Raw genomic sequence first — 59,957 nt, 5'->3', positions numbered from 1 at the left:
AAAAGCATGAACAAAAAGTTAAACCAGAATATGTTTAGAGTGTACCCCAAGGCGGGACCAGTGCCGGAGGCACCGGTTGCGCCATTACCAGCTGGAATAGACATGCTATTCGACTGGCCTTACCTGAAGTAGCCGAACGATATCGATGCAGGAAGAGGTTCGCAGTGCAGTCCCACGAATGGTCACCAGGAAGCAGACGAAGTAGTCGTTCGTTCACGCCGGGAAGTAGACGAATTAGTCGTTGTTCACACCGGGAAGTAGACGAAGTAGGCGATCAGGGAGCGAGCAGTCGCGTCAAGACGCTCCCTAAAAACCTGATTGCCCGTGTCCCATGCAGGACCTTCAGCGAGCAGAGGTTCCGGAGGCCTGCTCTCGCTAGAGCTGTGCGCGCAGCACTAGCGATGGGAACGGCAGAAAGCAGCAGAGGGCGAAGGGAGAGGTCTCATAAGCAGGAGTACCTGGATCAAGTGCTGAAGTGTGTGTCGATGAGAGGAGGAAGGAGTGGTTTATATAGGCGTGGAGGTGCCTCAGGTTCAACGAACCTGGACGTCGTAAAGAGCTTTGATGAGCGGCAGTTACTGGTGTGATTCTCCAGTCATTACTGTCAACATTTATTCTCTGTTTTAATGTTCTTAACAACAAAACGTTCTTCTCATCTCATCACATCACGTCGCACCTGCACGTCACGTCGCGCACGCGCACCGCCCGTCCTGCCGCGCCGCGCCTCGCCTCGCCCACGGCCTCGGCCTCGGCCCGGCTCGGCGAGGCGAGCGAGCGCACGCGCGTGTGGTTCACCGACCTCCTCTTACCAGCTTCACAAGTGGTGTACACGAAGTCCACCTTTTAAGTCGGTTGAGATCCTCCTCAAATCCTGGTACGGAATTAAGCAATTGATTCCCTAGCATTTAATATTGGGCTTTAAATTCTTTTATTATATTGATTAGAACAAATGGGCCAAGCCCATAATTCTAACAATCCCCACCAAGAAATTCAAGCCACACTAGAAATGCCCTCATTCCCTCATTGATATACTAGTATTTGACAGAGACTGTTAAGTTGAACTTACATCTAGGACAAAAGCTACACTTATTCACAACTATACAATGGACTATGCTTTGAATTGCCAGTCTTGTGCAAACAAGTTTGACCAGAGCCCTACACTGGTACTAGGCTGCAAAAGCATCCCCACGGTTTGGAGCTTATAAGTCATATTCCAGGCCCTTCATGAGTTTCTAGAGAATACCCAGTTCTCATAGACCATGACCAGTAGTCAGATTCATATAGGTGTGTTCCTTTCAGATGTTTTGTAGGACAACATCTTTGTTTCAAAAAAAACAACTCATTTGTTTTAAAGAAACCACCTGAAACACATTAAGGTATAGACCAACCTGCCATACAGATTAGAAGAGAAATGCACCTTATACACGGAATGAGCCATTTTCACAAAGGTTCTCTTCTCTCGGTCAGACTTTAGTTTGTTTCACCATCCTAATTCACGGGATCTCCGATCACATAGGACAGGTTTCCACTATAGAATGACTCACGTGGGTCTCAAGCCCAATTCCATAGATGCATTGTCTATCACATTTCGTGAAAGACTCTTTGTAAACTGATCTGCCAGATTTTTAGCCGTCTGAACATAGTCCAGGGCTATAACTCCAGAGTTTCTCAATTTCTGACAGATTTCAACCGCCTTTTCACATGTCTAGATGACTTCATGTTATCCTTTGAACTGTTCACCTTGACAATCACCGTTTGATTGTCACAGTTCATTAGAATTGCCGGTATCAGTTTTTCAACTATCGGCAAGTCCATAAGGAGCTCACGAAGCCACTCAGCCTCAACAGTGGCGGTATCTAATGCTGTGAGTTCTGCTTCCATAGTTGACCTCGTTAAGATGGGCTGCTTGCAAGACTTCCAGGAAACAGCTCCACCACCAAGTGTAAACACATATCCACTTGTGGCCTTTATCTCATCAGCATCAGAAATCCAGTTTGAATCACTATACCCTTCTAGTACCCTTGGGTACCCGGTGTAATGAATTACATAGTTCATTGTCCCCTTTAGATAGCGCATTACTCTTTCAAGAGCCTTCCAATGATCATCTCCCGGGTTTGAAACAAACCGGCTCAGTTTGCTTACAGCAAACGAGATGTCAGGTCTTGTAGCACTAGCTAAATACATCAATGAACCAATGATCTGAGAATATCTCAGCTGATTTCGCATTATCCTTTTGTTCTTCCTAAGAATTAAACTGGCATCATATGGTGTTGAGACAGGTTTATAGTCGCTATAACCAAAGCGACTTAACACCTTCTCCACATAGTGAGACTGTGTAAGAATCACCCACCATTGCTCTCTTTTACCCGCTTTATATTAAGGATAACATCAGCTTCTCCCAGATCCTTCATCTCAAAACTTTGAGATAAAAACTCTTTGACTTCCTTAATCACATTAAGGCTAGTGCCAAAGATCAGTATGTCATCCACATACAAGCACAAAATCACTCCTTCAGCCCCGCCATAGCGATAGTACACACATTTGTCAGCTTCGTTCACAATAAAGCCAGCAGACGTCAAAATTCTGTCGAACTTTTCATGCCATTGCTTAGGCGCTCGCTTGAGACCATATAAAGATTTCAACAACTTACAAACCATTCCTTCTTGACCCTTTGATACAAACTCATCTGGCTGATCCATATAGATCTCCTCTTCTAACTCTCCATTGAGGAAAGCCATCTTAACATCCATCTGATGAACGAGAAGACCATAATAGGCTGTCAGGGAAAGTAACACTCGAATTGTGGTCAATCGGGCAACTGGTGAATAAGTGTCAAAGAAATCTTCTCCTTTTTGGGTATAATCCTTGGCCACAAGTCTAGCCTTGTACTTTTCAATAGTACCATCTGGCCTAAGCTTTTTCTTGAACACCCACTTGCATCCAACCGGTTTACATCCATAAGGACGTTCAACGACCTCCCAGGTTCCATTAGACATAATAGAATCTATCTCACTCCTCACTGCTTCCTTCCAATAGTCAGCATCAGGAGATGAATATGCCTCTTCAATGGTTTTGGGTGTATCATCTATGAGGTATACAGTGAAATCATCACCAAAAGACTTTACAGTCTTTTGTCTCTTGCTCTTTCTCGGAGCATCATTGTTATCCTCCTCAGGATTTTCCACAAGTGTATGTTCATTGTGTTCTATCGGCTCAGCAGAGCTATCATCCTCGATGAACTCTTGAATAGATGAACTTGTTTCATCTCTCATGGGAAAAATATTTTCAAAAAATATAGCATCTCTGGACTCCATTATAGTACCAACATGCATGTAAGGTACTCCAGATTTCACTATTAAAAATCTATACCCAACGCTGTGAATAGCATAACCTAGAAAGATACAATCCACAGTTTTAGGTCCAAGCTTACGTTTCTTGGTTATTGGCACACTCATTTTTGCCAAACAACCTCATGTACGTAAGTATGAAAGTGTTGGCCTTTTCTTCTCCCATTCCTCGAATGGTGTTATCTCTTTATTCTTTGTAGGAACACGGTTTAGGACATGACATGCAGTCAATATAGCCTCACCCCACTATTCCTTGGAAAGTCCCACTGTATCTAATATGACGTTAACCAAATCCGTTAGAGTGTGGTTCTTTCTTTCGCCAACCCCATTCGACTGAGGTGAACAGGGAGGCGTCCTCTCATGAATAATACCATGCTCCTCGTAGAATAAAGTAAATAAATTTGAGAAGTAGTCGCCACTACGATCTGACCTAACTCTTTTGATCTTTCTCTCAAGTTGGTTTTCTACTTCAGCTTTATAGATTTTAAAGTAGTGTAAAGCTTCATCTTTTGACTTCAACAAATAGATGTAACAAAATCTAGTACTGTCATCAATCAAAGTCATGAAATATCTTTTACCACCTTTTGTCAACACTCCATTCATTTCGCACAAATTGGAATGAATTAATTCTAAGGGTGCCAAGCTCCTCGCCTCCGCGGCCTTATGAGGCTTGCGAGTTTGTTTTGATTCAACACATACATGACACTTAGAATTTTTGACAAAAGTAATCTTTGGAATTAAACTCAAATTAGCTAAGCGCATCATACAACCAAAATTAATGTGACAAAGCCTCGAATGCCAAACATTTATTTCATCAACGTTAATAACATTGTATGCAACCAAAGAAAGACGGAACAAGCCTCCGCTTTCATAAGCTTTTCCAACAAAAATACCAAACTTAGACAAGATACATTTATTGGACTCAAAGACTAATTTAAAACCATCTCTACACAGTAGAGAGCCGCTGACTAGATTCTTCTTGATGGTGGGGACATGCTGCACGTTCTTCAGCTGCACAGTCTTCCCCGAAGTAAACTTTAGATTTACCGTTCCAACACCAAGAACACGCGGATGCGATCCGTTCCCCATCAGCAAGGAGGAAGTCCCGCCATCCTGGTAAGAAGAAAACAAAGAAGCATCAGCACAAACATGAATATTAGCACCAGTGTCAACCCACCATTCGGGTGAACAAAAAACTGAAAGAACTGTAGGTAATAAATTACCGTACCCCGATGTTCCTCCAGGCTCGCTAATGACCATGTTGGTGGAGTCGTTGCCTTTGCGGTTCGGACACTTTGCAGCAAAGTGTTCCGTACTAGCGCACACATAGCAAGCTCCCTTCTTCTTCTTCTTCTTCTTCTTCTTCTTGAAGGTGGTTGTCTGCTTAGTCTTTGGTTGGTTCTGCGGTGGCTTTTTCTTGTTCTTGTGGGAGTTGTTCTTCTGAACAAGGTTGGCGCTAGAAGCACCAACAACTCCTTTCCCACGTATGTCCTTTGCTCTCCTTTCTCCTCAACATCAAGAGTCCCTATGAGTCCATCTATGGTGAACTCCTGTCTCTTGTGTTTTAGAGAAGTAGCAAAGTCCCTCCAAGAAGGTGGCAGCTTAGAGATAATACCTCCGGCCACAAACTTATTGGGTAACACACATGGGGACTCTTTGCTATAATTTTTGAGATCTTTTGCCAGAGTATGTATTTCATGAGCCTGTTCCACCACAAAACGGTCTTCGACCATCCTATATTCAAGGAACTGCTCCATCGTATACAACTCACTGCCGGCGTCAGACACTCCATATTGAGCCTCAAGAGCATCCCACAACGCTTTGCCAGTTGGCAGCCGGACATAGGAATCCACCGAGAACACTAATGACCAAGCCTCCAAAGAGGGTATCAGCCTCATCGAACGCACTCCCTTCCTCTGGAGTGAACTGTTCAGGCTTACCCTCTTTTACATGGATCACTCTCGATATTGTTAACCATAGTATAAGCCGCTCTTGCCAACGTTTGTAATTTGAACCATCAAAAGGTGGTGGTTTGATTGATGCAGCAAAACTAGATACCGAAAGCCTATTAACAAACTCAGGTTTTTGGATTGTTAGATAACTAGGCAATTTTCGGTATATTTTAATTTCAAATATTACTAGCAATTTCATGGTATAAATGAGTGATAATGTGTGAATAAGATATGTGCATGTGTTCATGTTATTCTTACTAAAAAGCATGAACAAAAAGTTAAATCAGAATAGGTTTAGAGTGTACCCCAAGGCAGGACCAGTGCCGGAGGCACCGGTTGCGCCGTTATCAGCTGGAATAGACATGCTATTCGACTGGCCTTGCCTGAAGTAGCCGAACGATGTCGATGCAGGAAGAGGTTTGCAGTGCAGTCCCACGAACGGTCACCAGGAAGCAGACGAAGTAGTCATTCGTTCACGCCGGGAAGTAGACGAAGTAGTCGTTCGTTCACGCCGGGAAGTAGACGAAGTAGTCGATCAGGGAGCGAGCAGTCGCATTAAGACGCTCCCCAAAAACCTGATTGCCCGCATCTCGTGCAGGACCTTCAGCGAGCAGAGGTTCCGGAGGCCTGCTCTCGCTAGAGCTGTGCACACAGCACTAGCTATGGGAACGACAAAAAGTAGCAGAGGGAGAAGGGAGAGATCTCCTAAGCAGGAGTACCTGGATCAAGCGCTGAAGTGTGTGTCGATGAGAGGTGGAAGGGGTGATTTATATAGGCGTGGAGGTGCCTCAGGTTTAATGAACCTGGACGTCGTAAAGAGCTTTGATGAGCGGCAGTTACTGGTATGATTCTCCAGTCATTACTGTCAATGTTTATTCTCTGTTTTAATGTTCTTAATAGCAAAACATTCTTCTCAGCACATCACGTCGCACCACACCTGCACGTCACGTCACGTCACGTCACGTCCGCGCACGCGCACCGCACCGCCCGTCCGGCCGGCCTCGCCTCGCCTACGGCCTCGGCCTCGGCCCGGCTCGGCGAGGCGAGCGAGCGCGCGCATGTGGTTCACCGACCTCCTCTTACCGGCTTCACAAGTGGTGTACACGAAGTCCACCCTTTAAGTCGGTTGATATCATCCTCAAATCCCGGTACGGAATTAAGCAATTGATTCCCTAGCATTTAATAGTGGGCTTTAAGTTCTTTTATTGTATTGATTAGAATAAATGAGCCAAGCCCATAATTCCAACAGTTTGAACTCTGAACTTTTCTGATCGATTTGGTACTTTGGATACTCTTTGTCTTAATCGATGTTTATAAGACGGGAAAGCTAAATGGTTTTGGAAGCATGATCTCCGTTGAACTCCTCCACCTCTGGCGAGATCTCCGACAAGGTTAGGGTTAGGCTAGGGTTCTGTTGGGCTTTGAACTTCGGCAATCTCCATTGCCAGACTTAGAAGGAAGGCCTGGGGAGATAGACCAGCCCAGCGGTGGTGGTGCCGCCGGCCGGGCGGTGGTCGACATCCGGTGGATGGGGTTGAGGCGGGGGCGGTGACATCGAGAATAGTGGTGGCGAAATATGGCTGTGGGAGAGATAAGGAGGTGGCTGTCGAGCCAGGATAGAGAAGGTTGATCATGTTTGAGAACACAAAAATGATATTGGTCACTTAAGGCAAGTTTAGAATCAAAATGATCGCCTTAAGTGACCAATATCATTTTTGTGTTCTGAAATATGATCAACCTTCTCTAGTATCTTGGCCCCCAATTTTGTTTTGAGATTATATTGGTCCCCAATTTTCCACTGTGGGAGCTGTCCCTTCTCCTCCCGCTTCTTCTTGTTTGCAAAATATCCTCCATAATCTCTCTTTTGCTGGGCCAAGGCCCGGAAAAACAGATTGGTCACGATGGGGGCACATTGGGTTCGAGCACTAATGAATGATGGAAGAAGTTTACGTAACCCCAAACTATAAGACCGGATATTTAACTCCTACTATATCCATTAGATCACTGATCCTACTTTCTAATACAAAAAATCCATTAGATTTCTTCCTTCACCATAACCTTTGAGTAGTCTGCTACCGCACTAACTACCAAAAATATAAAAAATATTATTGGTGGTGGAAAGAGAAAATATATAAATTTTGAGAGATAAGTAATATGTTGAGATGCTCTAATTTTACAAAACCATTCACTTAACCCCTGTTCTCTGGCTGTGTACATGTGACGTGCGAAGCTGAACACAGACGATGGGATGCAGGCCTCGCGCACCTCTCTCTCTTTTCTCCCTTTTCTCCGCACCTCTCTCGGTCTCTCCTCTCTCTCACGCTGTATCAACATTTGGCTTCGCGCGCAGGCCTCGTGCCCGCTCTGCCTCGGGATCACCGCCATTGTCGACCCGGTGCGGTATCATGCAGCCTTTTATTTCTAAAGGATCGATCCGTACATGTACGGTTTTTAAGAAAAATAGCAGGTGCTCTGCCTTTTTATTATAGGTGAAAGCAGCGCGTAAATACAGGAGAAAACCTAGTCTTGCCATGTTGCAAAGAAAAGGAAAAAAGAAAACGGCAGCCTTACAGAGGCTGTACTCTACCGTGCACGGAATTCTGTTACATCAAGGGTTATAAACGCCAAATGAAGCGCCGCAACATCTTGGCGTCTATACATGTAGTTCGCATGTATGGAGTGCTCATTTCTCCTTTCTTTCTTTAGCCGCCCGAATATACTGGTCTGAATATCCGCATTCCGCAATGTCAGGTGTAGGCCATGATTTAGCTTCTCTGCTTCTGCTGTAATCTGTAATTACTAGTATATTGAGGCACCAAGGAAGAGAGAGGCCAGCCACGACGCATCTGAGATCTGACTCATCGTCCGTGTTCATTTTTGCTTTCTTTTTAGCAATCCATCAGATGGTCAGGACTCAGGACACGCGTGCTGGAGCAATCAATCAGGTATATTCATCCAATTCAGGATATGCTCATATGCTAGACCCATCTGATAACTCCCAACTGCTTCTCCGAAAAGTTGATCAAATTTATAAAAATACTAAGATCTATATTTTTAAATAAATGTAGTATGAAGTATTATTAATCTAGTAATAACTAGTTTATATAAATTTGGTTAAAATTAAAATTATTTGACTTCTCCGAAAATAAGATTCTACGGAGCAGGGTTCAGCTGCTGCGGGTGCTGCGTCAGATCGGAGCGTGGTCCTCCTCGTTCTTCTCCTTCCCGTGAAGTGAGGGAATGAACAACCAGCCAAATAGCTAGACAACAAGGATGCAAACTCAAGGACACTACTAAACTGTTCTATCTATCTATCAGACATGTAACTACAAATTGTTCATGAAGAACAATGACCTGTAATGCACAACAACTACGTTCGAATGAACGACCTGAGGCTGTTCTCAGTACAATTCACTCTCCGCAAATCGCCATGTCATGAAAATGTTAAAAACTGTGTGTGCTTGTGCTGTTTGACCATAGCAGTATGACAATTGACCAAGCAAGCTGGAGAATGGAGATGTAGGCTTCGTTTAGTTCTAAAAAAATTTGCGCAGTACCCGTTACATCGAATTTTCGGACGCATACATGGAACATTAAATGCAGTTGAAAAAAATAACTAATTACATAGTCTAACTGATTCCTACGAGATGAATCTAATGATGCTAAATAATTCATAATTAGACATTAATTATCAAATAACAATAAAATATACTACAGTAGCCAAATTCAAATTTTTTCACCAACTAAACACACCCGTAGTGTAGTATGGGAGGAAAAAAAAGATCACATCGACACGGCCGCCAGCGCCAGCTTGCCCTGTCCTCGGGATCTGTATTGACGGAGCTAGCCGCCGTTCGCTGGGCCACACTGTCACAGCGGGTGGGATCCATCGAGCTCACGTGCCGGGCGGTCCGTGTACCGCCGTACGTCGTGGCGTCGCCCGTCGGAGCCGCGCGCGTGCAATCGCACCCAGCTGCACTACTGCTTCGTGCACACGTGCTGGAAGGTGATCTATCTATATATATTATATATATGTAGCACCCACTAACTATTTCTCTCTTCACGCAAGTTGTTCATATCATTTTCCACTAAGTGTCCCACTAACTTTCAACTATCTTATTAATTACAAAAAATGTTCATGTCATCTCTACAATATGCAATACTTTTAATCTTTAATTAACTAAAGTAAAATCATATACATACGCTATATTTTCATCACATATTCTTCTATAATGTGATCAAATATTCTATTTGTGTTTCTTCTTTTAGCTTATCGATTTTTACGAGATTCAATAAACAAGAAAATGTCCATATGATTTCTACTATGTGCAATATTTTTAATCTTTAATCTATTAACGTAAAGTCATATACATACTCTATTTTTGCAATACTTTTAATCTTTAATATATTAACGGAAAGACTCATATACATACTCTATTTCTTTGAGCACCTATTCTTTTAATGTGATGAAATATTCTATTGATGTTAGTTTATCGATTTCTACCAGATCTTGATAAAAAATAACATACAATTAAAATTCATATCAACTATATAGCATATATAGATGACACCTACTAAAGTCATTAACTCTATTTCTCTTAACATACAAGTTATCCGCATCATATAGGAACCCATTATATCAAATGCCACATCAATGTCCACTAGGGCCATCTATTTATATTTTCCATCGATTTTTTTTGTGAATGTTGCCATGCAATCATCTTAATTTTTCTACTTTCAAATTTCACGTTAAAATTTAAGAAATCCCGCAGCAACGCGCGGGGTATCACCTAGTTATATCTTATTATTTGACCAACAAATGGAGTCTCCACGTTTGTTCTCAAGGTCTAGAAATTTTCACATTAATTAAAGAAAAATAGAAAAATAAAATTACCCACCACTGCTATTATGATAAAATTAGCTCAAAATACCCCTGTGCCTAATTAAAAATCACCCACCAATGTCATTACGAAAAATTAAATATAAAATACTATTTAGCTATGTATCAGTTACAAACATATACTATCAAAATAAAATAAAAATAAGAATAATTATATGCATAATATTATTAAAGCTCAACAAATCAAATTGTTATTATAGTAGATCATATTTGAATTGTTTTAACCAACAATAAGATATAATTTACGATAATGAACAGAGTGATGTATGGTAAAAAATTGTATAATCTTTAAACAAGGATAGAACGACATGCGAATTTTTGAGTTTTCAATACTAGCCGTGCAAATGTGCGGGCTATATGTCTAGTTAATAGTAAATAAACAACAGGTCAACAGCTCATGCCTCATACACAGCGAGTGGCTTCTCGATCGATCGGCGGCAAGTTGAGTTTTCCATTCTGTACACGTGATGACGACGTGGAGGTGGAGCCCAATCTTCTCTACATATTATATATAATATATATCACTGAGTCACTTATGATTGACCGTACCAAAGCCGCCATCGGCGTCCGATCATGGGCTCATGGCGGGAGTACGTTGTTAGATTGAGATGCCTCGGGTTTCCTTCAATTCAACGCCGTGCGCTTCAAATTTTTTTTTCTTCTCTGGAATGTATCTGTAGTGTACAGGAAGTGGCCAAGATTCCAGACGAGATCGATGGCGAGAGCAGTGTCGCCTGTCGACAGAGCGCTGGAGGATGACGTACCAAGAAAGTTTACCGGCCTCAGGTTTTCTATCCATGGGTGATGATTGGTCGGTCTAGCATGTAGCATCTTGCTAGAAGCATAGGTGTACGTCAAATCCAATTGATGGATGGATGATGTTCTTGTCATACTCTAGCACTCAGCTTGCAGTTGCGCGAGTCAACTTAAATTGTCTGGAAATTTGCATATATCTGAACACAAATTAGCACAAAACGATAAATTATAAGTACAAACGACATTTTGTGTGGATATATACATATACATACACACGCGCGCACGCGCGCGCACACACTCCCTCTATCACTTAATATAGGATTGGCAATGTTAGGCGGATGATGATTTTCTTTTTGTAATACAGAATAGGAATAAATGCTCACATAGACGTGCGCACTCACCGTACTCCCTCTACTGAAAAAAATGGTTATATATATATGGTCCGAAACTTATAAAAAAATAAGTTATTTACATAATTTAGTATGTGCATGTGTACATGCAACCATCAATTAGTGCCAAATATGGTTAACAAATATGGATAAACAAGGTTATTTTGATTCCCTATTAATCCGATACAATTTATAGAATGACTTGATTTTTGTAACTGAGGGGGTAATATATGCATCCAACACTACCCTATATATATGCATATTTGAAAGATTGAGGCAGCAAATATCGAGATATATGAATTCAGCATAGATGCTTCGTTGTTGGCAGGCACGTCTACCACTGAAAGAGTAGTGCCGATACAATCCTGTAACAAATTTAAAAAAATATGAGCACAAATGATGAGTTGAGTTCTCAAGCCCTTGTGGGCATGTTCCACCATAAAAACCCTCCCATATGAGCAAACACTTAGTTCGCATCATCCATATGTATAAATATACACAAATGTGCTTGTACCATAGGTTAATTGCTCATCCATAGCTAAATATAGCTATCACTCTATCTATAGAGAGTATACTCTGTAGCCAGCCGTAGAATAGTTATTCTATAGTCAGGTCTTCACATCACATCTCCCCCGTCGGATTCGCTTTGATTGCCAAGTGTCACTGCATGTTGACCAGTGAGAACATCTCCAAGAGTCTCTTTAAATTTCATTCTAAATCATCATTTGAAGAGTAATGTACATAGAAGTCGCTCTCTATACATCTTCACTCTTCAACGGTTTTTCTATATCTTGTTTACACTCGAGAGAGTCATTTTCGCTATCTATCTTTGGCTAGCGAGAAATCCGGAATAGATGATGGCTATATTTGAATAACCACTTAAAGAAGCTCTTGGAGATTATTTTTCCATCAAAATCTCTATTTCTAACAATTAGAATGAATATAAAGAATCCCTTGGAGTTGCTCTGAGCCGAGCTATTGTTAGGACCGAGAAGCGGGTTGAGCTGAGCTGCCATGCTGCTGCTGCAGCAGCAGCAGTAATTAGGCCCCTGTCATTACTGCTCTAATCCGTATTCATAGCCAGGGAACATGCAACTACGGGTGCAGTGTAATATCCCAGTTATTTAGATAATTTTTTAATTTCAAGCAAGAGAGATTAGAAATTAGACCAAAATTTGACTTTCTTAATCGGTGGTCAGATGGACGATCGGGCACCGCGGTTACGTAGATCTTGTCGAGACGAATCCGTTTGACTATACACATGCCAAGTTTGAATAACATGTGATTTAATGGCGCTTAGGTTTTCAGTTTCTATCTACCTCCGTGAGCACTTTTGCCGATTCCTATTCCGTGCCGCTCCTCCTCCCGAGTCTTCTGTGCCGCCCCTTCCCTATTTTCTTTTCACTTCCTGTTCCTTCCATCGATTGGATCCAGCCGCCAGCTGCCCCTCCTGCCGCATCTAGGCAACACGCTGCTCCTCCCAGGTATCTCCACTGCGCCTTCTCATGTTCTTCCAGGGGGGATCGCCTTCATGCTTGATTCTGAGTGATGGTGCGTGGCTGTTGGGCAGAAAACACAGAGGAGACGTGCTGCTGCCAACTGCCCTTGTAGATCGTGTGGCTCTTGTTGCTGCCATACGCCTGGCAAGAGGGGAGCAGGCAACCAATCACGGCAACAGAAGAAAGAGAAAAAAAACAAGGTTAGACTTTTTCCTAAAGCCCTTGGAAATTGGTGAGACTAAAGGGAGAAGCTGACCTCTGGTCACAACGTGGATGCGAGGGTTTTTTTAGAGAGGTTTAGTTAACTATCAGATCGATTGTAGTTATGTCAAATGAATTAGGCTGATTTCTTCGACGAATTTCTAGAATTAATTGGCAAGGAATCTCAAGTCGGCCAAATAATGAAAGTTGTAGGTTTTGTCGATATCTTTCCAATGGCGCTAGTTTCGTTCAATTTGGATTAGCGGTTTAGGAGATATCAATGAAACTGTGCTGCTGTTCCATTAGAAAATATGTGCGCAGAAACTATTTTTATAGTTTCGACATATTTAGAGGCTGAATTTCACCTGGGCGGTGTAACGAAAGTTGTAGGAAATTTTCTGTAGATGTTCGAGATGTATTTATTTACTGCATTTGGCTAATAGAATCAAAAGTTATGGGCCAAACAGCGAGTAACTCAGAGAATTAGTCGAATTTTCAGAAATTGCGAGAGTTAATGGTTTAGGCTTTTAGTTCGGGATTTCTTCGAGTATATAGGCTTTCGGTCGACATGAACTAGTTCTTAAGGGTGGTTTATTGCATAGGTTTGATAAATTCTAGTGGCGAGCGTGTGGCGCCGGATTCCCGACAAAGTTAAGGCAAGTGCAATGACGAACCTCTTGATGTGTGATTATGTTTGTGGCTTTCTTGCTGCCCTTGGGCGACGTTTATTCAATGTATTTATTTTATAAGTCAATTCCTTTAAGAATCATGTCATAATTTTCTGGTTCTATCAAATGTTCAAGATTCGTGTGTTGTCTTTCGTATCATTCAAGTGCCTGAGGTTTGTATAAACACCGGTGGTGCAATTTGGTTCTTATGTTCCTGTGAATAAGTGCTGGCCCCACTTATTCGGCTTTACCGGTAAATGCAAAGGAAGTTTCAGGTGACGTCCGTTTCAGACGGAAACTACTGTTTCATTGGTTATGGATTTTCTGTTCTTATACTTGCAGTTGTTCTTTTAGTTCTGAGTTGTGCTTGCTGAGTATTTTTACTCACTCTTGTGTTTGTTTGGCTTTTAGATACCCGTTGATCAAGTATGTATGGGATGGGAGTAGTCACGTCATCATGAGCATGCACACACCTTGGCAATCATTAAAAATAAATATCTAGACTGGATGTTTTTTTTGAAATTGAGAATTGTTGTGGGGCCATTTAGATGTCGCTTAAATTTGTTTGGTCATGTCGGTGGTTGTGAAGTTCTTAAACTGTTTATTTGTACCACCGTGCTTTTATATGACCTGTGTGCCCACGGTTGTTAAGATTTACAGGAGAAACTCTGCCAAAATTTATTAGAATTTTTATACTTAGTACAATTTAATGTCCTTAGTAGTAATCTCGAGGTAAGACGATACCTGGGGCGTTACATGCAGCGTACAAGTTATTACGCGAATGCGTGGATGTTACGAGAATACAAGAACCAACTGGATAGGCTGCGCTTTGTATCTCGTTAACGGTTAACTTTACAGTTATTTTACTAGTTACTTGAATAATCCCTCGTATATGAATGACTAGAATCCATCTACCAGTGCACCCGTGTAAATCCAGACAGACCTGACATACAAGATTTAGTTAATGATTTACTAGAGTCCATGCCCCCCTTTATGCATTTTATATATTGTTACGGTAATTTTCTGTAAATGATTTACTACAATATGTACCCTCATATATGTATGTATTACTAGAATCCAAGTCTACCACCCGTGTAAATCCTGACTAATCTGATTTACGAGAATTTCGTTAATGATTTACTAGAGTCCATGCTCCATGTGTGCCATTTAATTGTTAGGGTAATTTCTGTAAATGATTTTCGACAAAATATGCCCTGGTATATGAATTGTGGTAGCTCTTGAATTCTCGTAATTATTGTGGCAGATATTCCATGGATAAGCTTGATGCAAAATTATGGTAGATCTTGAATTCTGGTAATTATTTTATGGTAAACTCATCTTTATCTTTAGAGTAATAGGTTTCTCCAAACCAACAGTCGTTAAATTGTTGTAAATCTCCATCATCCTACTGAAAGGATCGAGGCCCAAGAAGGGGGTTGAATTGGTACTTTTTTCAAATTTTTAGCAAGTCCTTAATCTAGACTAGTATTGCCTAATCTATAAAGGTTGATTCTATCAACTATAGCACACTAGCATCAATATCCTAGGTCTGTAAGCACACTGTTATGTTCATCTTCTTTAGGGTTAAACACACTAGCAAATTAGCAATCTAGTCAAGAGATCAAACTATCATGAAAAGCTTTCTAGACAAAGAGCAAGCAAGACAAGCTAAACAAGCATAAAAGATATGAAATGCTAGAAATATGAGACAACCGGATTTTTTTCCGTGGTATCGATGAGTTGACGCTCCCCCCTAATCCATGTTAGAGCACCCACTAAGGGTATCGCTCCCTTGCATCACCAAGAAGCAAGTCTTTACTAAGAATGTTCTTTCTCCATCTCCGGAATGGCGAGCTTTACACCATGTACAATCTTCTCTTCTTGGGGCTCCCACAAACTCCAAGAGCTCACAAAGAATCTTCCGATCACCGAGATCATCTAGTTGCCGTCAAACACTAAGAGTAACAAGCTCTCAAGGCTCCACTTGACCCTCACTAAGATGGCCCTAAAATCTAGCACACTTGCTACTCAAGGAATGGTTGATTTCTTAAAGTTTGGATCACTTGCAAACACTAGATTTTCATTTAATGGCTCATTGCACTCTCTGCTCTTTTCTGGGGTGGCCTCAGGTATTCAATGCGTCAAAGGCATCATAAATGAACCAGGGGTCGGCTTATATAGAGTGGAGAAGCACCCCCAACCGTTGGGAGTAAACTGCCCAAAAAATAGCCGGCACCGGTTGAACCGCAGGTTGGGCACCGGTTCAACCGGTCACTCTGAAGCCAAATAGTAGCTGTTGAACTTCTGACACTGCGCACAGGCCGACATCATTGCACCGGTGTAACCGGTGCTGAAGAGAATCCTGAGCTGAGCGAAACATCTTCTCTGAAGAATACTATGGGCATTAGACTGGTGCTTCTTGTTGATGCAGTCGGTGTAACCGGTGCTGAAGAGAATGTTTTGTCCCCAAAACATGCTCTCTGAAGAATAGTACCATGAATAGACCAGTGTTTGAACTTGGAGCATCGGTGTAACCGGTCCTACTGAGTTTTTTGAACTTGATCCTTGTTTGCTTGCTCGGTTAGACCGCAGCTAGGGCACCGGTGCAACCGATGGCCTTCGGTTGCACCGGTGCCTTAGCATCGGTTCAACCAGTGCAACTAAGCTTTGCTGTTTTCGGCTGAAATGAGTTGGAGTTGACTCTTTCTTCGAGCTTTTGTTCTTCAAAGTGTTTCCTTGAGTTCTTTTGAGCTGTATTGAACTGAATTGAGCAAGTGTGCAAGATTTCTAAGGCCAAATCGATTTGAGTCAAGCTACTAACTCGAGACCCCTCTTAATAGTACGATCACAAACTAAAAACTATAAAACTCAAACTAAACCAAGTGTCCTTTTATCTCCTTGTGACACTTGAATCTAGAATGGTCCTTAATCTTGAAAAATTGAGTCCGTGAATTGTTTGATCATTAATATTGAGGGGTCTCCTTTCACATTTCATATGAGACTTAACTTGTAAATATTATTTTCTTCAAAACACACGTTAGTCGCATATGGTCGTCATTAATCACCGAAACTTACCAAATGCACCTACGAGCCTATTTGCGCTTCACCTACTTACCATCTCGAGCTATTTGAATTCTCGTAAATGTTTCATCCTAAATTTATCTTCTAGTTACTAGGATAGTGTCCATTTGTTGCTACGGTTAATATAATAGATCTACATAATATCACCAACTTTGTGTTCATTTATACAAGCTGTGTTGTGATTATGCGAGGTATTGATTGTCGGGAATCTGATTGGGATTCCGATTGATTTGTCCAGGTTCTATTATAATTCCGACTGATTTGTTCGGGTTCCAATTAGGATTTCGATTGATAAAAGGTTGTCCGACTCGTATACGGGATGGACTAAGGCCCACCTGTCAATGACACAGGACGTACCAAACAAAAATTTGAGGTGGAAACCTTACTCACTTTATTAATAGTTATAGATAGTAACTGGTTGCTCATATATATTACCATGGTAACGCCTCCTTGTCTTTAGCCATACGAATTCTCTTAACTATTTCTTGGTAAATTCATCTCATCAATATAGTAAATGGTCCTTTTGGAACAACGTGGAACTTAATTTGTGATAACTGGACACTATCATTTGGCACGTAGTATTTTTTTAATTATATATGAATTCTCGTAACCGTGGTTTTGTATTTTCACGCGCCGATCTAGACAGCTATGTTTTCTCGTAACCATGTCCACTCACTACCGTATACACGACTTGAAAAAAATCAATAGGCAGGCATGATTTGTTTAATAGTAAATGCAACGCTGATCGACGCTGGTGGCCTCAATTAATTAGCTTTTTGTACGCACACCCGGCATATTTAGGCTCTATTTAGTTGAAACACAAATTTTTTTGCGAAAGAATCTTGCTAATTTGTAGTACTAAATGAAGTCTATTTACAAAACTTTTTGCACAGATGGGTTGTAAATCGCGAGACGAATCTAATGATGCTAATTAATCTATGATTAATCTATAATTAGCAGATGGTTACTGTAGCATCACTGTTGTAAATCATAGATTAAGTAGCCTCATTAGATTCGTCTCGCGATTTACAGCCCATCCATGTAAAAAGTTTTGTAAATAGACTATATTTAGTACTCCATATATGTGTCGAACCATTTGATATAATTTTTTTTTTGTGTTTACGGGTTTATAGAGTGTGAACCTTAAGCTTAAGCTTGCTTTGCCTCTCGGTTCGATGCCTTGGGCGCGTTGTGTAGTAAATAGCATGCTCGTACAGCTCGGCTCAAATTAATTGCGCTAATTAATTGAGGCCACCAGCGCTCCAAATGGGGACGGGCGGCCAGGTTGGTAGTACGTTATGACGCGGTTGGTTGGCCGGGCTATAGAATAACACACACATACATACATGGTAATCCACGCTTTGTTCGAAACCGTCTGTGCAATTAAAAGGTTTCTCAAACAGTCGGTACTAGCTTGGGTTGTTTCGCGGTAGCGAATATCGACTTTATTATTTGCACAGTAAAATTAGCTAGTGTTTGTCCAACAAATATAAATGGAGGAAGTAGCTTTAAAATGTACTATAATAGTGCTACAGTGTCAAGAGTGGTGATCGAATGTGCGAGTCTTTGTTGGCCGTTTCTGCTTGGGAGTGGTGATCATTTCACGTGGACTCGTGGTACTCGTCAAAGCCAGTAACATCATGTCACCGGGAGAGCGTGAGCAGCACACGGAAACGAATGGGAAGACGAAGCAAAACGAATCACTTGATGATCACGACACACGTCCATCATTAGCGCCAAAGGAAAAAAGGTGACATGAAAGTAGAATATAAATCAAGATATAATAAGCTAAGCGAATGGGACATGCAAATATGTCGCTTCCATGGTCGGGCATTACACCGGGACGAGGTGGTCTATCTAAGGATAGATATGGATAGTTGTCCATCCGAATTATTCATAGTATTATTATCCATTTAAAACGCTAATAATATCCATATCCGTATCCAATTTGAGTATCCAAATCTAATTTTCAAAATTTGTTCTCTATCTGTCTGATTCCATATCCGTATCTGAAATAAATGTGAAATATCCGACCATATCTATATCCGCTGACGTACACAATTTTTCAATCACCATTGGTAGAATTATGTATCTAGATATAGCGCATAAGTGCATAGCAAAAATTGTGCACCTAGGAATGCCAAAATAACATATAATATGAAACGAAGGGTCACTACTAGAAAACGGGCCAAAAGTCAGTACCGGCTGCAAAAGCAGCTGGTACCTTTGGCCAGCGGCAATTAAAGATAAGGGGTTTGGTACCGGGTTAAAGCATCACCCGGTACCAAAACCCCAGTATAGGCACCGGTTGGTGCCACCAATCGGTACCAAAAGAACAATGGTACCGGTTGGTGGCACCAACCGGTGCCTAAAGAATGGACAATGGCACCGGATTTTGCCATGACCCGGTGCCGCCACGTGCCTACCACAAAGGCACCGGTTGGTAACTTCAACCGGTGCCTAAGCCTATTGTTTGGCACTGGTTGTTGAGCACCAACCGGTGCCTTTGGCCCACGCTTATAAATACCCCAACTCCTCCCTCTCCAAGCTGCCGTGAACTCACTGTTCATGGAAGCTGGGTAAGGAGAGGGAGGACAATTTTTTGTTTTTTTTTCAAAAAAAGTTAGTTATTTTTCTCCATAACTTAGCAATTGATTTTTAGAAGCAGTTATCATTTAATTTAATTTATACATGTGATAATTATTTTTATTTGTAGCATCTTATTGTAGTTATATCCGTTATCAATTTATTTGATATGTGAATACTATCAAATTATTGTATTTATATGTTTTATCAATTTATTTGATAAGTGAATAATATCTATTTATTATAGTTATATGCATTATCAATTATATATTTGAATTCAAATTTTGTATGGAAATATTATCAATTACATATGCAAGGGGGCTTTATTTAGTTCCCTTCAAAATTCCAAAACTTTACAAGATTTCACATTCGAGATGCATGGTGTGCCAATTCGAGACTCGCAGCTCTGCTAGGCCTACCGCTGCTGCGCAGCAGCGTGCGCGTCTACAAGAAAAAAAATTATCGTGTCACTGCCATTAATACAGCTAGAATTACCGTGCCAAAGAAAATCATTGCACAGACGATGATCCCATATCCTCAAGGCTCTAGGCAAACAAACCAAGGTCCATATATAGAAATAAAGTTTTTTTACCCAGTCATGCAGCCAGAAGGCCACATGCGTCGTTTCTTGTACAAAAATATAAAATTTCATATAGAGAAACAAAGTTTTTACACAGTCATAAGTCAGAAGGCCATATGCATCGTTATAATTTTGTAGTTAAGTTTTATTAATAGCGTATTCAATGTTGGTTATAAATTGGTAGTATGAATGAACTATTTGTACACTATAATGATGTATATAAATGTATTGTGGACCCAGATGAGTCTGCAATGGATGTACTTGGCCGACCGGCGTTCAAAGGAGTTCATTGATGGCGTGCATGAATATTAGAAGCGGCCGAGAAACACAAATATGACGGTTTCGTTCGTTGTCCATGCAAATTCTATAAGAATGAGAAGGATTACTCATAATCAAGAACCATCCACAGTCACTTGTTCAATAGTAGTTTCATGCCGAACTATTATGTTTGGACCAAGCATGGAGAAAGAGGAATTATGCTGGATAATAATGTGGAAGAAGAGGACAGGATTCCTAACTTTGTAGCCAATTATAATGCCTTTTTCAATGACACTGCAATGGGTGAGCCTGAAGAAGATACTGAAGGATACATTGTATAAGATGATCTTGGTCAGATGCTGCGCGAAGCTGAGGAAGTTTGCCAAACAGAAAAGGAATCGAGAGATCTGAAGCGTATGTTGGAGCACTACAGAACATTGTTGTACCCAGATTGCAAACAAGGCCAAAAGAAGTTGGATACCACATTGGAATTGTTGTAATGGAAGGCATCAAATAGTTTGTCTGACAAGGGATTCGAGTAGTTCCTGAAACTTATAAAAACCTTATAAAAAACTTACTCCCCGAGGGTAACACCTTGCCGGAGAGTACGTCCAAACCGTTTACTAGTACATTTTCATAATTGTACTAACGCACATAATGTTAATCCTTTTTTCCTAAATAATAGATGTCTCAAATGGGGGATGAATGTTACTCTACTGATCGGATCAACGCCGTGTGCGAGCAGCTCGCCGGATTCATTTTGAACGAGATCTTGGATCCTAGAGGCGAGTTTTACCACGACGGTCACATCCATAGAGGACTTCCATCGAGCTCCTGAGGGGACCAGTAGTTGGACTACAAACATGACTTGTACATTTGTAAATATTTCTAAACGTGATGCCTTGATGTTTGTATATTTGTAAATATATTAGTTCATCTAATTAGTTTAATTATATGCTCGCATTTCACTTTTAGTTAGTTTCAAATATTCTCTGAAAACGAACACGAACAACCAATGAACGTATAGTACTGTAGAGCTCGAGTGTGTTTAGCAATTATAAAAGAATAAACAGTAATAAATATAACAAACAAAACTGGATTTGGAAAAAAATTGGTACCGGTTGGTCTTTCCTACCGGTACCAATGGAAGCCTAAGGCACCGGTTGAAAAAATCGGTGTCTTAAGGCGAGGCCATTGATCTCGGTTTGCGAGAACCGGTTGGAAAACTGGTGCCTAAGGCCTTTTTTCCAACCGGTTACCATAGCCTGTTTTCCAGTAGTGGGTGTAGGTAGCAATGGTTGAGTGTATCCAAATAAAACTATATTTCTACTATATTACTAAAGCAAACAATGCTTTCTTATTCTATCTATTAAAATAATTGCGCGAAAGCGATAATCCCAATAACACAAAACCAAATCACAAGATTACACGAACGAGAACGACACCGAGGCACAATGTTTTTTTAACGAGGTTCGGCGATGTGCCTACATCCTCGAGGCATGACTACGAGCGTTTCTCCCCATAAACAGCGGCTACACCGGCATCCGGGTACCACCGCAGCAACTTCGCCGCCCACACCAGCCGCCAAGTCGTCTCATGGTTACATGGTAGTGCCCTCATATTTATGAGCCCTAGAAATACAAAGTACAACTCAAACTCTATCCCTAACCTACCATATTACAACTCAACTCTAGTCGTAATCGAACTGTACACATATTCGACACATATCCAACACCATCCATTAGAGTCCTAATCGGAATTTGGATAATCCACAAGTACAGTCCAATCAGAGAGTCCAAATCAGAACTGCACTCCGCCTCATCAAGTTCCACCCCAAGCATGCGGCCCTCACGTGTTATCTCCATGTAAGCGGACGCAGCCAGCTGAGGTCCTATCAGCCAAACCTCATGTACGTACATACGGAACCGCTAAGATAAGAATGTGCTTCAAACCTAGCATGCGAGCAGCGAATACCGGTGCTTTAATTTAGTGATGCACAGGGTGGGTCCAGGATTTGAAGTCTGGATATTCAAAATTTTCAAAAGATGAAAAAATTTAGATAGCATAAACTATAGATTTTATAGCATATAATTAAATACCAAAGTGAGATTGAGAAGTGAGCTATTTGAGCTCGAAATGCAATATGAGATTGGGAAGCCTATTTTGTGTTGTTATTTTTTATTTTTAATATATATACATGTTATATACTATGTACATGAAAATTTTTGCCAAAAATGTTAGGTATTTAGATGAATACCCAAGCATCAATAGTGGACCCGCCCCAACTTTGAGAAGGGGTATCTCATGCTTAGACATACTCCAATAAGGTAACTCAAAATGAGAAAGGCATTCACAAATTTGCATCGCTCACAGTGTTTGCATCATCCGCGCAAAAAATCATGTCTCCAACAGCGCATATGCAAAAGCCCCTCCCACTCTCCTCCCGCCGCCAACCTTTCCCTCCCCTCCAGTTGCCGCTGGCGCCGCCCCCTCCCCTCCTCTTCCGCTGCCACCCCTCCCCTCCCCTCCATCTGCCGCCGGCGCGGCCCAGTCCCTTCCTCCCGCCGGTGGCCGCGACCGCGCGGCCGACGTGGAGGCGGCGGCGCAGCCCCCTCCCCTCTTCCTGCCGGAGGCGGCGGCGGCGCGGCCCCCTCCCCTGCTCCCGACGGAGGCCGCGGCGGCGCGGCCCCTCCCCTCCTCCCGCCGGTGGCCGTCCGCGCGGCCCCTACCTCGCGCGGCCGCTGTACGCAGCCACTCCGCGGGCGCCATCGCGCGCTGCTGCTAGGCCTAGACGCGGCCGCCGCCTTGCGCGTGCCCCCGCGCACAGCCGCCGCCTTGCGCGTGCCCCCGCGCGCAGCCGCCGCCGGCGCAAGCCCGCAAGGCCGCTGCCGTGCCGCGCACCTACGCGCGCAGCCTAAGGACCGCCGCCGACCGGCCCTGCGCAGCACGCCGCCACCGCCTTCGTCGACCTCGCCGCCCGCTGCTGTGCAGAGCGCCGCCGCTCGCCTGGCCGAGCTCGCCCGCCACCTCCGTGCCTCTGCGTGCTGGCGTCGCCCCTGGGAAGGGGGGCAGGAAGGAGCGCCGCCGCTCCTGGAGCCCCTTGCCCCGCCGCCGACGCCCCCGGCCGTGCGCCCTTGGCAATGCGGCGGCAGAGAAACTCACGTGCTCGCGAGGGTCGCCACAAGGAGCTCCGCCATGGTCGATTCAAGCTCCGCCGGCGCCGATTCAAGCTTCACCGTCGTCAATTCGACCTTCGCAGGAGCCGAATCAACTTCCACCGCCGTTGATTCAGACTCCGACGCTGCGCCGCGAGCTGCTCCGGCGTCCTTCCCGGTGGTCTGCATCTTCGTCTCCCACGCTCAACTCCCGCCGGCCCACGCTCGACTCCCTGGTGCCAAATGCATTCGAGGAGAGAGGAGATGTATTTTTACACCTCCTCTCTCCTCGGAGGCAAAGTGCCTCATCCTTTTGCCTGCTTTGTTGGAGAAGGATTTGTTGATGCAGCTGATTGGAGATGAAAAATGGATTTGCCTATCCTGTTGGAGTCAGTCTTACGAGACAGTAGTCGCGCTTTGTGCAATAATGTATATATTATTTCTCAGCCATAGCAACACACCTACATATTTTTTGCTAGTATAAAAAAACTATACACGTTTTAGATTGGACGAACACCGTGTCGATGACCAAAGTTTTTTTTTTTGTCCTCTGAAGAGACCTATAGTTGGAGGGGAGGGCGCTCATCAGGCTGGCATTGCAAACCTGAGCTAGAGGCCGTGCCTGGCGTCCAGCCTCTCGCTTCTCCGGCTCGTGCGCGCCACGATAATCTCACTGGGCGCCGACGCCATGCCGTGGCGCCTTGTGCTTTATATTGCTGCCCCCCCGTGTCATCCAGCGTCTTCTCGATCGAGGGGAATTAGGGAGATTAATTAATTAGTTAGCTAGTAAATCCGGCCGCAGAGCTCTTACTACGCAATTCTAGCTAGGTTGGTAGCAAGCGGCGGCCTGCTGCAGCCAGAGGCTAGCCGGCGGCGCGCGGCGACGATGAAGAACCAGGAGGACCTCGAGTTGCCGCTGCTGCCCGACGGCGAGCCGGCGCCGGCCGACGCCAAGGGCAGCGCGTACGCGCTCGTCTGCGCCCTCCTCGCCTCCCTCACCTCCATCATCTACGGCTACAGTAAGCGCCGCCGCCGCCGCCGGCGCGGCTTTCTTCTTATTATTATTCTTTTTGCCGTGGAAACGGCCGCGCGCCGTCACGTCGCAACGTGTTCCTGATCTCTCGCCGGCGCGCGCGCACCGCAGACCGCGGCGTGATGAGCGGGGCGCAGAAGTTCGTGCAGGCAGACCTGGGCGTCACCGACGGGCAGCTGGAGGTGCTCATCGGCGCCACCAGCGTCTACTCGCTCGTCGGCTCTCTGGCAGCGGGGTGGACGTGCGACCGCGCGGGCCGGCGCCGCGCCGTCGCGCTCGCCGCGGCCATGTTCCTGGCGGGCTCCGCCGCCACCGCCGCCGCCAACGGGTACGCCGCGCTCATGGCGGGGCAGCTCGTCGCCGGCGTCGCCTGCGGGTTCGGCCTCGTCGTCGCGCCCGTCTACATCGCCGAGATCGCGCCCGCGGGCTCGCGAGGGTTCCTCTCCTCCATCCCCGAGGTACGCTAGCTCCCGGCGGCGGCGGCGGCGGCGGCATTCCTCCGCGCCGCCCGCGCTTGCTGCATGGCTGTGCGCCGTTGACTACGGTAATTGGTTACTCCTAATTGTGGAGACGACTAAGTTAAAATATAGCAAGTTAGCAAAGAAATAAATGCAAGCAAAGCATTGGTAAGATCTGAATCCTAGGTGAGCTTGATGACTAGATCGATCAGGACGTGTGTTTTAAAATTATAAGGAAACTTGTTGAATTTTAAAATGAAAGTTGGTTGGATCTACGTGGAGATTAAATCGGGAGCGAAATCAGATCGGACTTTTATGATGTTGAGTTATTGTTCAGAACTGGCAGCAGAAATCAAACAGAATTTTGCACGTCTAATTTGCTACACATGATGAATTTTTCTCCTTTGACCACCAATTTACCATGATGTAGATAGAGTAGTAGTAAAATGCTACAAAATTTACAACTTGTAATTGTATCAGATTCTGTGATTTTTTTTAACTGCTAGTGGTTGTTTTCTGACGTGCATGCGTGTGCCACGTCAGATCGCCGGCAACTCGGGCATCCTGCTCAGCTACGTCGCCGACATGGCGCTCGCGGGCCTCCCCGCGACGCTCAACTGGCGCCTCATGATCGGCATCGGCGCCATCCCGCCGCTGTTCCTCGCGGCCGCCGCGGTGCTGGCCATGCCGGAGACGCCGCGCTGGCTGGTCCCCCACGGGCAACCCGAGGAGGCCCGGCGCGTGCTGGCGCGCACCTCGGGGGACGCCGACCGCCGGCTCCAGGAGATCGCGGCCTCCGTCCGGGAGGCGTCCAAGGGCGCCGGCGGCGAGCCGGCTGCGGGCGTGTGGCGCGACCTCCTGGTCCGACCCACCCCGGCCGTGCGGCGCGTGATGGTCGCCATCCTCGGCCTGCAGGTGTTCCAGCAGGCGTGCGGCGTGGCGGCGATGGTCCTGTACGCGCCGCGGGTGTTCAGCCACGTCGGCATCACCTCCGACCGCGCGGTGCTCGGCGCCACGGTCCTCCTCGGCGCCGCCAAGACGGTGGCCATCGTGGTCCCGCTCTTCCTCGCCGACCGCCTCGGGCGCCGGCCGATGCTGCTCGCCAGCGCGGGGGGCATGGCCGCGTCGCTCCTGGTCCTCGGCCTCTCGGTGCGCGCGCCGCCGGCCTCCGCCACCGGGTGGGCGGCGGCGACGTGCGTGGCCGCGGCGGCGGCGTTCATGGCGACGTTCTCGCTGGGGTTCGGGCCGGTGATCTGGATGTACGGGTCGGAGATTCTTCCGCTGCGGCTGCGCGCGCAGGGCACCGGCATCGGGACGGCGGTGAACCGGGTGATGAGCGCGGCGGTGGGGATGACCTTCATCTCGCTCTACGAGGCGGTCGGCATGGCCGGGACCTTCTACATGTTCGCGGCGGCCTCGGCGGCGGCGTGGGTGTTCGTCTACGCGTGCCTGCCGGAGACCAAGGGGAGGAGCCTCGAGGAGATGGAGGCGCTCTTCGACGCCGGTGCTAACCAGCCCTCGCCACCGCCGACGCTGTCGTGATCCGTCCGGACAGAGGCAGCGAGTAGGCATCGTGTTCGTGTCGCTCGCTAGCGCCGCAGAAGCTGGTAAGGATGTAAGATTGGTTAACCGAAAGGTTGGGTGTTGGCTAGTATAATTGTTACTACTAGTACAGTAGTAGCACTCCAGCATTTTGTTTTGTTGATGTGTAGTTTTGCAATTTTGAATGGGAATGAATGATTGATTCTTGGGAGTTGGGAGTTGTGTGTGTGTTTGTTGCTGCTGCTCTCACAAGAGGGCTGCTTGGAGTGACCCGGCAGCCACATGGCTAATTTTCAGTAACGCGGAATCCAGAGTGCCCATTTTTAAGTGACGTGGCAGTGCAATGAATTAGAGTCATCCAATGACAGCATTATGGAGTCCGTTTCGATTACCACCCTGCTCAGACCATGGCTGCTGCTCGGAGCCTCATCAGGCAAGCGTGCACTTCTGAATGAAACGCATCAAGTCAGCTCAAGCAGAAACGAGCATCCTCCAGTAACTGCTGCCTTCACTACCGAACTGCCATCATCTTCCAGAGCTGGCTGCAAAAGGCAGGCACAATCTGTATGACTGTATACATCTTGTATGCATGCGTTAGGAAGACCCAGTGCTGAGTGAATTGACTCAGACTGTAGTGCCGTAGCGGACTCCAGTCGGAATCCAGCGCCTATATGCTGCTGGTACGACGAGGACGACGGGGAGAAGAGAGAAGAGCCGCCGGCCTTCGCCGCCGGCCGCCGGTGTTCTGTGTTCACGCAGCCCGAGTTTTCGACGTGGCAGGCTCTGGCCGTCAGATCTGTACCTATCATCTCTCAGAGATGGAAGCACTGAAACCTTCAATTGCCGCAAGAGTGATCTGCTAGCCGGCGGATCTGTACCTATCATCGTAGAGATGGAAGCATTGCTGATTGTCTTGCTTAGGGATATAAATAGTATGAATATTTTCCAATCGTATTCGAATTCGATTCGGTTTGGAAAGGTTTTTATCCGTTCGTATCCGATTCCGAATATTCAATATCCGTAACCGATCCGTATTCGGATACTAAAAGTTATATTTTTATGATGTCGATCTCCACTACAATTTTATCTGGCAAAAACTAACACTGTCCATATCCAATTCGTATTTGAACAAAAATATGAAAACGAATGTGGTATTAGTAATATCCGTCCGTATTCGATCCGTTTACATCCCTAGTCATGCTGCATATGTAAGCGGTTAGTCTGCTTTTTAAAATGAATACGAACAATGTTTTCTATATGAACTGTGTTTCTTTAAGGGATATGAAACGTGTTATTTTGTTACTCCCTCTATTTTAAGATTGCAAGTCTTTATAGTTTTGTTCTAAGTCAAACTTCATAGTTTCCATCTAGAGAAAGAATCACTCACATCAGGACGTTCAAAATATAATATTTTGGTCTAGGAAAGCGGGCTAAGATCCACTCTACATATTGAATGGACCACCACACCTGCTATTAAATCACTTGTGCTTTAATTTAGTCATTACTTTACGCAAAAGGTTAATAAATTGAGTTAATAGCTTCCTCAAACTAGCTATTTAAGCTGGTCGCTCCGATCCTCTTGTCTAGGTAATATGGGAATACTAGGTGATACCCCGCGCGTTGCTGCGGAATTTCTTAAATAAAATTTTAACGTGAAATTTGAAAGTAGAAAAATTAAGATGCTTGCATGGCAACATTCACAAAAAAATCGGTGGACGGTGATGTGGCATTTGATATAATGAGTTCCTATATGATGCAGATAACTTACATGTTAAGAGAAATAGAATTAATGACTTTAGTAGGTGTCATCTATATAGGCTATATAAATGATATGAATTTTACTTGCATATTATTTTTTATCAGGATCCAGCAGAAATCGATAAACTAATAGAATAAACATCAATAGAATATTTGATCACATTATAGAAGAATAGGTGCTCAAAAAATAGAGTATGTATATGACTTTACATTAAAGATTAAAAGTATTGCAAAAAATAGAGTATGTCTATGACTTTACGTTAATAGATTAAAGATTAAAAGTATTGCACATAGTAGAGATGATATGGACATTTTTTTTGTTTATTGAATCTCGTAAAAATCGATAAGCTAATAGAAGAAACACTAATAGAATATTTGATCACGTTATAGAAGAATATGTGATGAAAAAATAGCGTATGTATATGACTTTACTTTAGTTAATTAAAGATTAAAAGTATTGCATATTGTAGAGATGATATGGACATTTTTGTAATTAATAAGGTAGTTGAAAGTTAGTGGGACAATTAGTGGAGAATGATGTGGACACCTTGCATGAAGAGAGAAATAGTTAGTCGGTGCCATCTATATAGGATATATAGAGTATGTCTATGACTTTACGTTAATAGATTAAAGATTAAAAGTATTTCACATAGTAAAGATGATATGGAATTTTTTTTGTTTATTGAATCTCGTAAAAATCGATAAGCTAATAGAAGAAACACCAATAGAATATTTGATCACGTTATAGAAGAATATGTGATGAAAAAATAGCGTATGTATATGACTTTACTTTAGTTAATTAAAGATTAAAAGTATTGCATATTGTAGAGATGACATGAACATTTTTTGTAATTAATAAGATAGTTGAAAGTTAGTGAGACACTTAGTGGAGAATAATGTGGACACTTTGCATGAAGAGAGAAATAGTTAGTGGGTGCCATCTATATAAGATATATAGATTTCCCTTAGCTGCTGCTAGTGCACTCAACACTTGCATGGGTGTTGGGCCAATTTCAGCCCAACAGCTACACGGGCTAGGCTGTTACACAAAAAGAAATTTTCCATCGGATGCTCTGCAATTCAAAAAACACATGTATAAGAATGACCATGCTTCCGATTTTGGAATAGAAAAATTATCACCGTACCATGATATTTTCAATCAGATGCTCCATAATGAACTGGCCGAGATACACAACCACAAGAAAACAACGACTCTACTACTGGCGACTTCTAACAAAATAAAAAACACTAATTGAACTGCATGTTTTTCGTAGTTATTCAAAAATAATAAAAATGTTGATAAATGTGTAGCACACTAACAAGGATGGAGAAACAAAGATTGCAATAGCCATTGAGCCAAACAACCTTTAGGGGGTGTTTAGATGGTGAGAAAGTTTGGATTTTCATATTGTAGCATATTTCGTTGTTATTTGATAATTAATGTCTAATCATGAATTAATTAGACTTAAAAGATTCTTCTCATCCTAATCAATTAAACTGTGCAATTAGTTATTTTTTCTAACTGTATTTTAATGCTCTATGCATGTGTCCGAAGATTTGATGTGACAGGTACTGTAGAAAGTTTTTTTTGGAACTAAACGCCTCCTTAGTAAACGAATAATTCTTTGACATTATGGGGCAAAGACGCTCTCCGGTTTACTTCGTCTTTTCAGCCGGCCGGATGACAGAGCGAGGCTGCCTCTCCCCACACCCCCCTACTGTCAGAAATTTATCCACCATTTTTCAAGTACCTGTTATCTCCAATAATTTCACAATTATGACATGGTCCTCGATCTTGATCAGTGATGACCCCTTTAATAACGAGCTTTGTTTATTATTTGCAGTTCCTCCAGTTATGAGATTATTCCAGCAGCTCCAAAAATTCCTCCTAAAAGATTGGTCTCAATCTCTTTGCTCAACTCTTGCCACACACCTGGATCAGTACAACTTCTGAGGAAGTCTGGGAGAAAGGCAATTTTCAAGGAGCACTCACCCAACCTTACATCATGCCAAAACCCGGTTCCAACGTAACTGTACCAGTGCATTGCTCCTTGCCAGGATCGTGAAGCACAACCACCTCTAGGATCGAAGAACAATTGGAAGAAACTCTTCCCCTCCTCAAATAATATTTCTTCTCGGCAGTTTTAGAATTGTGATAGCAACACTATTCGCCTACACGGCCGTTTACACGGTATGTAAACACTACTCATGGGTAGCCGTGTAGTCCAATTAGCCGTGTAATAACATTTCGACCATTTAAAATGTCGTTTAAACGGCCGTGTATTCTAATTATTTGCTAAATGGTGGGCGACCGACCGTTCACCGTTTAACGTTTAGGCTAGCATTGGATAGCATGCATGTTTTTTGCGATTGATAGGGTGCATGTATTTTGCAAGGGCAAGAAACAAAGAAAAGAGAAAATAATAAAAAATGCATAGAATTGAAGTGTTCTCTGATGACATATATTTTGAAGGAATAAGTGGTGAGAAGCTAAAACGACTAGTACCATGTCCTCTTGATGCAGATAGAGATAGTGTTGGCCTCTTCTTTTTTCAGTCTCGAGCCATTAGCTTTGTTGTTTTGATGCAGGTGATGAGAACATAAGAGCTTTAACAGGAGAAGAGTGCACACAGCCCACGTAAACAACATCCACTCATGGACCAAGGCCCATTTCAGCCCACCACCAATTAACACCATCCATATTAGAATCTTGTCAAGAATATTGACTGATAAAAGAATCTTGTCAAGAATATTGACTGATAAAAGAATCTTGTCAAGAATAAGATGGAAAAAGTAAGACAGGAAATTTACGAACAAAAAACCTAAACACACATTATATTGGAAGAAAATATCTTCCCCTCCTCAAATATTTCTTCTCGGCAGTTTCAGAATTGTGATAGCCGCATGTATTTAGCAAGGGCAAGAAACAAAGAAATTGAAAGAGAGAAAAAATAATGCCTAGAAGTGTTCTGTGATGACATATATTTTGAAGGAATAAGTTGCTGAGAAGGCTAAAACGACTAGAACCCTATCCTCTTGATGCAGATAGAGACAGTATTGACATCTTCTTTTTTCAGCCTCGAGCCATTAGCTTTGTTGTTTTGATGCGGGTGATGAGAACATTAGAAGAGCATTAACTGAAGAGAGCGTCGTATCATATGCACAGCCAACGTAAACAACATCCACCCATGGACCAAGGCCCATTTAATTTCAGCCCACCATTAACACCATACATGCATGTTAGAATCTTGTCAAGAACATGCATAGACCAACAAAAGAATCTTGTCAATGGCAAAAATAAGGCTGGAAATTTACTAATACCAAATTAAACCTACACACACCTTATAATAATTCCACTGCTACGGTTATGGTTACATAAAGAGTTTATCACACATACACACACACACACATGCACTCCAGTCACAACAACACAGAAAGTAAAATGGAAACAAAAATTAACAGCTGAAGATTTATGACATCAGAAACATAACCATTCTAGAGATGCATGGGCACCAATACCTATCACCTATATATGGAGACGGGTCCCTGCACGGCGCCCATAATGATGCGCGTCTCAAGCGCCGTGGTCACTGCTTCTGTGAGCAGCAGTGGGGCTTGCAAAGGCCTCGGTCCACTGGTCCACGATGTCGCCAGCGATCCTGAGAGCGTCATAGGAGGTGCCCATGAGGCCCTTCCTGGTGAAGCCGGCGGCGTAGAGGCCATTCTTTCCCCTCCAACTGTGTGGGAATGGCTTCCTTGGGAACCCATCAGCATGACTGAAGAACTCCTCCTCCTGTGAAAGTGGAAACTATCAAATAGTGAGTTGAAACTGTACATATGGATAGATGATGATATATGTTTATGCATCTATCATACTCCTCAACACACAAAAGATCAGGTTGAGGAGAGATCTTGTTGCTTCGTTTTAGTTTAAGTCGGTTACGTTACTTCTGCAAAAGATGCAAATATGCAAAGAGAATAGACTAGCTAGCTACTATAAATGCATATGTTGATGGTTTTCCTAAACATTGATTTGTCAGCTACAAATGGAACAAAACTAAGATGGGGGACCAACCAACAGGCCTTTCAAAATCGTTTTTTTTCAAAAAGAATACTCGGCAAACATTGTTCACATTTATTCAATGCTCAAATCTCAACCATCCTTCTCAACTGCAAATTAATTGATTGATTAACCATCTCAAAGCATGCCAAACACACTTGTTGCAAGAGACCTTCATATCAAATCTGGTTAGACAGATGGGGATCCATCAAACAATCCAAGCCATCTAGCTAGATGGGACACCCTACAAAAGGTAGGGTGGGCAGCACATGATGATGACCATATGGACCTCACCTCTCACCACAAAATCATAATGGGCCGGCGTTCATGCATGTGCATCGATCACTCAACTCTCATCCCATGCATGGGGTTTCTGGCAACCTCTTTCCCAACCCACAGGGCTGCAGCTTCCTGCTTCCCCACTTGATGCTTGATGGTGGCAGGGAGGTGCAAATGGGGCAGGCTGTCAATACATATATAGGTGCACGCAAAGCTACTTAAGCTAGCTAATTTTTCTTAAATAATAATGATTGACATGTTCTCAAATTTTTGTATGTGATTTGGTGGAAGTTATAGGTATTGTTTGATTTGCGCGCTCGAATGGAGCGCATGAAAGCCAAGAGAAATTTAGATGATGGAAGGTCATAGCAGTTTGGATTTTGGACAAGTTTAGCTCCAAGAATAAGTTTTATGGAAAAATAAATACAGGTGTATGTATTGCAAAAGTTTTCTATGCCAATATCATGTTTATAACAAAAGGTGAGATCTTCACTTCCTGGAAACTAGTCCATATTTGAAAAGCAATTTCAGTGTCTGTATGGTGAATGGTGTACATATGGGACATATATGATACAAAATTAGAACTTAAATATATCTTCAATATTGTCCTTTTCACCCCTCTTGTTTTGGCACTGCGGTCACTGTTATAGGGCCCAGACACCCATGTTGGTACTTGGTAAGGGTTACCCTATTTGACTAGGATAATACACAAACAATAATACAAAACACAATCACACAAATACATTGAAATGAAAACAAAATATGCGTACGCATGAAAGCTACATATGCTAGCTAAGATCAAGCCGCCAGTGCACTATGCATATTTGGTCTAGCTAGTTTTGCACGTTCAAAAATTTGGCGTGCTAACATAACACCAACAGTTGTACATATGAATGTCCATATTTGTCTACATGCACACACGCAATGATGAAACCAAGATATATACAAATGAAATCAATACAAATTAAACAAGTCACGGCTAGAGAATAGGTCATTCGTCCTTGGCGTTAGTACCGGCTGCAAATTGAGCCGGTACTAACACCCACATTTAGTACCGGTCAAAAGGGTGAAATTATCTGGTAATAAATGTGACATATTAATACCGATTGGTATCCACAGCCGGTACAAATATATGTGACCCTCTTTAGTACCGGCTGAAGCCCTTACCCGGTACTAAAGCGCAACGTTCCCTCCCTGCGTCCTCCTCTCTCTCCCCTTTATCTTGAATCCTTATCCTCTCCTGGACTCGCATCGGCTCCTCAGTCCTTAGCTTCTCCTCCTTCCTCTCTCTAGATCTCTTCCCTTCCTCTTCCCTTCATTTGCTCTAGCCGCTGGGCACCAGCGGGCACCGGTCTGGACACCGGCGCGCGGGGCCGCCGCAGGTGCTGCTGGCGCAGGGGCCCGCTGCCTTGGCTGCGAGTGCCGCCGGCACGTTGTGGGAGGCTGGCCGCCGGCGCGCAAGGCCGCCCCTGGTGTAGGGGCCCGCCGGCCTGGCTGCGGGCGTCGCCGGCACGCTGGGAAGCCGGTCGCTAGGCATCAGCGGGCGCGGGCCTGGCCACCAGTGTGCTGGGCTGCCACGGTGGCACCAGAGACTGCCGGCGCACTGGGAGGCTGGCCTCCGGGCCACCCAGCGCGTGGAGCGCAGCCTCCCAGTGTCGGAGCGGGGCCGGGTCACCCCAACAGCGGAGCAGGGGTGGAGCAAGCCGGGGGCGCGGCCCTCCAACGATAGAGCCAAAATTTGGCGGGGGAACTCTTGTAATTTTTGTGAAATTCAGATCTTGTGATTCTTCTGTAGTCTTGTGAAATGGAATCTTGTGATTATTGTATAGTTTGGGATCCTTATAGTTTGTCAAATGAATTCTTGATTCGTGTGAAATTAAATCTTGTGATTGTTGTGACTTGTAAAATTGGGATGGTGTAATTTTGAAATTTATGATGTCTGCTGTGGGAAGAAAAAGGAAAGAAAATGAGAAAAGAAAAGGAAAAGAAAAAAAAGCCACGGACGTGGTAGGTGCAAAACGATTTAGTACCGGTCGGTGTTACCGGCCGGTACTAAAAGATTCCTTTAGTACCGGGTGTTTTGGCCGGTACTAAATGTAAGCACATTTAGTACCGACCAAGTAGTATTGAGCGTCCGACCGGTACTAACCGGGGGTTTCGGCCTGGCACTAATGTTCAATTTTCTAGCTGTGAGTAACTATCATATCAAGGATCATAATATAAAACAAACACAAATATATATGGCCTATAACTTTGTGTCCATTCCTTACGATCTCTGCCTAAACTGATTACTCCCCCCCCCCCAACAAATTAGGCTGAACAAATTAATGCCGCGCACATCAATCAACATTGCCTTTGATTGTCAATTTCTTGATGATCAAATTTAATTTTGTGTTACCATCGGATGGATATCGCCCTCCTTTAAGCATCATTGTCATTGCCCATGCCTTGCTATCTAAAACCTCGCTTAATTGGACAAGGACTACATAAACATTTAATTCACATGATACATATACAAGCATGCATTTCTCCCATACGAATCTACGTGTCTATAAGATTTGATAAGGGCGGCATACATCTACCTACTAGTATCTAAGGTGTAATTGATTCGACACTGAAGCCTAGAGAGAATGCACACAATAAATTATATATATAGTGTGTGTACGTGCCAAATAGGTCTTAAGTTTCAAAATAATATATAGACATAACTTTAGGAACAGCCTCCCAAACGAATTGTCATAGAACATTACTCTATGTTATTGAATAAGATTTGTGTGCTAGCAACTAGCATTTGTAACTAGAGGATTGACATGTCACATAGGCGAAAATGATGACATGGTATGCAATTTATGAGAGAGAAGAGTTGGATTTCGTGGGGAGGAAACTCAGTTTAGATAGTTATCAGGACTTGGTGAATCCAGGATAATTGTTAGTGGAGGCTTTTTTCCAACTCTAGACAATTTCAGCCTCTCCTCACAGTGCCTACATATTAAAAAATCGTAGAAGGGGCTTAGAAGGAGCTACATGGATCTGGCGGCAGTAGGAGGGGCTAGAGCCCCTCCAGATCCACCACTGGATCCATCCCTAATTGAAACTAGAGTGAAAGCTCCACTAAGAGTGATTGTTTCATCATCATGCCTTTTCTCGATCCCGTGTGGCCATGGCTAGTGTGCTAGTAATTAATTTATTAGCCACAATTGCTACTGGTTACATAAATTTATGTCACATTTGATCTTAACATCATGCAATAATTAAATGACATGACTAACATATGAAGTCGTGAAATGAAACTATACACTGTAAGGGGATTGTTTCCTTCATCAAACTAAACTGCTAGAGATGATGTGGCACTCTTGAAAACCATGTAACGAAACCACTCCACTAAGATGGCCTTATACCACTATATATCAAAAGATCGTTCGTGTTTTTTCAAGATTATGCAAGCATATTGAATGTGTAGGTAAGTGTGTACCTTGAGCCATGAAGGCACGTTGCTTTTGTATCCGGTAGCGAAGATGACGGCATCAAAGTCCTCTCTGTGCCCATCTATGAACTCAACACCATTCTCTGTGAACCGGCTGATTTCTGGGACCACCTGAAGAATCTCTCTCTAGATACATTAGCTGAGACAGCATATGTACCATACTACCATTGAGTACAAGTACTGACAACCGATATCAATCTAGGACTCTTTTGTTCGTTTCGAGATCTGTGCAGCTTTTATTCCTCGTGGTACATTGAGGTCCCATTTAGAGTGCATCACTACTACAGTAACTCCATGTTTTTTTCCTTTTTGAACCTAATAAAGGCAGGAGCGCTGCCGGATCAAATAATGAACTTCGTAGATATAGTTTTCGGAAAGTATTAGGATCACATACCTTTATTTCTCCAGTTTTTATTTTTCTCAGAGCTCCTATGTCGAGTACTGGTGTTTTACCAGTTGAACTCTTGATTTGAAGTGGCCCGATCTTTGGTCGTGGGAGACTGTATTTTTCAGTGTCTCCAAGGATCAATCTTGAGAAGAAGAGGAGCACAGAATCAACCTGCTTTATGGGGAGCCACCTGAGAAGGACACACAGAGAGGCCAAATGTCGAAATGCCTAGTATCTCCCTGGGCAACACATGAAGCTGAAAAGGAAAAGGAAACATCATATATATTTACGTATGGAACATATATGATACAAAATGAGTCAGTTAATCTGTCAATTTTTACTATATGTATAGAATGAGATTTGTTGATCTGCACTAAATCATTGTTGCAGAATGATCACTATTTTTTAATCTAAAGAATGCATAACTTTAATTATTTACTTCAAATATAAATATTCTAAAAATAGTTAATTTTGTCCTTTGTAAATATCCGTCTGGTTTGCGTCCATGTACCCGGGCAGCACAAGGTGTGCCAATTGACACTTTGGCTCTTGCCCAATAATTTACACGGTCTTAACTCTAGCCAAACTATATGAATGGCATATTGGTATAGATTGCTCCTGCTGATTGAATACTAACTCCCCGGTAACAAAGTAGTAGAATTCATTCTCTAAAGCTGCTGCTTCCAAAACTCAACAACATCCATTTGCAAACCCAAAACTTCATACATTTTGTACTGGAGTATTGAATAGATATTCCATTTGAACTGCTACAGCTGGGATATTTCTACTGCCATTCTCTATATATAGTTAGCAAACTCTACTATGCCCACCATCACCAATTTTATTTGATTTTATTTCCTTTCACGGAATAAAACACGCAAATGCCACATGTTAGAAAAGAAAAGGCAATTCTCGAGGGTTCTGAAGCTCTGGCCCATTTTTCCCGTGTCTCTTCTCTTGTTATCTTCTTGTTCTTTCCCTATCTCTCAGGCAGGTATACACAAGATAAGGAAAGGGAAACTTATGGGTCACTATAGCACCACATCAGTATACATTTCTATGAAACATCATGTTCCAAGTAGCGCAACATATGCTTCACAAGATCGATATTCAGGATAAGAAACTTTCATCAACTAATTTCTTTATATGTACTAACAGCAAGTCACGAGTAGCGAAAATGTATGCTATATATGGACTGTCGATAGTGTTGAACATAATAAATTACAAGGTTTAAATTTTCAGAATTCTTAATATATGCCTCTACAACAAGCTGTTCCAAAAAAATATATAGTAGTATTACATCCTATTTGAACTCCATGAATATACGTATTTATATATTAAGATTCCTTTTTTCTTGTGAAAGTGACAACAACCTATAGAAGAGGGGAGCAAAAAGGAAGGAAACCTCTGTGGCACTACACAGAATTGACTACTCAAGCAAACCAGTTCACAGAAATATATAAAAGCCGAATTATATATATTGCTTTGGAAATGGAAACTGTCCCAATATATAGCATGATATTGAGCACCGTTTTCTATTGTAGCATTATTTGGTCAAAATTGTAGAATTAAAAAAAAACTAGTTGACCAACTTCCACTGTAGCATTTGGTTCAAAATTGTAGAATTCAAAAACAATTATTTAAATTGCTCAATATTATTTTCATCTAATTTAATTGCATATATACCATGCTAATAATGTTCTAGTTAACTTGATGAAATTAACTAGTTGACTAGTAAATAAATGTATGACTTGAACTAGCATATATAAATTTTAGTTTAATTGCATTACAGTATGTTAATATATAGCGCTTATGTAGACTACGCACACGTTTACCTTGTCCCTGACAACCATGGAGGCCTTGGCACCATTGTTGCAGAGGTCGAGGCTGACCTCCATGCCGGAGTTGCCGCAGCCGACAACAAGCACATTCTTGCCCCTGAACTCATCCCCCTTCTTGTAGCTGCTCGTGTGCATGGCCACGCCGCGGTAGCCGTCCATCCCCTCCACGCCCTCCGGCCACGCGGGCTCCGCATTCTCGCCGGTGGCCACGACGAGCCACCGCGACACGAACTCCGTGGCCGCCGTGGCGCCGCCGCCCTCCGCGCCCTCGTCGGCGGTGACCCTTCAGAACCCGATGGCGGCGTCGTAGGCGGCGCTGCGGACGCCTGCGCCAAGGCGGGGTTCAATGCCGAAGGCCCGCGCGTAGCCGTCGAGGTAGGCGACGAACTGGTCCCGCGTCGGGTACGGCGGCGTGCCGGGCGGGAACGGCGCGAGCGGGAGCTCGCAGAAGCACCGGGGCAGGTGCAGCCGGAGCCGCTCGTACGTGCGGTGCCGCCACGACGCCGCCACGCACGCGTCCTTCTCCAGCACCAGCGACGGCACGCCGCCGTCGCCAGCCCCGACGGGCCGGCGCCGACGATGACGGGGCCGGGCACCCACACCTAGGGATGAAAACGGTCGGAAACAGTAATTATTCGGTAATCAGTTTTTTGGTCGTTTTTCTTTGATTGCGAATAAATAGGATATAGAATCTTGTATACAAATTTGTATTTTTGTTTTGAGCATTGAGCTTGTAAAGATTCATAAAAGATAAACCTTAAATTCATCCTATATTTTCTCAAATGATAGATATAAAATTCGGTATGGATTCGGAAACAAATTCGGTATTTTTTTCATGTTTTTTTTGTTGTAGGGAGCAAATAATGCATAAAATAATTTATGCAAAATTTTATTTTTATTTGTAATAATATGCTCGATAATATAAGAAATGATTACCATCAAATTTTATACATATCTATTTTAAAATATTAAATTTATTCTAACAGTTCAGATTACCACTTTCATCCCTACCCACACCTGCCTCGGCGCGGCGCCGTCGCCGCCGGCGGCGTCCCCGCCGGCGCCGCCGTCGCCCCCGCCGCGGCGTAGGATGGTGGTGGTGGGGTGGTCGGGTTCTTGTCCTCCTCGCGATGTTGGCATGGCAACAGTGAGACAGGTGTATGTGTAGTACTGTAGTGTGAAAGACGTTGCTCTATCTAGCTATAGCTAGTTACTGTGGAGTGTGTTGAGATTTGTGTCTCTCAAGATTGCCCTTTCAGCTTCTACTGCACATGCACAACTGCACGGTGCTACACACCTACACCAAGAGCTTTATATACATGTTTGTCGATGTGTATGTAGACATCTTATAATAATGCCTTCTTAAAAAAAATGTGTATGTAGACATATACCATTTCTCTGGTCTAGATTAAAATAGAGGCCATCCTTGAATGTGTCAACATCTGTACTTTCGTTTGCTGTTATATACGAGTGGCATTTGGATTGATAATGATAGTTGCAGGTATAGACTGTAGTGGAACGAACATATCCACAGAGTCCGGAGACACTATATTATTATTATATATACATAAGGTGCAAATTGGTGACCTTTAGGTACACCTCCGATCTTTATTAGTTTATCAATATACACATGATACTTTTATCATAATGGAAGGCTGCACAAATCAGCTACAAAACGCTACATGAAACTCTAGCTATCTTCACAAGGGCTACTGGTCTTATTGTGAATTTCAACAAATCTATGATGGTTCCCATCATCAATACATCAGAAGACAGCCTTCTACTGTCCAAAAGGCTGCCTATAGATGCTTCTTCTGTCCAAAAGGAGGCGGTGTTGAGTTATCATTTGGACAAATTAGAGGAGCAGGTTGATGTGTTTTGGAAGCAGCGAGCCCATGTGAACTGGTTGGAGAAGGGTGACAAAAATACAAAGTTTTTCCATAGTTGGTGTTCGGAGAGGAGAAGGAGAAATAGAATAGGAAAACTTAAAAAGGAGGATGGGGGTTGGGTCGAAGATGAAGTAGAGAAGCAGGAGTTTATCTCTAACCATTTTGTGCAGCTTTTCAGGTCGGGGCAATGGGGGATACCCACCAGCTTTTACAAGCTGTCTCCAGAGTTACCGCTAATATGAATGAAGAATTGATGAAGGACTTCTCTCTTGAAGAAGTGAAATCGGCCCTGGATTCTATTGGTGATCTGAAGGCCCCAGGACCTGATGGTATGCCGGCTCTATTTTATAAGCGCTTCTGGGATACAGTGGGTGATCAAGTGACGCAGGAAGTTTTGGATGTTCTAAATGGTGCTCCGATGCCGGCGTCTTGGAATGACACAGTTATTGCTCTCATCCCTAAGGTGCAGTCGCCAGAGAAGGTAATAGATTTACGCCCCATAAGTCTGTGTAATGTGCTGGCAAATCGGTTGAAATTAATTCTACCCGATATTATTACTCCAACGCAGAGTGCTTTTGTTCCGGGGCATTTGATCTCAGATAATATTCTGATTGCATATGAATTGACACATTATATGTTGAATAAGAGAAATATCAGAAAAGGTTGGGCTGCAATTAAATTGGACATGAGCAAGGCGTACGATCGCGTTGAGTGGAATTTCTTAGCTGAGATGATGAAAAAGATGGGCTTCTGTGACAATTGGGTTCAACTAATAATGAAGTGTGTGACCACTGTCAAATACCAAATTAAAGTCAATGGAAGTCCGTCAAATGCTTTTGAACCTGAAAGAGGGTTGAGGCGGGGAGATCCGCTGTCTCCTTATCTATTTCTTCTATGTGCTGTGACAATTGGGTTCAACTAATAATGAAGTGTGTGACCACTGTCAAATACTAAATTAAAGTCAATGGAAGTCTGTCAAATGCTTTTGAACCAGAAAGAGGGTTGAGGCGGGGAGATCTGCTGTTTCCTTATCTATTTCTTCTATGTGCTGAGGGTTTTTCGGCCTTCAGCCTTGTTATCAAAGTCAGAAGAGGAGGGGTTGCTATCTGGTGTGAAAATCTGTAGGAGTGCTCCAAGTATCTCTCACCTATTATTCGCTAATGATTCTTTAATCTTGATTCAGGCGAATGGGGAGTGCCGGATGTCGACTTGCGATCCAACCGACACGCACCGAAATCAGCATCAGAAAAGCCCACCAAAACTAGAGAAGAATCCGCAGAGTACCAGAGACCAAACTCAGGGGTGAATTTTAGATACCAGAAGATGTGTTTCACCACCTGCCTGTGGGAGGTGCGCGGCGAAGCCTGATACCGCACACAGAGGCCGATGCCGAACTGAATGTCCGGCCGCGTCGCCGTCAGATACAGGAGAGAGCCGATCATGCTCCTGTACTCCTTCTGGTCCATTGCCTCATCATCCAAGTCCTCATCAAGCGCTGTCGAAGTGCTGATCGGAGTCGGCTGAGGTGACAAGTCACTCATGTCGAACTTCCGCAGCAAGTCCCTGGTGTACTTGTCTTGATGGACGAACGTGCCCTGAGGAGTTTGCTTGATCTACAGCCCGAGGAAGAACTGCAGCTCACTTATCAAACTCATCTCGAACTCCTTGGACATCTGCTCAGAAAACTTGGAGACAAGAGCGTGAGAAGAGCCACCAAAGATAATATCATCCACGTATATCTGAACTAATAGAAAATTAGTGCCAGACCGCATGAGGAACAAAGTTTTATCCACACATCCCATTTTAAAACCCTGAGCCAGCAAAAATATTTTCAGTCTATCATACCAAGCTCTAGGTCCCTATTTCAAACCATAAAGTGCTTTCTGAACTTTATAAACACGGTTTGGAAACTTGAGATTTTCGAAACCAGGGGGTTGTTTCACATAAACCTCTTCTTCAATAAAACCATTTAAGAAGGCAGATTTAACATCCATTTGGAAAACTTTAAAACCCTTAGAAGCAGCAAATGCAAGAAAAATCTGAATCGCTTCCAAACGAGCAACAGGGGCAAAAGTTTCCTCAAAATCAATCCCTTCTTTTTGGCAAAACCCCTGGGCAACAAGACGAGCATTGTTTCGAAAAACCAACCCATCCTCACCCTGCTTGTTTTTGAAGACCCACTTCGTTCCGATGGGATTACAAGCAGGTGGTGGCTCGACTAAAACCCAAACTTGGTTTCTTTCAAAATTTTCGAGTTCCTCATGCATGGCATTGACCCAATTAGAATCAGAAAGAGCATGTTCAATATCTTTGGGCTCAAAAGAGGCAACAAACGCTGAATGAGCAAAGCCAGCGATACTTGTTACCTTGGACCGTGTGACTCGCTCATTGAGGTCACCTAGCATCTATTGAGGTGGATGACGACGCTGAATGTGTCGAGGTGCTTCCCTTGTCGAAGTCGCCTCCTCCTCAACCAAAGCTGGTGCCTCCTCAGGTGCAGCTGGGGAAGGCCGAGTGACCTGCTCGACTGGCCCCCGGGAAGTAGACATAGTAGGATCGGGGCCGTCATCATCGTTCGAGCTCGTGGCGGAGGTGACTGGGTCCACAGCACGCGTGGTAGCCTCAGCATCACTCTCCACAGCGTTTTTCCTCCTCATCTTCAAAGATGGAGGTGCCGAGCTCATCCTCTCCTGCAACTTCAAAGACAGAAGCATTGCACGGTGCAGTCTCGTCGAAAGTGACTTCACAAGTCTCTCTAACGATGTTAGAATCAATAAGCAACACACGGTACGCTCTGGAATGAGATGCATAACCGAGAAAAATGCCATCAGACGAGCGAGACTCACTTTTATCAAGATTTCCTTCTTTCAGCACAAAACACCGGCAACCGAAAACTCTGAGATGGTCAACACGGGGCTGGCGTCCAAATCGCAACTCATAAGAAGTCTTGTGCATGAAAGCACGCAAGAAAATACGATTGGACATATAACAGGCGGTGTTAACCGCCTCAGCCCAGTACTTTCTAGGAGTCCTATGCTCATCGAGCATCGTCCTAGCCATCTCAACCAACGTCCGATTCTTCCGCTCTACAACCCCATTCTGCTATGGAGTGTAAGGGGAAGAATACTAGTGTTCAAGACCTTGATTACTGCAAAAGGTGTCAAAACGAGCATTTTTGAATTATGTGCCATTGTCACTGCAAATCGCTCTCATGGCCTGGGGTAGCTCATTTTTCAACCTCAAGATCAAGTCTCGAACAAACTCGAAAGCCTCATCCTTGGTTCTCATGAAAAAGACCCAATAATAGCGTGAAAAGTCATCCACGATCACAAGAACGTACCACTTCCCACCAACTGACATCACCCGAGAAGGACCGACTGTGTCCATGTGTAGCAACTCTCCAGGGTCAGTGGTCATCACCTGATTAACAGGCGGATGGGAGGTGGCAACCATCTTCCCATGGCGACACGGGTGGCAAACATGGTCCTTTTCAAACTTCAATTTGGGCAATCCTCGGATCAGGCCAAGTGAGCTAAGTCTCGACAACAAGTCAAAGCTCAAATGTCCAAGTCTCCTATGCCACTTCCACAGATCAGAAGAAGGACTATCCAACAAGCAACAAGAAGGGCCAAAAGGAGTTCCAGAGAAATCGACCAAGAAAACTTGATCACGAGGAACGATCCGGCAAACCAGGTCTCCTCTGGAATCCAAAATTCGAGAACAACCCTCCTTAAAGCAAACTTCAAACCCCTCATCAAGAAGTTGCGAAACAGAGAGCAAATTAAAGCCAAGATTCGAAACCAAAGCAACATCTCTCAGGGTGAAGCGATCAGAAACTCTAACAACGCCAACACAATGTACTTTGCCCTTACCATTATCCCCAAAAATGATGTATTCTTTGTGGCGCGTTGGGGTGAGGCTGGAGAACCATTTGTCATTTCCGGTCATATGACACGAACAACCGGAGTCCATGATCCACCTGTTCTCAAAGCCTCCAAGCTGCACATCAGTAGTGAGACAAAGGGTGAGCAAATGTCTCAACACTGGGGTTAGCAAAGTGTGAAGCAAACCAGTGTCAAGCCATTTGCTCTACAGAAGGGTTAGCAAACTCAGGCAAAACGTATACCCTGTCCCGTCTACTGCGAGGCTGACGACCACCACCATGAGGAAAGCGTGGTGCATCATAACTTCTTCCAAAGCCTCGGTCCCGTGGTCCATAGCCGTACTGAGGACGACCAGGAGCACGATCGGCAAAGCGACCACCCGCTGGAGCACGGTAACCACCACCATCTCCCTGTCCTCCACCTACACGGCGCGCCCTAGCATCTTGCCTAGCACCACGCTGAGGAGGACCATGTACCCGAGCAGGGTACATGTCCGGGTTGCATCTCTCCTGCTCACGCCTCACAGCCCGCTTCCTCCTGAAGCAAAACTCCTCCAGGTGACCCTCTCTGTCACAGTACTCGCAGTGGTATCTCACCTCTCTCTTGGGAGGTGGAGGCCTCGCCTGCGAATGGGAAGGAGCAGCCCCCTTCTTCTGGGCAACCTGGGCTGTGGCAGCAGGGAGCGTATCGAGTGGATTCCTCAGCTCATTGGGCTTTGGAACCCAAACCTGCTTCTGTGGAGGTGCTTTCGATGGTTCTTTAAGCACACCATCCACGGGGTCAACAAGCGAAGGCTGCGTGCTCGTGCTAGCAGTGTTTAGAGCACTTGGAGCTCTAGCAGCCTTGCCGATCTTACCATACAGCTTGTCAAAGTCTGACTTCGTGTATGTGTAACCGACCCCAAAACCATCACCATGCTTAAACTGCTTGATCATCATGCACAACTGCGGCTCACTGCTAGAAACCCAACTCAGAATAGCCCTAAGATAGGTATTCTCATTCTCCAAATTGGCTTTCTTTATCGCAAGATTATCCAAATCAGTCTAAAGCTAGGCAAGTTCAGTTTAGGAGAAATAAAAACATCACCCTTGATCTAGCACTAGCAAGTAGGGAATGAAAAACAGTGCTAATCAAACTCATGCAGGTGAGCCAAGAACATCCAAAGCATATTGTAAACATTCATTTTGCAATCAAAATATATCAAGCAATTTAATGCCAGGGGTTCAAAGCTTGTTATGCTTTACTTAGCAACAAGGCCAAACCTATGCCAAAGGCAATCAGAAGCTTAAAGCACTCGTTTCAATCATGCACAGCCTTGCCCGGGTTCTCACAAGTGCAAAGTGAGCCGTCCCGAAAGCTCGATCAGTGCGACAAGCAATCCCACTTGGATCTTTCCATTTCATTGCAAGCAATTTTAATCGGCTCCCATTCACTCCCCCTCTGGTCGCCCTTTCGGTCCCTCAATTGGTATCAGATCTTGGTTGAGGTTTTCAGTACCTTAACCGGTTCGAAAACCACCTGGCGACCATGGCGAGTCTTGGTAAGATCCCAGTGTTTTCCGGCGAGGACTATGCTTATTGGAAGGTTCGCATGCGTGCCTTCTTGCAAAGCATGGGAGCCGAGGTCTAGGATATCACCAAGAACTAGGCATATGAGGTGCTTGCCGTTTGGACCTCACCTCTTCAGGTGTCCGAGCATGAGGCGAACGCCAAGGCTGTCAATGTCTTGTTCGCGGGCGTTTCTCGTGCGGAGTTCTCACGCGTCCTGGGTTTTCAGGAAGCCCACAAAGTCTGGACGTGTCTTGAGAACTACCACGAGGGCACACCTCAGGTGAAGGCTAGACTGTTCGAGACTCACCGGCGTGAATATGAGAACTTCACACAGGGGCCGGGTGAGAGCATTGGCGACATGTTCAGTCGGTTTCAATCGATTGTGAACAAAGTCAGTGCAAACAGATCTGCTGATGCCCTTGACTACACAGAGCACGAAAAGGCCCTCAAGTTGCTCTACGCACTTGACCGCTCTGTGTGGGATCTCAAGGTGAACACGAACATCGAGTCTGCAGGCTATGAGACTCTGACCGTGAATGAGCTTTTAAGCAAGCTCAAGGCCACGGAGGTGGATAACCAGACACAAGCCAAGCTCAATGGTGCCCCTCCTTCCAAGAGCATCGCTCTTGTGACTGGCCCAGGTGGATCGAGCTCTAACGCTAATTCTGCTCTTGGCTTTTCTCTTGCCTCTTTGCCTTCTGTTACAGATGAGCAGTTAGAGACGCTGGGCGACGACGACTTGTGCCTACTCATCAACAAGTTCCAGCGTGTCTACCACAACAGGCAGAGGAAGAAGAACCCCGGGTGCTACCACTACGGCGATCTGAACCACTTCATCGCCGACTGCCCCAAGAAGTCCAGCGGTGGCTAGAACAACAACTTTGACTACTACCGCCACCGCGACCGCGACGAGGGAGGCTCCAACAAGGAGCGTCGGCGCCACAAGCACCGCAGTCGTGACCGGGACAAGGGAGGACGCTTCGACAAGGAGTCGCTCAAGAAGCGCTTCCAGTACAAGGCCAAAAAGCGGGAGAAGGCTTTCCTGGCGCAACTCAGTGACCTCGACAAGAGCTCCAACACCGACCGCTCTTCTTCACCTACCTCTGACGACGATGAAAAGAAGAAAAAGAAGCGGGACAAGGATGCCACCGGCTTCATCGGCCTTTGCTTGGCGGCCGGTCGGCGCAAGGGTTTCTGCACCATGGCGGGTGAGGCCAATGGTGCTCGTGCGTCTCCAGGTGGACATGCTACACCGACGCGCGATGGCTCTTCTACTAGATCCGAGAGTGATTCAGAGGTAAACTCCACTATTGACCTGCTTGATACTGAGGTTAGGGAGTTGTACGCCGCTCTCGACAACCAGAAGAGGCTGCTTAAGGAAGCAGCTAGAGAGTGTAGAAAGCTTAGGGCTGAGCTGTCTTGTGCTAGAGAGAAATCTGGTGAGGATGAGTGCACTGGATGCATATCTCACATGAATGATCTTGTGGCTCTCCGTGCCAAGCATGATGAGAACGTTGCAAACTTGGATGTGCCAAGACTTCGCTTGCTGACGTGTCTCATGAGCTAGCTAAGGCCAAGCATGAGCTTGAACTGGCTAAGGATGCTCCCATCGTTAGTGATGTGCTTGAATGCGATGAGTGTCCCATTTTTAAGTCTAATCTAGCTTCTTTGCAGTTTAAGTTTGTCACTGTTGTTTGTGAGCTAGAGGAGCTTAGATCTAGGCCTGTCCTGCTTAGTGCCTGTAAGCTTTGTCCCACGCTTAGGTCGGATCTAGATGAGAAGAATGCCTTGATTAAGTCTTTTGGGAAGACTAAGGTCGGGGAGTCTAGCCCACCTATTGATTGTCATGTTTGCCCTGGTTTGATTTCTGATTTGTTTAGCAATCTCTCTGGACAACTGCACCGGCGTTTAAATTTGATTTTATCGGATCATCCGGTGTTCCAACGTCTGTTGAACCGATGCTTCTTAAAACCTCTGCATCGGTTCAATCGGTGTTCGCTTCTCTCTGCTACCAGCTCTGCTCATCGGTTGAACCGACGCTGTTCAAATCTGTGCGTCGGATCAACCGGTGAGTTATACCTTGCTGTCTCTCGCGCTGCTCTTCGGTTTTTGCTTCCACGTTGGATCTTATTTGTTCCTAGGACTTTTGTGTGTTGGTAGAGCTCCTCCATAGCTACTCCACACTGTGCCTAGGACTCTAGGGTTGGGAGTGTACTTCGGGACTAAGCCGATCATTCCGTTTGCAAGAAATTTTAATCGGCTCCCATTCACTCCCCCTCCGGAATATTTTGGAGTTGTACGAACAGTGCTCTGGTCAGATGATCAACAAAGCCAAATCAGCATCCTATTCAGTCCAAATACAGGCGATACTGATAGAAGGAGTGTCAAGAGTATTTTGGAAGTGGAGAAGGAGACAATGAATGAAAGATATTTGGGGCTTCCGGTTCATATGGGAACATAAAAAATGCAAGTGCTCAGCTATCTGAAAGATAGAGTGTGGAAACGTATCCAAGGATGGAAGGAAAAGTTTCTTTCATGGGCCGGGAAGGAGGTTTTAATTAATGCAGTGGCTCGGGCGATTCCAACCTATGCCATGGGTTGCTTTGATATCACAAAAACGCTGTGTGATCAAATAAGTAAAATGATATGTCGATATTGGTGGAACCAACAGGAAGGCAAGCACAAAATCCATTGGCTGAGCTGGGAGACAATGATTAAGCCAAAGAAGGAGGAGGGGGGGGGGGGGGGGGGGGGGGCTTGGTTTTAAAGATATCCACGGCTTCAATATGGCCATGCTGTGTAAGCAAGCGTGGCGTCTACTGCAATGCCCAGACTCTTTGTGTGCAAAATTGCTGCAAGCAAAGTACTATAATGGTCGATCCGTTCTGGATGCAAAACCTTCGTGCAGCATGTCATACTCATGGCATAGTATCCTGCGGAGCGTGGAGTTGCTGAAGAAGGGGCAAATTTAAATATGTGGTCTGACCCTTGGTTACCTCGGGATATGTCGAGGAGACCGATCACACCGAATATTGCTGCGGGATGTTAGCGAGCTAATTGACCCTGCCACTGGTGCATGGGATGCAGAACTGGTACATGATATTTTCTGGGAGGAGGATGCAAGAGTTATTTTATCAACTCCGGTACATTCAGGAATGGAGAATAGGGTGGCATGGCACTTTGACAAGAAGGGTGTTTTTGCGGTGAAGAGTGCGTACAAAGTTTTGCGCAATGAGCAAATAATGTTAGTATTGATCTCCACCGGGCCAGTCCAACGACTGGGCCAACCTTGACTCGCGTCCTGATCGGGGACGCCCAGCCCAAGATGAGGCTGGTGGGCCCCCGTCGCGCAGCCCTATAAAGTGGAGGTGGGATTAGAGGCTCAGGTTATGAGGTTCGCCGCCGCTACAGTTCCTTCCATCCTAAACCCTAACCTGATCTAGAGAGGGTGGGCTGTCAGCGACGGGAAGCACCACTGTGCCGCGCAGTCGCCTCCACTGGCTTGCCGTCGACTACATGGTCGCCTCTACATTGCCGCGATGTACCTCTGCAACCTCGCCATCGCCACCGCGATGCTCTGCACCGCGCGTCGCTGCCGTAGAGCAGACCGTCACCAACGAACCAGTGATGGGCGCTCGAGTTCCTCAAGAACCAGTGAGTAATGTTAGGATTAAACCCATCGCCGTGACATGTTCATGGCGACGGGGGTGTGCGCGTGTGTGCGCGTGCATGCCTGGCAGTGTGTGCGCGCGCCAGGGTGCGGTGTGTGTGCGCCGAGCGCGTGGATTGTGCGCGCGGGCGTCGTGTGCGTGTGTGTGCACGCAGAGCGTGATCGTGAGCGCGATCGGAGCCATGATCGTACGGGCAATCAGGAGGCGGAAGTCGTGGTGTTATCCGCGTTGGTCGCGCGGACGTTGAAGCCGTTGAAGCTCCGCATTGGGCGCAGCATCTCCGGGCACGGCGGGAGCGCGTTGGAGCGCGTCGTGTGCACCCGTGGCGGAGGTGGCGGCGTCGTAGTGCGTAGTGTGGGACGTGGGTGCGTCCCTGGGGCTATAAAGCTCCGTTGTACTCTGGTTGTGACCTGTGCGGGGTGAATTGGAGAGCGGCGTCCGGCGCCGTGCGTTTGTGCGCGAATTCCTCCGCCTGCTACTGTTTATCTACAACCTCCCGCTCGCTAAAATTCGCCGCGTGTAGTTGCAATCGGTGAGGCTAAGCTAGTCAAGGAGCTCGAGGGTGGTGAGGCGCATCCGTTGTGCGCAAGAACCAAAGCCGGCGACTGCCGGAGGGGTGAATTCATCGACGACCCCCCCGGCGGTCCCCTGTTTTGTGTCGCGGCGCGAGCGCGGAGCGCCAACAATTGGCATCAGAGCAGGTTCATCCGAGGCGCGGCTCGTGGTGGTTGCCGGCGTGTGTCGCCGGTGGTGAGGAAGAAGGAAGGTCGCCGGCTGTCTGGACGCGTGTGCGCGCGTGGTCGTCGGCCTGAGGCGCAATGTGCGTGCGCGGGCGTGGGCGTCAACTGCGGCAGCGTGTGTGTGCATGCCAGCCGTCGAGATGTTGCGCTGCGTGCGTGTGTGCGTGCGGGCGTCAAGCGCGGCGAGCGCGTGCGTGCGCGCAGCCGTCGAACGGGTGCCCTGCGCGATCGTGCGGCGATCGTCCTGAGCGCATGTGCGGGTCCACGACGCAGCGGCGGTGACCTGCGGCGATGGAGGAGATCGTGGCGACCATGGAGGACGTCGACGACGAGCCAACATTCCAGTGAAGAACCGGCGTTGGCGGCGCTGGGTTTAGGGGGTGAATGTTAGGATTAAACCCATCGCCGTGACATGTTCATGGCGACGGGGGTGTGCGCGTGTGTGCGCGTGCGTGCCTGGCAGTGTGTGCGCACGCCAGGGTGCGGTGTGTGTGCGCCGAGCGCGTGGATTGTGCGCGCGGGCGTCGTGTGCGTGTGTGTGCACGCAGAGCGTGATCGTGAGCGCGATCGGAGCCATGATCGTACGGGCAATCAGGAGGCAGAAGTCGTGGTGTTATCCGCGTTGGTCGCGCGGACGTTGAAGCCGTTGAAGCTCCGCATTGGGCGCAGCATCTCCGGGCACGGCGGGAGCGCGTTGGAGCGCGTCGTGTGCGCCCGTGGCGGAGGTGGCGGCGTCGTAGTGCGTAGTGTGGGACGTGGGTGCGTCCCTGGGGCTATAAAGCTCCGTTGTACTCTGGTTGTGACCTGTGCGGGGTGAATTGGAGAGCGGCGTCCGGCGCCGTGCGTTTGTGCGCGAATTCCTCCGCCTGCTACTGTTTATCTTCAACCTCCCGCTCGCTAAAATTCGCCGCGTGTAGTTGCAATCGGTGAGGCTAAGCTAGTCAAGGAGCTCGAGGGTGGTGAGGCGCATCCGTTGTGCGCAAGAACCAAAGCCGGCGACTGCCGGAGGGGTGACTTCATCGACGACCCCCCCGGCTGTCCCCTGTTTCGTGTCGCGGCGCGAGCGCGGAGCGCCAACAAGTAATCCCTCCGATCTACTGCTAGATGGTCCTAAAGTATTTAACAAATAACACACAGTAGGAAAGATGGTGCTTCGAGTTCTACACCTGACCAGGGCCTTGATTTGGTTTGGGGTAAAATTTGGAATATGCAGTGTGCGTGGAAGATCAAACACTTTCTATGGAGATTGTGCCATAATAGTCTCCCTCTCAGGGTGAATCATATCTATGGAGACGGGGCATGGATATTGATACCCGTTGTGTGCTGTGTAATAGATTCGATGAGGACGGGGCACATCTTTTTTTCAAGTGCAAGATGATGAGAGAAGTATGGAGTTTGTTGGGGCTTCATCGTGAAAGGGAGGTTCTGTTATCAAAACGAGATGCACGTGAAGTAGTAGAAGCACTGATGAGCTTCAAGGAGAAAGAGAGAGCCATGTGTTGTCATGCGCTCTGGCTGGGTTGGTTCGAGCGCAACAGGGTTCGTGAAGGAGAGCTAAGGAGAGACGCTTGCTGGCTTGCTCATGGCGTTCAGATTAGGGTGGAGGAGTGGAAGAAGAAGGATGTTCAGAGCTTACACTCGGCAAGGTGACCGATCTGCAAATGGGAGAAGCCTGCATCTGGTAGGGTGAAGGTCAATTGTGATGCTGCCTATGACGCCTCGACGGGCAATGGCGGCTGGGGCTGTGTTGTACGTGATGATGATGGTGATGTCGTGTCTGCAAGACGTGGACGAGTGGAATATCTGATGAGCGCTCTTCATGGCGAGCTGATCGGCGCCATCCATGGTGCACAAGCTGCAGCTGATCTGGGGGTTGGTCATGTTCTAGTTGAAACGGATGCTGTCGAAGTTGTGCAGGCGGTCTATTCACAGGATTTCTACCTCAGCCCTGTGGCCTTCCTGGTGGAGTTACGTGGCCTTTTAGAGATGAATTTCATTTCTTGGCGTGTCCAGCAACGCCCTCGTTCTTGTAATAGAGTTGCACATGAATTAGCAATTCTAGGGAGTTTGTGTGAGCCGGATGTGGACATTCTGTTGCACCCATCCCGGACTTCATTGCCTGTATTATCGCTGATGATTCAGCACTTTCTGAGTAATTGAGCCAAAAGTTCCCATAAAAAAAATACATCAGAAGACAAACTCAATCTTCTAGCCAACTCTTTCAATTGTGTAACAGTCACCTTCCCTTTTACATACCTTGGCAACCCACTGAGCACTTCAAAGCCATTAGTAGCTGACTTCCTACCCTTGGTTACACTACTACAAAAACAATTTATAGCAATGCTCTATTTTTCAGCGGTGAGTCAAAATTTAATCCGTTGCTATAAATAGAGCGGAGTTACTGTAGCATTTGACCTGCCCCTAAAAATGCATTTATAGGGCGTAGGCGACGCGATCACCCGTCCCTCCAAATGGGCGTTATTTTTAGGGGCGGATGACATCATCACCTGCCCATAAAAATGGTTGCATTTCTAGGGGCGGGTGATGGTGTCACCCGCTCCTAAAAATTGATTTGTTGGTTTGGGTCATGGCCTCACCTGCCTGTACAAATTGATTTTAAAGTTAATATAAAAGAATATCATATTCCATAAAGTCACAAGTGACTATATATGTGGTGTTGTGGAAGCAAAGGTATGCGCGATGTTTGAGATAAGCGGTTCGAACCTCGGTTTATGCAAATATGCATATTTCATTAAAAAAATGTGCCTCAATAGTAGATGGGCTTGTGGTGGTGGCCGGTTTAGGTAGGATATTTTTTTTCTTCTTTTTTATTTTGATGTTTTCGATTTTTTTAATTTCTTCATTTTTTGGAAAATGATTTGTAGAGGTGGGTCATGAGCTCGGGTAGGCCATGACCTGCCCCTACAAATGCATTTATAGGCGGGCACGTTACCTGCCCCTACAAATAAATTGTTAGCTGTGAAAATTAGGGGTGGGTATCGTACCCGCCCCTAAAAATATATTTTTACCCCACCCCTAAAAATCCTTTTTATAGTAGTGTTAAAAAATTGTGAAAGAAGGCTACTAGCCACCTCATCTCTCCTCTCCCAAACAGGAAGGTTGCAAATGACTAATGCAACCTTTACCTCCATCCCAATGTTCCAGCTCAGTACTTTACTCTTGCCCAAAACAGTGACCAAGCAGATTGATAAGTGTAGGAAGTACTGTTCATGGAGAGGTCCAAATATTAATGCAAAACAACCTCCAAAAGCAGCCTGGTCAATGGTCTGTCTACCAAAGGAAGAAGGGGATTTATGAGTTCGGAATCTTACAACCCAAAATGAAGCTTGCTCATCAAGAACCTTCACAAGTTTTTCGACAAAGTGGACATCCCGTGGGCACATCTTGTTTGGGAGAAACATTACAGGAACGGCAAGTTGCTGCCAAACCATATCAAAAAAGGTTCCTTTGGAGGGATATTCTGAAGCTCTTGGATAACTTCAAAGAAATTGGTAAAGTCAATGTGAAAAGTGGAACCTCTTGTTTTATTTGGACAGATATGTGGAATGACCCCATCCCCAGTTTATCATATCCTGAATTGTATTCCTTCGCCAAAAACAAGAACAAACTCGCCACAATTGTATTCCCAGCAAAAAGTGGCCACTTCATCAACTCTTTCGATCACTTATCGCTATCTGAAATAGAATTTTCTCAACTCTTGAACATGGAACAAACTCGCCACAATGTGGTTTTAGCATAGGAACATGACTGCTGGACTGACATTTGGGGCAATAACCTTTACTCTTCAACAAAGGCTTACAAACAGCTTACAGGGCATGCTCAGATACATCCAGCTTTCAAATGACTTTGGAACTCTAGCTGCCAGAATAAACACAAAGCCTTTTGCTGGCTTCTACTAAAGGATAAATTGAGCACGAGAAATATCCTATGCAGAAAATTAATGGTCCTAGACTCATATGATTGTGTTTTCTGCAATACTTCAGCTGAAAAAACTATCGAAAATCTCTTTATTAAATGGCCCTTTTCACAAAGTTGCTAGAATCTTCTACATTTGCACATTCCCACTCAAGGTTTAATTCTTGAGACACTGGAATTTCTAAAAGCTAGGCTACATATACACCACTTTTCATGAGCATAATCATCCTTCTATGCTTATGCTGGGACAACAACCAATAGTGGAAGGATGTCGTTTCACCTTCAAGAAAGAACTCGACTTGCTTTCAGCATCGAGTAAAGAAAAGCACACACAACACCTTGAGGCGAGTGACTGTGTGTGGCTAGTTCGGAGTGGCATCGTGGTCTAGGAAAAAAATTCCTTACGCTAATTTTTGTTTGACTATTCATGTCAGCTTCTATTATGATTTATGAGCCGGCATCGATATTCACATCCCGACTTGCTGCATAGCCGGTGTTATTTCAATACTGCCATGTGGATAATCAGTGCTGATCGCTGAGAGTTATTAGGATCACTACTACTGCAGAAATCATTTTTAGGTGGCGAGTAAAAATATATTTTTAGAGGCAGGTGCCGTACCCTCTTATAATTTTCGCAGCTAAAAATGATATTATAAATATAGAAAATATGTATCTAGAAAAACAAGGCCCGCCCCTACAAATATGTATCGAAAAAATAAAAAAGCAGGAAAATAAAAAAAATATTCCAACAACAAGCCCTGTAGTGTCAAGTTAGAATATTTTTTGACAAAATATGCACACTTGCATCACCTATGATTCAAACTACCAACCAAGTCTCGCACATGCCTTCCTTACCACCACACCACACAATCACTTGTAACTCCATGAGGTATGCTATTCTTTTATATTAACTTTGATGTTGATTTGTAGGGTGGGCGATGCCATTACCCGCCCCTAAAAATCCGTTTCTAGGGGCAGGTGACGCTACCACCCGCCCCCTAAAATTATTTTTCTATTTTATCTAAAAATTCATTTAAATATTTACATATAGCAAAACAAACAAAAAATTAAAACTTCTACATTATGGTTATTGTGAACTATAGAAATAAAAAATATGTCAAATATATTTCAGTGTATATAAAGGTTAAGATTGTGGAAGCCTCAAAGTATGACTTGAGTTATATGAGATACTATATAGTTATAGCTATTAGAGAATTTATAATGATTTTTTGGACCATTATATAACCTTAAACGAATAGTTTTCAACTACAACATTTTATATCTCATCATTCTCTATAATTTTGATATAAATTTTGACTTCATCCAAGATCATATGAAAAAATTATGAATATTTTTACGTGGTACCATTTGTAGGGGCGGATCATTTTTAGGGGTGTGTCACCATTTTTAGGGGTGTGTCATGGCATCATCTGCCTCTAAAAATGCTTTGTTTAGATCCGCCTTTAAAATAGAGCTTATTTGTAGGGGCGGATGACGCAAGCACCGCGTCACCCGCCCCTAAAAATACATTTTCAGGTGCGGGTTAAAAGCTACAGTGACCCTGCTCCATTTGTAAGAATGGGTTACTTTTTGACCCGCTTCTAAAAAACAGGGGTTGGAGTGGCAGGATCATTTTGATCTCGTGCGTATGTGTGCCCCGCGTGTCGGATTATTTGTACTCTTGAAAATAGCAACATACCAAAATAGTTCATTATTGATCAATTAGCCATGCTGAATAATCTTGCTGGGTTTAAGGTGACACAGATCTTATGAGATCCCAAGAGAGAGGATAAGATGTATAATGGAGGCAGTATGGTGTACTGATCCCGCCTACTGTTACCCCATAACAACTTTCCACAATTGATGCATGACTTAGGCCTTGTTTAGTTACCTCGTGTAAAGTTTTTGAAAGACAATCTTTGTAGGTTTGAAGTACTAAACATAGACTAATCACAAAACTAATTACAGAACACGTCTGTAAATCGCGAGACGAATCTAATGAGGCTAATTAATCCATCATTAGAGGTTGTTTACTGTAGCATTACTGTAGCAATTTAACATCTAATTACATCCTAATTAGATTCGTCTCGCGATTTACAGGCAAACTGTGCAATGCATTTTTTATTTCGTCTAGATTTAAGTCTCCATGCATGTGCCGGAAAAAAATTTAGAATTTAGAATTTTGCAACTAAACAAGGGCTTAGATTTGCATATTCCCAGCCATGCTGAAAAAGTTCACAATAAGGCAGGCCACTTGTTTGGATGAATGGAAAAAATAAAGTTGCGTACCGTGTGTACACACTTGTAAGATGTCCATCTGGATGGCTGGGCTGCAGGATTTAGATTTGAGTTTGACAGGTGGATCATCTCGATCAGCATGGGCGGATGGCAGGCGCGTGACACATGCAACGGGGAGGCATGGGGCGCTCGTGTGAATCCCATGAGATCGAAGAGATGGATGGCACGAGCACGAGAACTACTATAGCTAGCTATAGCTTGCGAGTGAAGTGATGAGGTGTGGCGTATTGTACGTACTAACGTACGTGCGGCGGCGACAGTGCTAGCTACGAGTTCAATGCGTGATAGCGACTACTGTAGACTGATCCATGCACAAAAACAGTATGAAAAACAATAATTGTGAGAAGTATGTAGCTGGGATATGCTGGCTATATGACTTGTATGTAAAGTCCTTTTTTGGAGTGGATATGATGGTAGGGTCTGTACTGTATAGCCGGAATATAATAATGTGTGCGCTCTTTCACTGCAGAGGCGTGGGCTTGGGTGGGTGACCGAGATTCAGGATCAGCAACAAGCCAACAAGTTGGGCTGCTGTCATCTGCCTTAATTAGCTTACTTTGCATAGCAAGGCACCATCTAAGATGGTTCACATGAGAATTTAGCTATGCTCTTGTGATCATCCAGTTTAGCTGAGAATTTAGTCCTGATAAGTTGAAAAGGTAGTGAGGCCACCAGAGCAGTGCTTGTTATTGTTACCACTGAAATGAAAACGATGGCGATGACGTTTCGACGGAACTATCAATCACAGTGGAGATTGTTCGGGTGGTCATAACCCATAAATAGCCCCATCAGGAACATGAGATGCAGGGGCGGAGCTACATGTAATGATTGATGTCAGCTGACATCGATTATTTTGTCCAAAATCAGTGAGCAATAACTGTTTTCTACTGTTTATATATGGAGCTGACAACACTGTTGTCGTGGTGTGCGAACCCACAGCCGGGTGGCGTAATGCACCCGTCTAAGCCTAGAGGGTGAGTACTCGGGGGTTAGCTAGGTCTAGTTCTATCTCGATGGAAGAACACGATGAACACAGCAGGTTTAGAGTGGTTCGGGCCGCCGGAGTGTAATACCCTATGTCCACTATGTGTTGTATTGCTTGTGTTTACTTAGACTCAAGAGAGTCTGAGAGATCTAGTCCTCAGCCCAGCGTGAGTCTGAGAATCTGTAGCGAGAGCCTCCCTTTTATATCTCAAGGGAGGCGGTACATGGCCGTTGGGTCCCCGACAGGTGGGCCCAATCGATGTAGTATAAAATAACGTACTGTTCATACATTATGGCGTTGCAGGCGAATGAGATCCCATTCCTGGATTTCCTTGCCTGCCCGCGGGGATCCTCCGTCCAGCATATCCATGCCCTGTCTTGTCGAAACGACGCCAGTGTATAGCTTGCGGCGTTGCCTGCAGCATAGCTGAACGGGCCGTGTAGCTTGCGGCGTAGGCAGTACGATGGAAAAGTGTCGTGCCGTCGTATCAAATTAATGCGGCAGACGGGCTCTGTGCGATGCGGCGCAGGCGGCTGCACTGTGTACCTCGGTAATACGCGGTCTACAGTGAGACCTGACAAAGGCTGCCCCGCTTGCCGCGGCGGCAGAGCACGCCTCAACCACCCGCATTGAATGCGGTGGGTGGGCGGGTCTTCCAGCGGAAAACCCGTGCCCGCGCCTGCGGGACACGTGGCGCCTCCGGACCCCCCGGCGGTATGTTGGTTCTACGCGCGTGGGAGGTCTGGATGGACGCGGAAGATCCCGGGCCCCTATGGGGGGGGGGGTCCGAGCCCTCAGCTGTTGGCTCGGAGCTTCCCCTCCTCAGGGACATGTGGCGTCACCGGACCCGTCCCAGAGCGGGGAGCGGGTCCGGGGACGTTGGTCTGGTGAGAAAAGAGCATGACCCGTGGGGCCTGGCTACTCCGCCCCTCATCGCGTAGTTACGGATGACTACGCGAGTCCTGCCTTGCTGCAGTAGGAGTGAGTATCCCTGCTACAGGGTACCGACAGTGGCCCCCGGGCCCATCTCGGGAGAGGTGACGAACCCGCAGGTGGGGCCACTACAGTGATTTGGATCTGCATAACTTGAAGTCTCTAGCGTTAGACTATGCATACTGCAGGAGTTTTGTCCGGCTTTGACCATCCATCGGGTTTTTCGCTGCCTCGTCACATCGCAACGGCTTACTGACTCGTGGTCCCCACATACAGTGGTACACCTAGTCACGCGAGCGACGCTCGGCATTGTTGCGGCCGGAGTAAATAGAGTATTTACCACCAGCGCAGTTCCCGAAAAGCCTGGTCATGCCAGCACTTTATGCGCGCACGTCAGCTCAGCTTCCGCCTCGCTTCGCGCGCGGGCGACGGTTCAGATCCCGCCTTTTCACACCTTTGTTTGTTACCCGTCCTCCCTGACAGACGGGCCTGGGCCCCCTTTGTCATGGACTGGGCGGTTAACACCAGGCGTGAGCGTTGCTTGGGTTCCAGCGACGGTTCCGGGGCGTGCCGGTTGGGTCAGGCTTTATAAAGGGACGAACCGCATACCGCGATTACCTTTCCGCATTCGCCTTCTTCCTTCCAACCTTTGCGCCCCTTTGCCTTCGAGCCTCCTCTTCCCTTGCTCTTCTGCGCAGATTGCTCCTTGCCTCGATAGCGAGATGGCATCCCTCGTTCGTCCCCGTCGCTTCCAAACCGAGGAGGAGCTGAACACGGTGCACCGCTTGCTTGGGTGGAGTCCACAGGAGACTGCCTGAGGAGTTCGAGCAGGCTCAGTTCCACTCGGCGATCTGCGCGCCGGGGAATTTGTGCTATTCATCTCGCACATTTCCACTGGTTTGGGGCTGCCGATCTCCTCATTCTTTCTGCTGCTGCTGAAAGATTTCGGCCTCCAGCTTCAACATCTCACGCCCCACTCCATCCTCCTGACGTCAATCTTCATCCACCTGTGCGAGATGTTCGTGGGGGTGCGGCCCTGTGTCATCCTCTTCCGCCACTTCTTTGTCCTGGTGAAGTCCGGGAAGGGCAAAGACGAAGAGGGGGTGTACTACTTCCAGACGAGGAGCGACTTGCGGACACCGTACATCCCCGGGCTCACTGGCGGGAAGTGGGAGGATTGGCACAGGGAGTGGGTGATCGCCACCACCGAAGCCAACGAGCGCCTAGTCATGCCGACCAGGGGACCCGCCTCCGACCGTCAGACCTGGAGGGCCAAGCCGTCCCTGTCGTCGGAGTTCGACTCCGTTCTGAGCAAGATCAGGGCGCTGGCGGAGGGCAGCCTCACCTCGCTGCATGTGCTCGGGGACTTCCTGAAGCGCCGGATCGCCCCTCTGAAGAAGCGGCCGCGTCCTGCTTGAAGCTTCACCGGCCCCAACGACTGCAGCAGGACCCACCGCGGAGAGGGGAGCGATCTGACCCAGGAAGCCCTGGAGGTCCTGGTGCGGGCGGTGACGGGGAGATCTTCATCCCGGAGCACCTGATCCTTCCTCAGGGTGTCATCCCCCACTGCCGACCCTCGACGACGTGGGCCGGCAGCGCGCTAGACTGGAGGCGATCCGGACCGTGGGATCCGGATTCCTGGTGCGTCCGGGGAACAAGCCGTGCCGAGCGCCGCGGGGTCCGGCCCTTCTGCCAAGGGCAAGTAGGTCGTGGCTGGTAGCGCCGCCACGAGCGGTCCCAGCTAGGCCCGGAGCAGCTCCGGCCCTCGCGGGACCCCCGGAGTCGCCGCGCCGCCACCTCCACCGCTGGGAGATGCCTCCCCCCGGCAGCAACAGCAGCAGCAGCCACGGGTTGCG

General features: G+C 45.5%; 1 protein-coding gene and 1 pseudogene across 1 annotated transcript; one reads left to right on the top strand and one right to left on the bottom strand.

Annotated features, from left to right (window-relative positions):
* The first annotated feature begins 23,919 nt into the window (after positions 1–23,919).
* Positions 23,920–26,736, top strand: LOC120666317 (polyol transporter 5-like). The gene is made up of 3 exons (XM_039946138.1): positions 23,920–24,391; positions 24,517–24,863; positions 25,407–26,736. The coding sequence occupies exons 1-3, from the start codon at positions 24,259–24,261 to the stop codon at positions 26,403–26,405; spliced, it is 1,479 nt and encodes a 492-aa protein (XP_039802072.1). The 5' UTR covers positions 23,920–24,258; the 3' UTR covers positions 26,406–26,736.
* A 4,772-nt stretch (positions 26,737–31,508) lies between these two features.
* On the bottom strand, positions 31,509–39,220 carry LOC120667933 (annotated as a pseudogene).
* Between the last annotated feature and the right edge of the window lie 20,737 nt (positions 39,221–59,957).

The sequence above is a fragment of the Panicum virgatum genome, chromosome 3N, assembly GCF_016808335.1.
Source record: "Panicum virgatum strain AP13 chromosome 3N, P.virgatum_v5, whole genome shotgun sequence".
Lineage (NCBI taxonomy): Eukaryota > Viridiplantae > Streptophyta > Magnoliopsida > Poales > Poaceae > Panicum > Panicum virgatum.
Note: the sequence above shows the minus strand (reverse complement) of the source record. Positions and strands in the feature narration are given on the sequence as shown.

What these genes read in the sequence shown, in the direction of transcription:
- LOC120666317 (XM_039946138.1), top strand. Translation starts at nt 24,259, where the DNA reads ATGAAGAACCAGGAGGACCTCGAGTTGCCGCTGCTGCCCGACGGCGAG. An exon ending in CTCCATCATCTACGGCTACA is followed by an intron (nt 24,392 to 24,516) that starts GTAAGCGCCGCC and finishes CGCGCACCGCAG; the next exon opens with ACCGCGGCGTGATGAGCGGG. An exon ending in TCCTCTCCTCCATCCCCGAG is followed by an intron (nt 24,864 to 25,406) that starts GTACGCTAGCTC and finishes GTGCCACGTCAG; the next exon opens with ATCGCCGGCAACTCGGGCAT.